Source organism: Asparagus officinalis, chromosome 4 (assembly GCF_001876935.1).
Source record: "Asparagus officinalis chromosome 4, Aspof.V1, whole genome shotgun sequence".
In the NCBI taxonomy this organism is placed as follows: Eukaryota; Viridiplantae; Streptophyta; class Magnoliopsida; order Asparagales; family Asparagaceae; genus Asparagus; species Asparagus officinalis.
The window spans coordinates 8,214,963-8,287,051 of record NC_033797.1 but is presented as its reverse complement, the minus strand read 5'-3'; the positions used below and the strand labels follow the sequence as shown (position 1 = coordinate 8,287,051).

General features: G+C 38.5%; 1 protein-coding gene across 1 annotated transcript; it reads left to right on the top strand.

Annotated features, from left to right (window-relative positions):
* Nucleotides 43,642-46,509, top strand: LOC109836525 (chalcone synthase 1B-like). Its single transcript, XM_020404435.1, is given in 4 exon segments — nt 43,642-43,840; nt 44,720-44,888; nt 44,890-45,293; nt 45,984-46,509. Coding segments are annotated over 4 exon segments (1,158 nt in total). The 5' UTR covers nt 43,642-43,665; the 3' UTR covers nt 46,394-46,509.

The following is a 72,089-nucleotide window of genomic DNA, read 5'->3' as shown; positions in this document are numbered from 1 at the left end:
GTGTGTAGTTATGAGGCCGCAACTATGGGATCAGGGCTGCTCCCTAGTAACACACATGAAAGATATCTGCGCAAGGCCGATAATAGCGTAACCCGCTTAGAATTCTTCAAAACTGTACTATGTGTGCTTTCTGTAGAAATCCGATAAATGGGACTGGTTCAAGGCGAAGTCCACCAAGCTCTCACGGATCTATACAATTGTCACTAAGTGAAGGTTCAAACTGAAAGGTACCTCCACCTATTACATAGTATAAGGGAACCAGCAATCAAGTGAAGGTTCAAACTGAAAGGTACCTCCACCTATTACATAGTATAAGGGAACCAGCAATCTTATTTATCTGTTTTTATTCTACTTTTATTTCTGAATTATTTGAAGTTTTAAGTTATGTGGGGGATTGTTGGAGTTGTAACTTAAAACTTGGGTTTGTAGAGGAAAAGAGAAAAACTTTAGTCCCACATTAAAAAAGGGATGGGAAGATAGGCTCTTTATAAGCCTTCCCTTTCTCTTCTATGCCTAGAAGAAAATAAAGGTTATGCTCCACACCACACACGCGCGCGCCGGCCGGGCCGGGCTCGGGCTCGGGTTCGGGTCGGGTCGGGTGGCGCGCGCACACGACCTGCGGACACGAATGTAGCTCCGGATTAATGGGCCCTTAATCTGCTACATTTTTATTTTTGCTAATTGGAACAGTTTAAAAAAATGTGATTAATGAATTTATTTTGTAACAGAAATATTTTGTAACGGCTAAGATTTATTAACGTGATTAAAAACGTGATAAATATTTTGTGAATTTATTTCGTAACGGAAATATTTTGATTTTGTAATTGATAAAATTTATTATCGTGATTAAAAATGTATTAACTACGGGTTTATGAATAACGGCTGTTTTAACCCTATAAAAGGACCTAAACCTGAAGAGTTTTACACAGTGCAAAATACAACGTATTCTCTCTTCTTCTCTGTTCTTCCTCCTCATTTTTCTGTTGTTACATTTTTTGCTGGTTCCCTGAAAGTCTAGAAGAGTTCGCAAAGCCATCTTGAAGCTCGTGCCGATGAGAAGGAGGTCGCCTGACCGAGGGTCGTTGTATCTCCAGGAACTTTTGCCGTGTAGCCTTGTACGAAAGGGGACAATTAGATTCTTGGGACAGTGCTTGCATGCCTCGACCATCAGGCCGTATTTCTAACTTTTATTTATTTTTATTTGATTCAATTTTATTTCTGAGTTATAATAGTTATATGTTTTTATCTAATTTCTATTAACTGTTTCAAACTAAATTTCGTGCTAATTATTGTCTACACAGCTTATATTCCTAACATTCAAATTGCCGAACCACGTATATCTTTGTGTTTGTGATTGATCTGTCGTATTTCAGCGTTGGATTATGCTCGTGTGTGATTGGTTATTCTTTTCCCTTGCTTACGACTTGTTTGGTGAGCAACCACGCTTCCGTATAGGCGCGCGATAGATTTCGCGTTCAAGTTAGGAGTGTCGGTACATTGATTTTTATACTACAACTTGATATAAAATTTAAGCGCTTGCCTATCCTTTTTGGTTTGTGCAATAAACGCATGTTGCTGATGCGTTGCAGATAAATTTCTGCACGCACACGTGTTGCATGCCCACAAATGTCGTGTGTGTAATTGATGAGTGCATGTCTGTCATGAATGCACATGCGTCATGAACTAGTCGATGTGAGATTTTTGTAGTCTAGCTACGTTGTATCTTGGATATAAATTTTGTAACATACAAGTTTCGGCATCTACTGCATATGCACATGCAACTATTGAGACCCATAATTCCTCTCGTATGCTCCTTCTTTTTCTAATGAATGCGTAGGGGTCCGCCAAACCCCTCAACAACACAAGGTGGCAAAGAAAAAATAAAATAAAATAAGAAAAATCAACAAAGAGCCTACTGTGACTCATATACATAGGAATAGGAATATGAACAAGAAGTTGTGCACGAAAAAGAATTTTTTTTTGTCTTTGTTAATCCATCTGAATTGTGCCTTGCTAAGGGAAATCATTTTCTGTGATTAGGTGCGTCCATCCGGGCCGGCACGGGCCGGACAAAACCGGAGCCCGGACCTGGACCCGGGTACCCAGGCCGAGTTCCGGGCCGGCCCGGTTTATTTTTTTTAATTCTATTTAAAATTTAAATTATACAAAAAAACAAAAAAATTAATAAAAAACAATAATTTTATTAATCACTTAAAATGACATAAATTACAAATAAAAAATTATAAAAATAAATTCTTTATTAATAATTAATAAATTATTTACAAATTACAAGTATAAATTTATTTTGGAATTCATCGCATCACAATAGATAAGTACATCTCAAGATTCCCAACTAGGTTTTTTTAAATTTCTTTTATTTTTTTTTTTTTGATAAAAAATGCTAAAAATTAGTTTAACATTATTATATTTTATATAATTATGTATTAGTATATACTTACAAATTATTATGTAACTATATATTATATATACATATATTATATGTAAATATATTGTATATATTTATAATATATACATATATTATACATATTATATATATTTATATATACATATATAATATAATACATAAAAATAAAAAATAAAAAAATAAAAAAAAATAATCCGGGCCGGGCCGGGCCCGGGCACAAAAGAACCGGCCCAGGCCGGGCACAAAAGAACCGGCCCGGGCCCGGCCCGGAGCCCAGACTTAGCCCGGGTTTCCGGGCCGGTCCCGTGTCGGGCTCCGGGCTAGGCCCGGGCCAGGCTTTTTGGACACCCCTATCTGTGATAACCAACATTCACATATCAACTTAATTAGGTATGTTTCTTCCCCGTCAAAAGAGAAGAAAAATAATCACCTGAGAGTTAAATAAAAATAAGAGGATTCAGCTAACCTTAACCAACACCATAGACATTAAAAACCTGAATTTGACAAGGGAAGCCCATTCTTTTTTTTTTTTTGGTCAATGAATGTAAATTTTTATTCATCACCAAGAATGAGAAGTTTTGTACATATCTAAGATACAATCAATAGACTGATTAAAATCCAGTCTTCTTTATGACAAATTTTCTATGAACTGTAACATATAATGTGGATTTCTATCATTCAAAATTTTTGTATAAACACTGATTTTGATAGCACGGAAGAGGGTATCAGGGTTTCTATTTGCTCTCTGCTGCTGAAAAATTCTATAGTTCATCTCTTGCCACAACATGTATACTGACACAGACAGAATTCTCTTCAATTTCTTTTTGTAGTTTCTTCCTCTAAAGTTCCTGTTATACTAGTTCATAATCAGATCGCATGAGCATGATCTTCAATTGAATTTTATCCATTTCATCACTTTATTCCAGACACTGGCTGAGTATTAGCAATCAAAGAAAATGTGCTTGCAGGTTTCAGCTTGCGCTGAACATAATACACATTGGTTTGAGCTTAGCATCCTCATATTACATAGTCTGTCTTGTGTGAGTAATCTAGAAAGGGATGCAAGCCATAGTATGAAAGAATGCTTGGGATAATGACATCCCCCCAGATAGTTTCATATCCTTCAAACAAGGACTGTTGCTGGAAGATAAACCTGTAGAGAGAAGATATATTGACTTTGCCATTTATACAGCAACAATTTATAGAATTCATCATGTTAGCCACACTTCTAGTCTTGTTCTTCAAAATTCCCTTACTTTTAAAAGTTGTCTCCACATCCATGAGTCACTTGCTTTTGCTTGTACCTGCCATATATCAGTTTGTCTCAAGTAATGGCCATGAATCCATCTAATCCAAAGAATATCTTTTTTAAGATGTATCATCCAAAGCAATTTTACAACTGCTAAATAATTCCAGAATTTGGTAGAAAATAAACCCAGACCACCCTGCATGAGGTCTTGGCAAACTGAATTCCAAGAGACCAAGTGAATTTTATGTCCCCATAAAAAATCAGAACACATACTATCAATCCTCTCCAACACTTTAATAGGTAAGATGTAATTGCTTGTCCCAAAAACTTGTATGCCTAAGATAACTGACTTAATTAACTGCAATCTCCCAGCATATGACAGGAGATTCTTGCTTTGCCAGCTTTGAATTTGGTCAGCTATCTTATTGATAAGAGGGTTACAATCAAGCCAAGAAAGCCTCCTTAAAATCAGAGGCATGCCCAGATACCTTATAGGTAAAATACCTTCAGAGAAGTTAAGAAGAGCACAGATTTGATTCTTTAAATTATCATATGTGTTAGACCCTAGAGGGGGGGGGGGGGGCTAATCTAATCCGATTAAATGCCAATTAAAATTAATTAATACGTTATCCTAGCAAGTATAAAATACAACAAGATGTGTGAGCTAGGATAAACAATATGAACAAGGGATATATCCTAGCAATGAGATATACTATGAGTTATATGCAAGGATATGAAACTAAGGGTGATATAAACATAAATAAGATAAACAAGATAGTGGATAATATGAACTAAGAGTAAATGACAATGGCGATATAAGATATGAGCATGAATATAAATGAACGCCAAAGCATACTCAAACACACTATATGATCACGGAGTTCGGACCTTCCGTCCTACGTCTCCGCTCCCCACTCCCGGGGAGAAATCCACTAACACAATCCGGTTTGGAAGCCGGAACTTCTTCTACACACTCGGTTTTCTAGCTAACCGAAAACTCTACAACTCACACTCTTGCAATCACCCTCTCCACCCACTAAGTGTTGGACCTAGCCGTGTCTCCCTCAAGTGCTCGGTTACAACCTCTCCCTAGGCACGTCAACCGACGCCACTCCTCTTGGGACGATCCCCGACTCTCACCACACACTTCTCACTCGGTGTACAAGTGTATTACAAAGTGATTTCATAATTAAGCACAAATACAGTAAGTGATTGTTCTCTACTATGGATGAGAACACAATGAAATCACAACTCAAAGTTACAATCTCTCACCATCCAACTATACTATGTATGTAAATACTATAAGCTCAATGTGGGTGTGTGTAACAATGAGTAAAATAAAATCTAACTCAATTAGCAAACTAGCAATAATAAGAATATGAAAATCAATAATGAAATTGCTAGAGAAAAGAGTTAGAAAACTTCTCTATAAACACAAAGAAGAGGATGAAGAGGATTGAGAATGAATCCCTCAATCTGCAGTGAAAACTTCCTCCTTTGTAAACAGAAACCCAAACTTAAACAAACAGTAAAAACCTTAAACCCTTGTTTAAAAACTTTTCTTTGCTTATAATAACTGAGATCAAGGAGGGTATTTATAACCTCCAAAACCTCAGCCAACAACCCCAAGCAAAAGACAAAAACAGCCCCAGAAAATCAGCTCAGAAAAATAGCCGTATCAGCTCAGAAATAGCCGTTAGGAGACAACGGCTCTATTGGCGGTCGACCGAAAATTCGCGCGGTCGACCGCGAAGAACAAAAGCCTGAAGAGCTGTTCTGGACAATCGTCGGTTGACCGGTACGGTCGACCGATGGAGCTTTCGGTCGACCGGACCGGTCGACCGACAGACTCTCTGTCGCACAGTGAGCATATGAACTCAGGTTCGGTTGACCGGTTCGGTCGACCGAAAACTGACATATTCAAAAACTGGTTTTTAAAGCTGAACTTTGGAAAACTATAAAAAATAACAAATAAAGTCCAAAAATAATAAAACTTTGGGAAATGTATATAAACATGTAAATGAACATGTTACAAAAAGAATTTTCCAAATTGCATTTCCCATTTGTGAAATCATTTTACAAAATAGTCCAAAACATGAAAACCTGAAAATTGATATTTTGATATTTTGACTTAAACAACATTTTGAAACCTTATGAAATGATTGTATAGACTTGATAAAAGATATAACATGTTGTTATGAAGTCTATAATCTAGAAATACAATATTTTCATAAATTTGCATATTCTATGCAATATATTCAAAACACTAAATATGATTTCATTAAATATAAGCTTGTTAAAGGTGAAATCATATATAGGCATATAAACATGAAACAAAATAGTATTTTCCAATTATTCATTTGTTTCATATATAAACTCGAAAACTGTTAAACCAAAAACATATATGTATATATATAACTGTATATATACAAAACCAAAAACCAAAGCGTGTATGTGTGTATATGATTGAGCTTAAAGTACTAACACACATAATATAAAACCTAAAACTAATTTACCCAAGCTTGATCTAGATCTTCATTGAGCTCAACTTGGTACACGTTGCAGATGAAGCTAAACTTGGATCTTGAACTTGAATTGTACGATGCTTCACTCCACACTTCCGCCAACCTCCATTTGATATGATCGTTAAGGCTCGATTCCATCCATCCTCCAACAATGTTGTTTGTCTACAATACATAGGAACACACAATCACTAGACAAACAACATTAGTAGTAAATTGTTTGTAAATCATCATCAAAACAAGAAGGCCAACAATCTCCCCCTTTTTGATGATGACAAACAATTTACAAAAAGGATATATGCATGAAAGGAAATGAATATATAAGTTATAATTCACATGCATATAAACAAGAAAGAATATACGGATATATGCATGAAAGGAAATGAATATATAAGTTATAATTCACATGCATATAAACAAGAAAGAATATACATATACTCATAATATTTCTCCCCCTTTGACAATATAAAAAAGGGGACAAAAAGAATAAGAGAGCGAAAGCTCCCCCTATCAATAAGCATAGGTGAGTATAACATATAGAAAGATATAGGGATTGCTCCCCCTATCAAAATGCCATATAAAATATATGCAATAAAGATCAAGGCAAATATGTGAGCAAGCATAAAAGATATGCTAACAATCACTCTCACGATAAATAGGTGTCTCAAAATACAAGCCTAAAAACTATGTATAAAAAATAGATTTATGAAATCAAAAGAGAGAAAACATGAGAATCATGCAAAAAGAGTTTTCGAATGAAAACAAATCAACCAAATGAAATCATAAATCAACCATTTAAACCAAAAATGATGTTTGATCAAAAAAAAAAAAATTCTTTTGTAAGACTTGATCAAACCACTCATAGAATACATTATAAAGCACGAATAGATGATCCATTAGCACAAACACATAAATATCATCATATAAGTGAATTATAATGAATTCAAAAGCAACAAATCAAAACACAATTTTTAAGAGAGGCAACAATTATATCAAGCTCTTGAGCTTGTTCCAACCCATATAATCATTCTAGCATCCGGTAAACATGATTTGGGAATAAACACCCAATAAATCCGGAGGGTTATATAAGTACAAACCTCTCATCAAAACAAAACAAATAATTATGAAAACAAAAGATTTTATCAATTATAAATTGTTTTCATATAAAAAGATTTCAAAGTATAATTTTCAAAACCAAGATAAAGAAGGATAAATAAGAATACTAAAATTCTTGGTTTAAAATTTAAATTTGTTTTGGTACCCAAGAACTCTTGGTACCAAAAGATTTAGGGACATGACCCCTATCATTAAAGCTCAAAGCCTTAGGGTTATGAACCCTCTTAGGCACATATGGTGCACGGGATTGGTCATAGCAATAATCACTCAAATGACCCTTCCGATTGCAATATGTACAATGGAAAGGAAGCATTTGCTTATGTTGACCATTAAAAGGTGCACGTGGAACATTTGCAAGTAAAGATGGTCTTTTAAGATTATTTTGCAAATGAGAAGCATTTTGAAACAATGTTGGTCTACTTGAAATATTTTGCGATTTAGAAACTTTTCGCAAATCAAAACAAAACTTAGTTAAGTGACCAACTCTACCACAAAAATCACAATGATACACGTGAGCATGCTTATGATGAATAATGGGTGCATGTGTGTGTACATTAAGCTATATGAGATGCACAAGGAACATTAGAATTCTTATGTTTGTGTGCATCATAACAAAACTTAGCTAAATGACCTTGACGGCCGCAAATAGAACACTTATAAGTTTTGCTATACATGTGTGCATAATGAGTGGATGATTTTGATTTAGTCTTGGCACACATGTCCATAAGCTTCTTATGGTTATTAATGCATATTTTCAAAGTTGAATCTAAAGATGAAATACTATTTTTCATAAGATTCAAATCTTCATTTTTAGGCACATATGCATTTTTAGAAGTAGAACATAAATAATCATTTATAAAGGAAGCAGTATTATTTTGTATGTTCTTTACTTCTAACATGGCATTATCTCTTTCATGAGTTAAACTAGCAACGTTTGAAGTTAAAGAAACATGATCCAATTTTAATTTTTCATTGTTTTCTTTAAGGATCACATTTTCATTAGAAATAGTTTCAAACTTAGATGCTAACAACTCATGATCGGATTTTAAAATTTCATGCTTGCTTTGTAAATTAATTAAATCATTTTGCAATTTGTTAAAGGCATGTAATAATTTTTCCTTAGCACAAGCAAGTTCATCATTAGGTAAATCATTTATGGTTTCGAACTCGCAAACCTCACTAGGGCTATCGCCTAGTGGCCGTGTGCATGATGCCCCTTTTGAACTTGAAGCGGGATCCTCCAAAGCTTGTCGGATCGCCTCCAAGTCTCCTTGATGCGCTTCTATGAATTTCCATAATGTATAAGCGCTATCAAAAGAATCAAGCTTGTTAGACATAAATGAATCAAATGCATTTAATAAAAATTCTAACATAAGCTTGTTCATAATAAACATCTTTTTATCATGTTTGCTCCACTTGGATTTCTCCAACGTGGGCACAATATAAGCACAATCAATGATTTCCCATAAATCGATATTTTTAGATTGAACAAATATTTTGAATCTAAAACACCATTGAGCATAAGGGAAAGCATTGAATTTAGGAGCAATACTAGAATCATAGCCTAAACAAGATGCATCATTCATATCCATAATTTGTAAAAATATGCAAGCAAGATACAAATGCAATCAAAACAAGATTAGCACAAAAAGATAACTTGGATCTTTAACTCAAGGCGATTAGACCTTAAATCAAAGAGCACCAAGCTCTGATACCAATTGTTAGACCCTAGGGGGGGTGATTAGGGTATTATGCTAATCTAATCCGATTTTATGCCAATTAAAAAATAATTAAGGAGTTATCCTAGCAAGTGTGAAATACAATAATGTATATGAGCTAGGATAAGCAATATGAATATAACAAGATATATCCTAACAAAGAGATATAGGCAATGTATGAGCAAGGATATATAAACAACACAAGGGTAAACAATCTAAACAAGATAGTGGATGATATAGAAATGAGCAATGCACAATGGCGATATAAGATATGAACATAAATATGAAAGAACGCCAAAGCACACTCAAACAAGCAATATGATCACGGAGTTCGGACCTTCCGTCCTACGTCTCCGCTCCCCACTCCCGGGGAGAAATCCACTATCAACCGGGTTTTCTACGTTCACCCGAACAACGTTTACACCTCATACTCGGTTTTTTAGCTAACCGAAAACTTTACAATCAACACACTATTGTAATCCCACTCTACACCCACTAAGTGTTGGACCTAGCCGTGTCTCCCTCAAGTGCTCGGTTACAACCTCTCCCTAGGCACGTCAACCGACGCCACTCCTCTTGGGACGATCCCCGACTCTCACCACACACTCCTCACTCGGTGTACAAGTGTATTACAAAGTGAATCTCACAATAAGCACAATATAACAAATGATTATTCTCAACTATGGATGAGAACTCTATTAAGCACAACTCAAAGTTACAATCTCTCACCACCCAACTATACTATGTATGTAAATACTATAAGCTCAATGTGGGTGTGTGTAACAATGAGTAAAATAAAATCTAACTCAATTAGCAAACTAGCAATAATAAGAATATGAAAATCAATAATGAAATTGCTAGAGAAAAGAGTTAGAAAACTTCTCTATAAACACAAAGAAGAGGATGAAGAGGATTGAGAATGAATCCCTCAATCTGCAGTGAAAACTTCCTCCTTTGTAAACAGAAACACAATCTTTAAATAAACAATAAAACCCTAAACCCTTGTTTAAAAACTTTGTTTAAAACACTTCTTGGGTACTTGAAAAGAGATCAGCAATTGGGTATTTATACCCACTCAAGATCTCAACAAAAACCCCAAACCAAAATGACAAAACAGCCCCAGACAGATCAGCTCAGAAATAGCCGTTAGGAGACAACGGCTCTATTGGCGGTCGACCGAAAATTCGCGCGGTCGACCGCGAAGAACAAAAGCCTGAAGAGCTGTTCTGGACAATTGTCGGTCGACCGGTACGGTCGACCGATGGAGCTTTCGGTCGACCGGACCGGTCGACCGAAAGACTCTCTGTCGCACAGTGAGCATATGAACTCAGGTTCGGTCGACCGGTTCGGTCGACCGAAAACTGACATATTCAAAAACTGGATTTTAAAGCTGAACTTTGGAAAACTATTAAAAATAACAAATGAAGTCCAAAAATAATAAAACTTTGGGAAATGTATATAAACATGTAAATGAACATGTTACAAAAAGAATTTTCCAAATTGCATTTCCCATTTGTGAAAAGTCATCATTTTGCAAAATAGTTCAAAACATGAAAATGTAAACATGTGAATTTTGATATTTTGGCTAAACCATGTTTTGAAACTTTGCACAATGATTATATAGACTTAATAAAATATGTATATGATTATTGTTAAGTCCAAAAACAATAAATACCATATTTTCACAAAATTGCATATTCTATGCAATATATACAAAACTCTAAATATGATTTCATTAAATATAAGCTTGTTAAAGAGGAAATCATATGTAGGCATATAAACATGAAACAAAATAGTATTTTCCAATCCTATTCATTTGTTTCATATATAAATTCGAAACCTATTAAACCAAAAACATATATGTATATATATAACTGTATATATACAAAACCAAAAACCAAAGCGTGTATGTGTGTATATGATTGAGCTTAAAGTACTAACACACATAATATAAAACCTAAAACTAATTTACCCAAGCTTGATCTAGATCTTCATTGAGCTCAACTTGGTACACGTTGCAGATGAAGCTAAACTTGGATCTTGAACTTGAATTGTACGATGCTTCACTCCACACTTCCGCCAACCTCCATTTGATATGATCGTTAAGGCTCGATTCCATCCATCCTCCAACAACGTTGTTTGTCTATAATACATAGGAACACACAAACACTAGACAAACAACATTAGTAGTAAATTGTTTGTAAATCATCATCAAAACAAGAAGGCCAACAATCTGCCCCACTCATGAAGACAGAGCATTTTGAGGGATTTGGTTCAAACCCTGAAACTTGACTGAATTCTTTAAGACAATCCCATAGTCTTGATATCGAGTACAAGTCAGCTTTGTAAAATAATAAGAGGTCATCCACAAATATAAGATGAGTCAGATTCAGATTTGAACATTTTGGATGAAATTTGAAGAGTCTGGCATCTTTGAGTGAGTTTAGCTTCCTAGACAAATATTTCATTCCAATAACAAACAAGTATGGTGAAATTGGATCATCTTGTCTAAGTCCTCTAGCACCTTGAAAATACCCATGAAGAGAGCCATTGATAGAAATGGAAAATTTTGATGTTGTAATACATTCCATGATCCATGATCTCATGTTTTCAGGAAATCCCAAGCCTTCCAACATTTCTCTGATAAAATCCCAAGTTATTGTATCAAAGGCTTTTCTCAAATCAATATTCAACATTGCTCTAGGGGATGTGTACTTCCTGCCATAGTGCTTAACCATTTCATGTGCCAGAATGATATTGCTAGATATAAGCATACCTTTAATGAAGGTACTTTGGGCAACACTGATCAAAGAACCCATAACCTTTTGGATCCTAGATGCAATGATTTTTTAGATGATTTTATATATGCAATTGCAGCATGATATAGGTCTGTAATCAGAAGCTAATTGAGGATTAAGAATCTTAGGAATTAGAGTGATAGAAGAGGCATTGAATGTACCCAGTAATTTTCCTGAATTGAAGAACTCCTCAACAGCTTCAAATAAATCATCACTGATAACTTCCCATGTGGCTTTGAAAAAGAAAGCATTATAACTATCAGGACCTGGGCTTTTATCATTTGACATAGAAAAGATAGTTTTCTTTATTTCCTCTCTTGTTACAGGCAGACTGAGCATTAACCTCTGATCTGTTGTGAGTTGAGGACCATTTGCAATAACCTCTGGTTTAGGAGTTAGAGTAGGAACTGAGGAACCAAGAAGATTTTTATAATATCCAGTAATTTCAGCAATCACCTGGGATCTGTCAGTGATTCTGATCTTCTCCTCAGTATGAAGAGACAGAATTTTATTGAGATGTCTTCTCTTTTTCATGACAGAATGAAATATTTTTGACTCCTTATACCCTTGCAGACTCCAGTTAATATTGGCTTTTTGTTTGAAGAAAGAGTATTCAAAATTAAGCAGCCTCTCATACTTCTTGATACATTCTTTTTCTTTTGCAATTAAGACTGAGCTGAAAAGAGTATTGCTAAGCTGCCTCTGTGTATCCTCTAGTTCATCTTTTGCTCTGCAAACCTGCTCACTTATATGCATGAAATGTTTTTTGTTCAATTCCTTTAAGGCATTCTTCAGCTTTTTTAGCTTAGAGTGAAAACTGAACATTTTGTAGCCTTCAACATTTTGCTCCCAAATTGATCTAACAGTTGAGAAGTAATCAGAATGTTTCACCCACATATTAAAGAATTTGAAAGGTCTTTTACCCTCTATTTTATCATCAACAAAGGATAATAAAGTAGGAAAATGATCAGAGCATTTAGGCAAGAGATATTCCACCTGACTGGATGTATAAAGATGTAGCCAGTCTTTATTTATTAAACATTTGTCCAATCTGGTCCAAATTCTGCTCTCAGCCTCTTGCTTATTAGACCAAGTAAAATAGCAACTAGTAGTACGCAGATACATCCATTGACCAGTGCTTATGAAATTTTTAAAATCATTTGTATCAGATTCTAATACTAGCAGCCCACCAATTTTCTCTTCACAGCTTGTAATGGTATTAAAGTCCCCTCCAATAATCCATGGACCAGTTACATTTTGTTTATAATCCAACAATTTCCTCCAAAGGATTTTCCTACTTGACATTTGATTGTGTGCATAAATAATTGTGCATAAACTAGAGAATATTCCATCTCTGGATTCAATAGCCAGAGTTATGAATTGCTCTGATAAAATGATATTTTGAATTAACAAGGACTCATTATCCCAGAGTATCCAAATTCTGCAGTTCCTAGCTTCAAGCACATTAGATGTCCAATGCTAGCCTTTTGCAATTTTTCTTGCTATCATAGGAAGCTTATTTTCAGGAATCTTAGTTTCCAGGAGAGCTATCAGAGAGAGCTTATATTCTTGAATAAAATGCTTAACTATTGTATGCTTAGAGGATTTATTAAATCCTCTAATGTTCCAAATAACAAAATGCATTTAGTAAGAATTCCCCTCTCTATCTATACAAGAGGGATTAAGAGTCTGCTTTTCTAAAATAGAGATCTGTGATGGTTGAACCTCAGCAGATACTGCTCCAGCAAGAAAGACTCTTTTGGCTAAGTTTGCTCTTTTTACACTAGTAAATCCAGATGCATTTATAACTGGAGATGAGAAGCTTGCCTGCTGTAAGTGTGTATGCTTACTTGTATCTGGAGGTGAAAAGATTACCTAGTGAGAGCCAGAGGAAACCTCAGGTCTAGCAAAGACTTGATGATACCCAGACTGTGCATTTTCCTGCTGTAAGTGTGCCTGTTTACTTATAACTGGAGATGAGAAGATTGCCTGCTGAGAGCCAGAGGGAACCTCAAATCTAGCAAAATCTTGATGATACCCAGACCGTGCATGTTTTTGTGCATGTTTTTCTACATCCAGGATTACTGGGCTTGATGCTCTAGTTAAATTGGTTTCATTTCTTCGATTCACCTTTATAGACTCAGATTCATAAGTAACATCTTGAATATCTTTTTCAACCTATTTATTAACAGGAACCCATATCTTCCTCATCTTTTTGCTTCTACATTGCTCAATATCATGACCAATCTTGCAACATGAATAACACCATTTTGGCTTAAATTCATATATCACCGGTTTCTTATAGCACTTACCATCAGGTCCTTGGATTGTTAAAAAATCAGGTAATGACACTTCCAATGGTAATTTAACATCAAGAAGCACTCTAGCATAGCTCAATCTTTGCCTAGTAGCAGTGAGCATATCAGTAGTTCTAATGAGGCTTGCAATCTTACTAATACCAGTTGAGCTCCAAAGATTCAACCTCAAATTGAAAAATTGGACCCATATAGGGTAATATTGTCTTGAAATCTACCCATATCAGTATCAATACTCCAAGGTTTCAGCATCAAAGGTCTGGAACCAAAAAACCATGGGCCTGATTCAAGAATTTCTTTCAATTGTTTCTCTGTTTGAAAATCAAACAGGAATAACCCTTGTTTGATTAAGGAAACCTTAGGAATTGAAATTTTATCCCAAAGCTTGTTTACATAGGCTTTCATTGCTTTAAATTTTACATTTAGTCCAATAACATACCCAATTAAAGCATTTTTCCAAAGTTCTTCTCCCTCCTTCCATTCATCATTAGAGAATAGGACTGTATTATTTTGAGCAGATGGCAAGAATTTTAAAGACAATCTTTTTCCTGATTTTCTATTATCGGTGAAAAGACTTACAAAAGATTTAGCACCTCTTTCCTCAATGATTTCCTCATTTTCTTGCCCTTTAATCTGATCACAATCATTATTTTCGATTAAATCAGATACTGGATGGGGACTATCCTCCTTTAAAGGAATATCCTCTGTATCTTTCTTCTTATCAACATTCAATGAAACAGTAGCCTTATCTGATAATTCTGAAAACTTTGAAGATGATCTAAGAATTCTTGTACTAGAACTCTGAAGAATAGGAAAATCAGAAGAGGTTACCTCAAGATCAACTTCCTCCGCCCATGAATTCCTACGAGAAACACTACCATCGCAAGAATTAAGCTGTCGAGCTTGAACTCCATTGATTTGGGAAGAAACCGAAGGCTATTGCGAATTATCAAAGAAATCAGAGGATCTGGAAATTTCCTCCATTGATTTCTTCTTCTTTTCTCCTTTTGGACCAGTTGATCCCATATTACTATAATCTTCGTCATCTCCCTCCAAAAAAGAATCAATATGATCTTCAGAATCTAGAAGATTGGAGCTTGACGATCTCAATCCGATGTTCAGAATCTTTCTTCCACTAGCTTTCTTCTTCCTCGCCATGAAGATCCAGGCAGGAGCGCAAGATAGTCACCAGATCGTCCAGCTATCATGCGCCTTCAGATATCCAGGCAGGGAAGCCCATTCTTGTTACTTAACTTACAAGGGGATGATTTTGCGAAAAATCTATAAGATGATAAGAGCATGAAAACAGCATTCACCGACTAACGTCAGTGTGTTTGGATGGGTTCTTTTAAGAGAGGGGAGAGGAAAAGGTGGGAAAATTACAACACTAGTTAACCATTAAAAAAGATACGTTTGTTGACGACTTCTAATTAGCAAGGGGAAAAGACTAAGAATAATCACTTTCTTAACCCTCGTAAAACAGACTGATTGGAAGGGGGATAAATTGAGTTTTTACTAAAATTTTCTCAATATTGTACTTAGAGAAAGTAAAGGGTGTTTAGTGTTTATTGTAAATTAGACTTAGTAGAAAAACCTAGCGCCTTATGTTCGCAAAGTTTAGCGACTTCAAGAGGGGAGGGGGTCAAACCTGGCTCCAAAGGAGAGGAAGCTGCAAGTTAAAAAAGTTATATTATTTAATATCTTTGATTTCAGAGAAGCAACGGTCCTTATATTTTCGAGTTCTTGGCTCCTATTCTCTGAATATCGTGACGATCTTTTGATGTCGATAGGAAATCCTTTGTCATCTATTGATTGATGATATTAATAATAATAATAATAAATCATCAAGCCTTATAAAATTATTATGTATTCATCAATTATTGCATTAGCTTGTTCCTGGTCTAGCATGATTTCATCAAGTTAGGCCTTGTTATTATAGTTTTGGCTCCATTTTTAACGCATAGTTGATTGTAGCACTTGTTATTATAGTTTTTTCATAAGCCAATTAGTTCGTGGTCTAATGCAAAATCTCGTGTTTTTTCTGGTCATCGGTTTTATTAAAAAGTGAGTCATGTTCTCTTTAAGACATAGATACATGTTTTTATCTTTCTGACACGTTATATTTTCTGATTTTAAACTCATTGTCAGCTGAAGTTAGTTTCATTTTTTTTATGCTAATTATTGTATTTTCTGTACTATGGTAGATGAATAGCCAACAAAATTTTGAGAGTAATATCGACATTTCTTGTTTACGTTACACGTCATACGATAAACTGATCAATGGAGCAAAGGATATATATACACTCAGAAACATATTGAAAGTTCCATCGAACAATCATAAGAAAGAAAAAGAGTACGTGAAAATAATATTTAACATTGCCGGTGTATGAGTTCTTCAAGCGATTTTTTCCTTTATTCTTACGACTATTTAATGGGACAATCAATATAATTTTTATACTACACCCTTTTTGTTGGATAGCGGATTCCTAATCTATTTTGGTAACATGAGGTTATTAGGATTCCTAATCTATTTTGGTAACATGAGGTTATTAGGATTCCTAATTTGATTTGGCTTTTGGTTTAAAATTCCTAGTATGTTTATGATTTTAGGATTTCTATATATATGGAACAATTGGAAGTGAGAAGCAAATTGGGGATATTTGGAGCACAGAAAAGAGGTATTTTCTGAGCTATTTGTTTAGGGTTTTGTTTGGAGAGATTAAAAGCTTGTTGGTAAGATTAGTTTGTTCCTTCGAGTGAGTTGTAATATCAGTTTGTACTCTTTCTCTATTAGTGAAAACCTCATCCCCTTTCTTGCCCCATGGACGTAGGCAACTTGCCAAACCACGTTAAAATTGGTGTTTTATTTGTGCATTGGTTTTGGTTGGTTTTGGCCCTCTTGGATCGGCGTTTGGTTTGGTTCCTCGACACAGCTTTTGGCACAATAATTTGGTATCAGAGCTCGGGCTAAGCTTGGGCTATTTGGAGGAGTAGATCGATTTGGGAAGCTCGTCTAGGGTTTCAATTGGTGAGAAAGGTGGGATCTTTTCGGTAAAGCTTCTTTCTTTTTTCAGTTTTGGATCTATTCTTCGTTTGTTTCCGCATTGGTTGTTGGTGTGTTGAGGATTATGGCCGAGAAAGAGGGAGTTGAGGGTAGTTCTTCAGGTGTGAAGACTGTCCAAAGTTTGAGTATCCACTCGATGAAGATTGACGTGGAGAAGCAATGGCACTAACAATTTTGGACTTTGGCGATGCGAAGTCTTGGATGCGCTCAATGCGCAGAATTTGGAAGATACGTTGGAGTTGGACGGGAAACCGGACGACATTGATGAGAAGGTTTGGAAAAAAATGAATCGGACAGCGTGTGGTGTGATTAGGTCTTGTCTCACTCAAGATCTAAAATATGATGTGATGAATGAGACTTCTGCGAAGAAGATTTGGGAGGTCCTAGAGAGCAAGTACTTGATGAAGATCATTGAAAACCGCTTACATTTGAAGAGGAGGCTTTATCGCTTCCAATTGAAGAAGGGGACATCTATTACTGATCACATGAACTACTACACGAAGCTTCTTGCAGATTTGGCGAATGTAGATGTCATTGTTGAAGATGAGGATAAGGCGTTACTATTGTTGAGTTCCTTACCCGATAAGAATATGAGACGTTTGTCCTTACTCTTATTAATGGGAAGACATCTCTTTCATATAGTGAGGTCACCGCTGTATTAGTAAATTACCAACTCAGGAAGAAGGACAATGAGACTTCTATTGAGCCGGTAGCGGGGGCATTGGTTGCAAGAGCAAAGGTTCCAAACCGAGGTAGAAGGTCACATTCTAGAGGAGCACATCTTAGAATTCATAGGAATCAGTGTGCTTTTTGTAAAGAAGATGGACATTGGAAAGCTGAATGCCCAAAGTTGAATGATCAAGCCAGGAAGAATAAGGGGAAAGCTGTACAAGCTTCAGAGGTGAATATTGTCAAGACTAGTGGTAACAATTCAAATTCGAATTCTTCAGGCTACTCATTATCTACACTGTTGTCAGTTTGTGTTGCCTACTCTACAGAGTGGATGTTAGATTCGGGCGCTACATACTATATTTGCCCTAGGAGGGATTGGTTCTCCAGCTTTCAAGAGATGGAAAGAGGGGATTTCGTGCTCATGGGGAATGATCACAAATGTTCTATTGGTGGTATCGGTACCGTTCGGATCAGGATGGCTCATGGGGAATGATCACAAATGTTCTATTGGTGGTATCGGTACCGTTCGGATCAGGATGAGTGACGGGATGATTCGGGAGTTGGTTGGAGTGAGGTTCGTTCCTCAGTTGAAAAAGAACATCATTTCACTTGGAGCTTTGGAGGCAGCAGGCTATAGGGTGACCTTGGCGGATGCACGCTTGAAGGTTATATTTGGGTCCATGATTGTGATGAAGGGCGTCAGAAAGAGTAACTTATACTATTTGCTTTGGAGCACGATGATTGATAGAGCTCTAACGACTTCATTGGATTTGGCTAGATTGTGGCGTTGTTTGGTGCTGGGGTATTTGATTGGTGATGTCGTGCATAGGTTGTTGAGGAGTGCTTTGACCTGCAGATGGAAGTCCTTTGAGCACATTGGGATGAGCAACACCGAGGTGGAGTTCGACACTCCTATCCAACGAGCGAGGGGTCTTTTAGGAGGTATTCAGTTAGGCATTTGGGGGCCTTCCAAGGAGGCATCATGGGAGGTAATCGTTTTGTAGTTTCCGCAGTTGGTGATTGTTCTAGGCATTATTGGGTCACGACCAGTTTTCATTGGTGTAAAGTCCTAGAAGTCAACAACAATTGGAAGAAGTGTATTGGCAGAAAGGTAACTCGTTGTTCTAGCTTTGGTAGGGGTCCTTTCTTGCGTTTGTGCCGAGCTCACGGCAATAGGAGACACTTCATTAGTGTGGAGACTTTGGGGCGACAAGATGAGATGATAGTTTCGATGGGTCGTTCCTTTCTGGAGGAGGATCGACGTTGGTTGTCAAGCATTGGTTCTGGAACTTCGACATATTTGAGTCATCTTAGTCATAGGTCACCGACTGCTGCATTAGGAGTTATTGGATCTGGTAGAGCTACTTTAGATTTTGGTCGGCGTCGGATAATTGGTTACCCAGCATTTGGTCACATCGAGAGTGTTGATCAGGTCGTTTGGATATCGCAGCAGGTGGAGGGTGATGCTACTTCACGTTGGGTGGAACTTATTCCACATACTCCAGATCATACTGCGTCATTTGGGATTCCAGCTGAGGTGACACAGGTTGGGGATCATTTGAATTTGGATGCAGATGATGGATTGGTTTTGGATTCGGTTGCAGCTAGTGGACATGATTTGGATACGGCCATTGGTTCACCTCAGATGGAGGTGTTTGATTTGTATCAGTTTGGGGACGCTATCAGTTGTAGATCCGTTGGCGATATTAGGAAAGAGTTGCAGACTTTTCTATTTGTTTGAGAGCCTTTGGAGTCCGTTTGGGTGAACTACGTGAATGCTTGATTCCTTAGGCAAGAGGATACGTAGGCAGTCATTTATGATACAGCCGGTTTGGTGAGTTGATACCGATATTTGGAGTTTGTTCGCATTCTCGTTTGGGTTCTCGACTTATTGTAGATTGAGTCTGTTGTCGTGGATTTGTTCCACTTTGTACTGGACGCAATAAGTAAGACGTTTGGTTGGTATTGGTGTCGGCTTAGTTTTGGAAAAACTTCGTCAAGGTAGAGAATTGCTGTATAGCGGATTCCTAATCTATTTTGGTAACATGAGGTTATTAGGATTCCTAATCTATTTTGGTAACATGAGGTTATTAGGATTCCTAATCTATTTTGGTAATAGGTTATTAGGATTCCTAATTTGATTTGACTTTTGGTTTAGAATTCCTAGTATGTTTATGATTTTAGGATTTCTATATATATGGAACAATTGGAAGTGAGAAGCAAATTGGAGATATTTGGAGCACAGAAAAGAGGTATTTACTGAGCTATTTGTTTAGAGTTTTGTATGGAGAGATTAAGAGCTTGTTGGTGAGATTAGTTTGTTCATTCGAGTGAGTTGTAATCTCAGTTTGTACTCTTTCTCTATTAGTGAAAACCCCATCCCCTTTCTTGCCCCGTGGATGTAGGCAACTTGCCGAACCACGTTAAAATTGGTGTTTTGTTTGTGCATTGATTTTGGTTGGTTTTGGCCCTCTTGGATCGGCGTTTGGTTTGGTTCCTCGACACAACTTTTGGCACAACACTTTTGACATGACCTAATTATTTACCACGAGACATGTAATACAAATGACAATCAGTTGTTGATGTTGCTCTTAGGTAATGATTACAGTTTTTATGCAATTCATTGCTCATTCACTGCAAATACAATCAACAAATCAGAAAGATAATATGACTATATGCAACTAACCATAGTAAGGAATGTAAAATCAATAATATAACCACTCACATACAAGTGGGCGTAAGAAACATACAAGTAGGCGCGATTGAGATTTTTTTTGGTTGCAGTTTTGACTTGATAATGAATCGCCTTTACGTTTGTTCCCCTATAGAAAATAAAGTTATAGAAAAAGCCATTTAATTTTTTCATAAATAGCGTTCGGATGTTATAACATATGAATTTCTTTACGACAGAAGCAGAAAAGGGGATCAAGAACAAGATACGATTACTATAATAACAAAAAAAAGGAACAAGATATGATTCAATAAAAAAGTTGTATCTTAACTGGGTTTTCTTTGTTTTTGTTTATCTCCTGGTGGAATACATTTAAAAAAAAGAGGGAGAAAACAAATGCCTGTTGGATAGCAGGTTCCTAGTATGTTTCCTAATTTGTTTTGATAACAGGTTATTGGGATTCCTAATCTGTTTTGGTAACATGATTCCAAATAACAGGTTATTGGGATTCCTAATCTGTTTTGGTAACATGATTCCAAATCTGTTTTGGTAACATGATTCCAAATCTGTTTTGGTAACAGGTTATTAGTGATTCCAAATCTGTTTTGGTAACATGATTCCAAATCTGTTTTGGTAACAGGTTATTAGGATTCCTAATTTGTTTTGTTTTTTTTAGAATTCCTATTATGTTTACGATTTTAGGATTTCTATATATATGGAACAATTGTAAGAGAGAATTGAGAAGGAAATCAAGGATATTTAGAGCACAGAAAAGATGTATTTTCTGAGCTATTGGTTAGGGTTTTATTTGGAGAGAATTAGAGATTTGTTACTGACGCGTTGTAGATAAATTTCTGCATGCACATGCGTTGCATGCCCACAAATTGTTGTGCACAGCGGAACTCGAAATACACGAAAGAGCACGAACAAGAACGAGAAAGATCACAACCAAACATAAGCACAAATCATAATCACCGTAAGACAAACCAATTTATATGGTTCGACAAGTTACCTACGTCCACGGGGCAAGGAGGGGGGATTCTTACTATTAGAGATGAAGAGAAATACAAATAGGGTTACAAAATCACTCAAAATCCTAAAAAAAGCTCTCTAAATCTCTCACAATTCTCCCATAAAAGGATGCACAATACTCTCTCAAAAGTCTGCTCAAATCATCCTTGCATAACCCTAATTAATTAGTTTTAGGGTTATATATCAATACAAAATGAAACGGGTCAGAAAACAAAGTTGAGGCTCAGACCCAAGTCGCGGTCGATCGCACTTGACTCCGTGGTCGACCGGACAGAATGACAGAAACTCTTAAAATCGATTACAGGGCCCGCGATCGACCGTATTTCGGACAAAAATCTAAAAATGCAACCTGTAGTATACACGTTTGCGATCGACCGCAGCTGATCTCGCGGTCGACTGGAAAGCTTCCAAACAGTTTCTGCATGTGATTTCCTAAACTTTTTAACTGTGTTGTCGTTTCTACAAATCTCCACATCGGTGAAGTTTCTCCCAAAACTGAGCCAACACCAAAACATCTAAATATCCCACTTGTTACGTCCAGTACGAAGTGGAATCAACCCACGATAATGGACTCAATCCACAACAAGTCGGGAACCCAAACGAGGCTCAAACAATCTCCCCTATCGAAATCAACAAATTTAACCGGCTGTATCGAAAAGACTGCCTACGTATCCTCTTGCCCAAGGAATCAAGCTGAACGTAGTTCACCCAATTGGCCTCAAAAGGCCCTCAACATTGAAGAATGTTCAATAACTTAAAACAATGACCAAATTTCACACCTGAAACAACTTTGGTCAACATATCTGCATGATTATCCTTCGTGTGGATCTTCTCCAATATGACGTATCCATCATCCAAAATATCATGAACAAAGTAGAATCCGACATCAATATGCTTCGTGTGTGCATGATAAACATGTTTCTTTACCAAATAGATAGCCGACATGCTATCACAATATACCCGAATGGTCTCCTATGCAATCCCTAAGTCCTCTAATAATCCATGCAACCACAAAGCCTCCTTAACAGCTTCAGTTATTGTCATATACTTCACCTCTGTAGTAGAAAGAGCCACTGTAGATTGAAATGTACATCTCTAACATGCCAGTGCTCCTGCCAATGTATATACATATCTTGAAGTAGACTGACGCTTGTCAAGATCCCCCGCATAATCTGAATCCATGTAGCCAATACAATTCTGCCATGTCTTCTCATTCTTCTGAACAATCAAACCAACATCCATGGTGCCTTTAACATACTGTAGAATCTACTTCACAGCCTCCCAATGACCCTTCTCGGGGTCGTGCATGTACATCGCTACCATGCTTACGACCTGTGACAAATCTAGTCTCGTACACACCATCGCATATATCAAGCTACCCACCGCACTGGCATATGGAACCTTTGATATATAATCTCTGTTCTCAACCAAAACAGGTGACATCAAAGCTGAAAACTTGAAGTGGGGAGCCAATAGCGTATTCACAGCCTTTGCATTTCCATCAAAGCTAGGTTTCTTCAACATCTTCCGCAAGTAAGTCATCTGTGTAAGCTTCAATCTCCCCTTCACCCTATCTCTCTCAATCTCCATACATAATATCTTCTTAGCTTTTTTAAGATCCTTCATCTCAAACTCGGATGACAGCTCCTTTTTCAACTTTCGAATAGCCGAAGAATTCATAGAAGTAATAAGCATATCATCAACATATAATAATAAATATATATATTCACCATCCTGTAGTTTGTGCATGTTAACACATGGGTCATATGGGCTCCTCGTGTATCCATGACCAATCATGAAGCTGTCGAATCTCTTGTACCAATATCGTGGTGATTGCTTCAAACCATAAAGAGACTTTTTCAGCTTACACATCAAATCTTTCTTTCCTGCAACTTTGAATCCCAAGAGTTGTGTCATGTGGATCTTCTTATCTAAATCTCCTTGCAGAAAGACTGTTTTAACATCCATTTGGACCAAATCCAAATCCAGCTTTGTCACCAATGTCATAGAATCCGAATCTGATACAGGTGTATCTTCTCTTCGGAAAAAGCGATCCTCATGGGAGCTTAAGGATAGGTGATTCTCATGATATCTTGAGAATAGTGGTGTGAAGCGACACGGCGGAGCACAGGATGGAGCGTGGAGCGAGGCGAAGAATCAAAGAATCGAAGCTTCAGTTTTCAGCCTCATGAGTGGACTCATGTGTATGTTTGAGTTGACTCAAGAAATCAAGCCATGTTAGCAAAACGTCTCCGACCAGTCGACTCATCAGTTATGAGTCGACTCATATGAGGTCATGAGTCGACTCATAACTGTTCATGAGTCGACTCATCGGAGATTTCCAGATTCGTTAAGGATAATGTTTTCGTGTTTTCCTGTTTGAGTTTGGTCTGGTTATTTACCAGATTGCCACCACGTTGTAAACCCTATAAATAGGGACTGTTTAGGGTTCTAAACAGAAGAGGTGAGAGGCCAAGATGTAGATCTAAAGGGTTTTAGGTCTAAGTGAGATCCTAATCAAAAGGATTAGGGTTTAGATTGTGAGGATCTATGAGATCTTAGAATCATAGGTAATTAAAAGAGATTCTAATCATTGTATTAGGGTTTAAAGATGATTGAGAGGTTGTTCTCGATTCTAGTGAGATTGTGAGAGAGAGATTTATAATAATAGATTCTTCATAATCTAGAGAAGGTATTTTCCTTCGCCATACTGAATTGTTCTTGTGTTTTAGTTATCTTCTTCTCAACCCACCTTTTGGTAATTTCGTGACTAAAGGGTGTTCGCACGGCGACTCGTATCAAGTTGGTATCAGAGCAACCAGATCCGATGAAGGAGCATCATGTGTATGGTCCTGACTCGATCATAGTACAAGAAGCTTGGCGAGATCCTTTTCTTTGGAAGGAGTTCAGAGATTAAGGAAGAAGAAGAAGACTGAAGTTAACAAAGATGGAGGGGCTCGAGAGTTTTCTTAGCTGAAGTTCTAACTTGAATGAGACTTTAAGCTTCTAAAGGGGGGACCCATGATACGGGTGTATCTTCTCTTCGGAAAAAGTAATCCTCATAGGAGCTTGAGGATAGGTGATTCTCATGATATCTTAAGAATAGTGGTGTGAAGCGACACGTCGGAGCACAAGATGGAGCGTGGAGCGAGGTGAAGAATCAAAGAATCGAAGCTTCAGTTTTTAGCCTCATGAGTTCATGTGTATGTTTGAGTTGACTCAAGAAATCAAGCCCTGTTAGCAAAACGTCTCTGACCAGTCGACTCATCAGTTATGAGTCGACTCATATGAGGTCATGAGTCGACTCATAACTGTTCATGAGTCGACTCATCGGAGCTTTCCAGATTCGTTAAGGATTTTGTTTACGTGTTTTCATGTTTGGGTTTGGTCTGGTTATTTACCAGATTGCTACCACGTTGTAAACCCTATAAATAGGGACTGCTTAGGGTTCTAAACAGAAGAGGTGAGTGGACAAGATATAGATCTAAAGGGTTTTAGGTCTAAGTGAGATCCTAATCAAAAGGATTAGAGTTTAGATTGTGAGGATCTATGAGATCTTAGAATCAGAGGTAATTAAGAGAGATTCTAATCATTGTATTAGGGTTTAGAGAGGATTGAGAGGTTGTTCTCGATTCTAGTGAGGTTGTGAGGGAGAGATTTATAATAATTAATTCTTCATAATCTAGAGAAGGTATTTTTCTTCGCCATACTGAATTGTTCTTGTGTTTTAGTTGTCTTCTTCTCAACCCACCTTTTGGTAATTCCGTGACCAAAGGGTGCTCGCACGGCGACTCGAATCAGAATCGACGAATGCTTCACAATGGGTGAAAATACCTCGTTGTAATCAACGCCCTCAAACTGTGCATATCCCTTGGCAACCAATCTGGCTTTGTACCTAATGCCCCCAATAGAAGATCCATCTTTCTTCGTATATATTCACTTACAACCAATAGCTTTCTTTCCCTTAGGTTGTTTTTCAAGTTTTCAAGTATCGTTCTTCTGAAGAGACCGTATCTCCTCCTCCATAGCTTCTCTCCACCTGATCAAATCAGAGCTAGACTCTGCCTCCCTGAATGTAGAAGGAACCATATCATCAACGACCTCCACTGATAAAAGAATATGCAATCATGACATTATTGTATCTAGCTGGCCGACGAATCACCATTCTAGATCTATTTGCTGTAATGGACTCCTGAACATGACCCTGCTCCTAAGTCTCACCAACCATTGTATCCTCTTTATGTCCGGCTGACATCCCATCTCCTCCCAGTATCATCTCTGTAGGAGCCTCAATGGATACAATACTATCTGGAGTGGGTTGAGTCACATCATCCTCCACCTGCTGCGATATCTCACTACTCTGGTCTTCCTCCACCAGTTAAGGAACTTGAGGCTTTATCATGTACGCCTCATCAATTGTGACATCTCTGCTAATGACTATCTTTTTGTCCCGTGGATCCCATAACTTGAAGCCTTTAACACCTTCTCTAAATCCCACAAAGATAGCTTTCCTCGCCCTCTGATTCAATTTTCTATCATTGACCTGATAATAAGCAGGACATCCAAATATCCGAAGTGATTCAAAATCACTAGCCACCGGACCAGACTAGTGCTCCATAAGAGTCTTCCCCTGTATCACAGTGCATGACAACCTATTAACGAGATGGCTTGCATAAACTAACGTCTCAACCCAAAATGATCTAGGCAATCCACTCTGTGTCATCATACATCGCACCTTCTCCAGTAAAGTACGGTTCAATCTCTCAACCACACCGTTTTGTTACAGTGTCTCTCGAACTGTGAAGTGTCGCCTAATGTTATGATCCCGGCAAAACTACAGAAATTGATCACTCTTATACTCTTCATCGTTATCTAAACGAAGATTCTTCACCTTTCTACCTGTCTGCAGCTCCACTTTCTTCTTCCACTCCACAAAAATATCCAAGACTTCTTGTTGACGTTATGTTTATGCTCTTCCACTTTCTTCTTTCTCGTTATTGTTGTGCGCAGCGAAACTCGGGACACACGAAAGAGCACAAACAAGAACAAGAAAGATCACAACCAAATATAAGCACAAATCACAATCATAACAAAACAAACCAATTTACGTGGTTCAGCAAGTTGCCTACGTCCACGAGGTAAGGAGGGGGAGTTCTTACTATTAGAGATGAAGAGAAATACAAATAGGGTTACAAAATCACTCAAAACCCTAAAACAAAGCTCTCTAAATCTCTCACAATTCTCCCACAAAAGGATGCACAATACTCTCTCAAAAGTCTGCTCAAATCGTCCTTGCATAACCCTAATTAATCAGGTTTAGGGTTATATATCAACACAAAACGAAACTTTTATATCAACACAAAACGAAACTTTTAAATAAAGCCCAGGCCCAGATCCGAGTCGCGGTCGACCGTACTTGACTCTGCGGTCAATCGGACAGAATAACAGAAACTTTTAAATCGATTACAGGGTCTGCGGTCGATCGCACTTGACGCCGTGGTCGACCGGACAGAAATCCGAAAATGCACCGTGTAGTGTGCACGTTTGCGGTCGACCGTAATTGATCTCGCGGTCGACCGACAAGCTTCCAAACAGTTTCTACATGTAATTTCCTGAACTTTTTAACTGTGTTGTCGTTTCTACACAAATATCGTGTGTGTAATTGATGAGTGCGTCCGTCATGAATGCACATGCATCATGAACTAGTCGATGTGAGATCTTTGAAGTGGAGCTACGTTGTATCTTGGATATAAATTTTGTAACGTACAAGTTTCTGCATCTAATGCATATGCACATGCAACTACTGAGACCCATAATTCCTATCTGTAGCTCCTGTACTGCTGCTTCTTTTCCTAATGAATGGGTAGGGGTCCGCCAAACCCCTCACCAACACAAGGTGACAAAGAAAAAATAAAATAAATAAATCAAAAGAAAAATCAACAAAGAGCCTACTAAGACTCATACACATGAATAGGAATATGAACAAGAAGCTGTGCACGAAAAAGATTTTTTATTTTTTTTTGTCTTTGTTGATCCATCTGAATTGTGCCTTGCTAAGGGAAATCATTGTCTGTGGATAACCAGCGTTCACATATCAACTTAATTCGATACGTTCACCTGAGAGTTAAATAAAAATAAGAGGATTCAGTTAACCTTGACCAACACCATAGATATTAAAAACCTGAATTTGACAAGGGAAGCCCATTCTTGTTTTAACTTAAAGGAGAATGATTTTGCAAAAAATCTATAAGATGATAAGAGCATGAAAACAACATTCACCGACTAACACAGTGTGTTTGGATGGGTTCTTTTAAGAGAGGGGAGAGGAAGGGGTGGGAAAATTACAACACTAGTTAACCATTTAAAAATATATGTTTGTTGACGACTTCTAATTAGTGTCGGGGATTGTAGTCTCCCCACCTACTACAGTATGCGCAACTTAGAAGCCAACACTACACAATCAACAAGATATAAAACAACCACAATCAAGAAGAAAGAGCACTGCGATTTACATGGCTCGGTCAACTAACTTCAACCTACATCCACGGGGCAACAAAACAAGAAATCCACTATGTATTAGGGAGAACTACAAGAGGAACAACTCAATTCTTGTCTCGTAATCTCTCAACCTCACATACATAATCAACTCTCATATTATCTCCAAATCTCTCTCTTTTTAATCTTTTGAACGGACAAAGACTGCAAAACCCTCTCCTAATGTTGTAATTTTTTACAGGGATAAAGACTACGAAACCCTCACCTCTCGCACAATATTCTTGAGTCAGGCTACGTCCTCTGCTAATCCTAAATTACAAGAATATTGGCTCTCTCTCTCTCCTCTGCTTGGTTTTTCCTCCAACAATAGAAGAATATATATAGGAAAATCAAAACTCTATCTCTATCCTAACTTTCTAATTAGAATAGGATTCAAACTCCTAATCATGATGAGACTCAATCTCCTAATCATAATAGATCTCTAACTGTATCTAATTCTTATGAAGTTATACAAAGAATAAAAGACACAATTCTAATAATCTCTACCTTGGGTTTCATTCCAAACTCCCTTGAAAATATATCATCGTCGTCTTAAAACTCTGTCTCTCCTGCTAGAGTTTTATATTTCTTTGACACTTCAAATCGAAGCACCTGCACTCCAACTGGGACATCCTGTGACCCTCGCTATCATTTGTTTTGCTGTGGCGCCTCCACCTCTCTTGTGTGCACCAAGAGATCTGGCACCTCTAACATCAGAAGAAAATCAACTATGCTTCTCCTCCCATCTTGAGCCTAACAATAGCCTCCCCCTACTTGTTGTCCTTGTGCTCCAACTGTATCGCTCGTTTCAAATTATATCGATGCACCTCTCCTACTCCATATTACGAGCCAGATGCCTCCATCTCCTCCATCACTTGGCTTGGACCAAATATGAGCGCTCATCATCTTCAAGTCTAATGTCATCATCTCCATCAGCATGTGTGTTACTCAGTTGTGCCTGCTTGCAAGCTCCACCTAATCTGGCATTGTCCTCATCGAGTCTACACACCAACCAACTCCTGCTCCCATGAGGACTCTGAATAATTATATGCTGACAACTCTACTACTAGAATCACGTCTGATTAACACCCGACACTCCTCTCTTAAACCATCCACTTTATGAGAGCTAAGAAAGTGAATTGACTTTTTTTCACCTTACTAATTAAAAATTGTAAATAACAATATTGTAACTGTATTATCATTTTTCCCTTCTCATCCCTTTCTCCACCCTCTTTATGAAAACCCTATCCAAAACTCCCTGTAAAAGGCCATAAGAAAGAAAAGACCGAGGAACGATTTCTGTAAAAACAAAATATAATAATATAATATATAGGTCACCGCAGAATACCAAGAAAATACCAAACCTTGTGAAAACAAGACAGGGAAAATGCACGTCGATGACCAAAGATAAGCCGCTGATCGCAATGCTCTACAACTGCTACCAGCAGAGAACATCCATGATGATCGAAGAAAAGCGGCTAACACCAAAAACCTAATTGTTATATTTTGAGAACTATTAAGTCTAATGAATTCTTGAGAGTCAGCTACCTGCATAATTAACTAGCTGAGTCTTACAAATCTAAAACCATGATCCGGGTGTGAGCATCGCCAACCTCTATGGTAGCCTAAGTCCGAGAATAAATGCGTCTTCGAGTTGGGATATACTAGAAGAAGCCAAGTCTGAGGCGAAAGGTGTCTTCTACTCAGACCCGCTAAAGAATGTCTCGAATGTCGAGAAAACCTATCAGCTTTAATAGTCGTACTTCGCCGCCCAAATCACCATCGTATTTAATGATGGGCACGAGTCATGATGGCTCTTCGGGTCGAAGTTATACATGACTCTTTGGATCACGGTAGCACTTCAGTTGTTCTGTCACTATTGCATCAAATGCAAAGGTGACTCATTCAACAGGTTGCCGACATATGTAAAGTGTGGTCTAATCACCCGACAACACCGATTCAAACAAATTATTGACGTGCACTAACCAACCCTCTATAAACAGTGAGCAATCTCTATTGTTCTAGAGTAAGCAAAAACTACTAAACAATACATTGAAACTAGATTCTGTAAACTTGCTTAATCTATTAGACTTGAACATTGGAGTGTACGCTTGAACAACGAACTACGACTCTCTAACGAGTGTTTCCTATGCATGAATCTACTTCTTTCTGATTGATCAACTATCAAGAAAGATTAACAAATCTTAAACTCCTTAAACATCCACTTACCCATACAATTAAATTTCTCACATAAACACTAATGAAAGTAATGATTAAAAAAACCAGTAGTCAATCCGACAAAAGCCTTGTTCAGCCAAACCCCTTTGTGTTCGAGTTGAAGCCCAAGCGGGAAGCAAGAATAAATTTGATCAACTTAAAGCCCATAGTCTTCGGTCCAAACCCAAATATGAGGCCCAACCAGCTATACGCCACAAAATTTGGTCCAAAATATGTCGCCCAATTTGCACTAAATCATGACGGAAATGTCCCCACGTACCAAGCCCTGAAAAGTTTAAAAATAAAACACTATCCAATTAAGCTCAGGCTCGTGCAATCATGTTAAAGATTAAAAAAATTTTGTTTAGCAAGAGAAACAATCCTATGCACGGGCAAAGCTTGTTCTAAATGACGAAAGACAAACTTAGCAACCAAAGATGTCCATTTTAGTGGTTCGATTTAATTTTGGATGATTATTAATTTTATATAATTATAGAGTGATGCAGGGGTTTTTTTTTAATTTATGATCTTAGTTATTTTTGGAATCACAGACATCCTAAAAACATAATCGCATATGATTGGACATGTTGGGTAAAATGGCAGTGATTTGTTTCGTTAATAGTTAGTGCTAATGATTAGTAACGTAGATTTCGGATGTCACAATTCAACTTCCTTGAGCTGCAAATCATATTTAAATCATTAATTCTAATTGCAGTCCATCACAATATTGCTCTTGAAATTTGGATACCCTAATTACAACTATAATTAAAATTTTCACTTATTAAATTTTAAAATTAAATTAGGAAATCGCAAATAGTGACTGCATCTGACAGAACACTAACAATATTCATTTACCGATAATTCATTATAATTATAGTTATGCTGAAGAAATTAGACCTCTAATGCTTCAATCCAACTACTCGAACGGATATCACATCGATGCTACAGTCACAATCAGTAAGAGCATGTTGGCTACTACTTAATTTTTGAATCCTTATAAGTTAATTACTACTTATTCTCAAATCTCCTTATAAGTATTTTAAAAAAATAAAGAATAGATATATGAATAGTTATGTGTTTGATAAACTAATAACTTACAAGGTTTTGTTAAAAAGGACATATTGTTGTAACTCCATATTGTGACTAATTAAGTTATTTTATATTAACCAGATAATTAATATTATTAAATATATTAATTATATAAAAAATAAATTAATTTACATTTAATTATTTCAAATTAGTTATGATTATTAATTAATAATATTGCGACTTTGCGACTAGTTAATTAAATTTCATATTAATAAAATAATTATTATTAATTAATTAATTTACTAATTAATTATTAATAAATAATTATTAACAAAATAAATACTATTAATAAATACTTATTAATTATTTATTAGATATTAATAAATAATCATTAATAAAATAAATACTATTAATAAATAATTATTAATTAATTACTAAATATTAATAAATAAATAAATTAAATTATTAATTAATAATATTAATCACTTTATAATAAGATAATATTTAATTAAGTAAAGGGAATAAGAGAGTATTTTTCTCTTTTGGCCAAAATAACAAATGTTCCTTATAAGTAGAGAAAAAATAGTTGGAAAATCCCAGCTTGTTTTTTCCCTACTTATAAATAACAAATAAGTAAAAGAAGTAACATTTACCAAACACCACATTATCACCTTATAAGTAAAAAGTTACTTATAAGGAGAAATAAATAAGTTGTCAAACATGCTCTAAAAGGGCTGAGTTGAAAATGGAATTAGACTAGGCAGACGCAAATATAGTTTTTTATTTTTATTTTTAAATTTTTTTGATGAATTAGTAATGATTCTATTACATAGCATCAAGGAGAATTGACCAATAAAATTTAGACCATCACATGCATCCAAGAAAAATGTACATTTGTATCTGCAAGCATATTGAGCTAAAATGTGTGTATTAATAGTTACCCGAGTGACGAACATAAGAACAATTAAAAGTCTAAAAGAGAGTCCAACTTTCATTGAAGATTAATGTAACATGAGTACGAGGTCTAAACAATCAGATTCCAAAATAATATTCAACCAACCATAAATAAGGGCTAGGCTAAGGCTGGTAAGTTATTCTATAACTACAGCTTCAAAGGGCCGTAGATGGAGCCCAAAAGTTCAATATGTGATGATACGGTGGCCAAAATGATCATGAACAATAATCCCCACAGTAGCACAATCAATCTTTGGAATGCAATCAACATAAATTTCCACGTTAGGGTGGCGGGGCGGGGGGGGGGGGGGTGCGGGGCGTGGTTCTGCAGATCATGGAGGGCGGACCAGAACTTAAAGAGCGATCCAAAAATTGTCATGTCTAAATAATACAAACGGGTATAAATATCTACAAGTGTAGCTATCGGACACCGTCAAGAGCCCTTCAATATAGGTTTTTTAATGTTTTTTTCATGATGGTAATGAAAGCAAGCAAGTGCTTGGAAAGTTGGGTGCAAGTAGCTTTGACTCATTAATGAAGCGACTGACAGATAAAGTTTTCTTATTTAGATTGTTTATTTAGCTATTAGTGCCTCAATTCGTCAATAATTTCATATTTTTTTCTTAAAGCATCGAAATCGCTCATGAGACCCTCAAATCCTAAAGAGGATTGCAATTTGGTTACCCAATAACCAAAATACTCATCAGCTAATATATTTTTGTACAAGAAAGGGTTTAGAGAGCTAAAGAACATTTTTGTCATTAAGGGACTAAATTGCAAGATCCCTAGGACACGAGGAACTTATGAGCAAATTCAAGGATTTTAACGACTACTATGGAATCATTGAATTTGAGGGACTAATATAATAAAAAAAAGAGTTTTTTTCTTAGAACAACCTTTCAAACATAGTTATTCTGCAGAACCATCTTTAATTGTCAATTTTTATATAAAATATCTTTAAAATAGTTTTTTATTGCCATCAGTCACCTAATACTCACTTTTAAGTCAACTTTTTTTATATTTCTGTAATAAGTAGTTACTAAATACTAAGCATATTAGAAAGATGATCCTTAAGGTTAGATAGGATCAATTACGAAAAAAATTAATTGAAAAAATAAATCCACATGATAAGTGGCAAAAAGAACTCTTTAAAAATAATTCATATATTAATCTATATCTATATCTATATCAAAATCAAAACTATTATAAAAGAGGATTGCAATGTTAAAACTTTTGATTTCCTTTTATACTCTCTCAATTTTAATGATACCCATTAACTATAAGTACCAAAGTTTGTGTGGTTCTAATGACTATTAGGTTCCCTTGAAATTATGTTTTTGATTAAGCATTAATTATCATGTTGTTGTGCACGGTGGCCAAATTGTTGGGCTTCGAGGAACCAAACCAAATAGTCGAGATTGAGAACCTTGAGAGCAAGTATTTGATCAAGAGTGTAGAGAACCGCTTGCATTTGAAGATGAGGCTTTATCGCTTCCAATTGAAAAAATGAACCTTCATTGGTGATCACATGAACCACTACACAAAGCTTCTTGCGGATTTGACGAATGTAGATGTTATGATTGAAGATGAAGACAATGCGTTGTTGTTGTTGAGTTCCTTGCCTGACGAGGAATATGAGACCTTCATTCTTACTCTTATTAATGGGAAGACATCAATTTCATATAGTGAGGTCACCGCTGCACTTGTGAATTATCAGCTTTGAAAGAAGGATAAGAAGACTTCAGTTGAGCCTGTAGCGGGGGCATTGATCGCAAGAGCAAAAAGAGTCCAAACCGAAATAGGAGGTCGCAGTCTAGAGGGGCACATCCAGGAGTTTGTAGGAATTAGTGTGTCTTTTGGAAAGAAGATGAACATTAGAAAGCAGAATGCCTAAAGTTTACAGATCGAGCCGGGAAGAATAAAGGGAAAGCTACTCAAGCTTCAGAGGTGAATGTTACAAAGGCTAGTGGCGATAATTCAGATTCGGATTCTTCGGGCTACTCGTTATCTGCACTACCGTCAGTTTGTGTTACCGACTCTACAGAGTGGATGTTGGATTCAGTTGCTGCATACTATATTTACCCTAGGAGGGATTGGTTCTCCAGCTTTCAGGAGTTGAAAAGAGGGGATGACGTGCTTATGGGTAATGATCATGAATACCCTATTGGTGATATTTGTACCATTCGGATTAGGATGTGTGATGTGATGATTCGGGAGTTGAATGAAGTGAGGTTCGTTCCTCAGTTGAATAAGAACATCATTTCACTTAGAGTTTTGAAGGCAGCATGCTATAGGGTGACATTGGAGGATGCATATCTGAAGATTACATTTGGGTCCATGATTATGATGAAGGACGTCAGGAGGAAGAATTTGTATTATTTGATTGGGAGCACGGTGTTTGGTAGAGAGCTGACGACTTCTTTGGATTTGGCTAGACTGTGGCGTTTGTTGAGGCTGTGATATTTGTTTATGGATTTGGCAAGAAGGGGATGGGTTTTTAATAATGGAGAAGAAGAGTACAAACTGAGATTACAAATCACTCGAAACAACCAAATAATCTCACCAACAAATCTTTAATTCTCTCCAAAATAAAATCCTAATCAATAGCTCAAAAAATACCCAATTTTGTGCTCCAAATATCCCCCAATCAATGCTTAGTCAAAGCCCAATAAAAGCCAAAGAAACCCTAAAAACATGTCTCTATTTATAACAAAACACAATCCTAAACAGATTGAGATTCTAAAAAATGAGTCTGCCACACCCGGGGGTGACAGACACCACACCCCTGAAAACAGAGCAGATTCTACCACACCCAGGTATGACAGACACCACACCCATGTCAACAGGGACAGATTCTACCACCTGGGTGTGGCAGACACCACACCAGGGTGTGGTGAAGCCTGTCTTGCTTACTTTTCATGTTTTTCTCAAATTCCTTCACTGTTTTCACAATTCTCCACCTTGGCGAAGTTTTCCCAAAACTAAGCCGACACTAACCAAATAAAACATCTCACTTATTGCGTCTAGTACGAAGTGGAACAAAATCACGATAATGGACTCAATCCATAACAAATCGAGAACCCAAATAAGAATGCGAACGAACTCCAAATGTCGGTATCAACTCACCAAACCGGCTGCATCATAAATAACTTCATACGTATCCTCTTGCCCAAGGAATCAATCCTTCACGTAGTTCACCCAACGGCTTCCAAAGGCCCTTAATCAAATAGAAGAGTTCTCAATCCTTCTCCAACATCACCAATGAATCTACAACTGATAGCTCTCTCAATGGCCCCAAAGTGAAACAGTCCAAACACCTCAACCTGAGGTGAACCAACGCTCATAACCAAATGCGAACTATGTCCACCAGCTACACTCGAATCAACTAACTCATCATTTGCATCCAAATCCAAATGATCCTCAAACTGTGTCACCTCAGCTGGAATCCCAAACGATACAGTATGATATGGAGTATGTGGAGTAATCTGCACCCAACATGGAGTAGCATCACTCTCCACCCGCTATGATATCCTAATGATCTGATCAACACTCTCCATCTGCTGAGAGCCAAATATAACATACCTGTTCAAAAAAAATCAGAGTCTCCCAACTGATAATCAAACGAGCCTCTGAATCCTAAATATGCAATCGGATCAAATCTCACATCCTCAATGTGACCAAATGCTAGACAACCAAACATCCGACGTAACCCAAAATCTGAAGCAACTCCACCAGATCCAAAATTTCTAAACGTAGCAGTCAACAACCTATGAACAAGATGACCCAAATATGTTGAAGCCCGAACACCAAAACTAATGCTAGACATTAAATACCGATCCTCCTCCAGAAAGGAACGACCAATCAAAAATATCATCTCATCTCGTTGCCCCAATGTTCCCTCTCCAATAAAGTATCTCCAACTGCCATGAGCTCGGCAGAAACGCAAGAAAGGACCCCTACCAGAACTAGAACGACGTGTTACCTTTCTGCCAATGCACTTCTCCATCTGTTATTGACTTCTAGGACTTCATACCAACGTGACTAGGTTGCAACCCACAAATACCTAGAATAATCACCAACTATGAAAACCAAATATCGATTACCTCCCAATGATGCCTCCTTGGAAGGCCCCCAAATGCCTGAATGAACACCATCTAAAAGACCCCTCGATCGATGGATAGAAGTACCAAACTCCACCTCGGTTTTCTTGCTCATCCTAATGTACTCAAAGGACTTCAATGTGCAGGTCAAAGAACTCCTCAATAATCTATGCACGACACCAATAAACAAATATCCCATAAACAACTATCCCAGCATCAACGAACGCCATAGTCTAACCAAATCCAAAGAAGTCATCAGCTCTCTACCAAACACCATGCTCCTAATCAAATAATACAAATTCTTCCTCTTGATGCCCTTTATCACAATCATGGACCCAAATGTAACCTTCAGAGATGCATCCTCCAAGGTCACTTTATAGCAAACTGCCTCTAAAACTCCAAGTGAAATGATTTTCTTCTTCAACTAAGGAACGAACCTCACTTCATTCAACTCCCGAATCACCCTGTCACACATCATAATCCGAATGGTATCAATACCACCAATAGGGTATTTATGATCATTACCCATGAGTACGACATTCCCTCTGTCCAACTCCTAAAAGTTGGAGAACCAATCCCTCCTAGGGCAAATGTGGTATGAAGCACCCGAATCCAACATCCACTCTGTAGAGTCGATAACACAAACTGACGGTACACAACCTGAATCCGAATCTGAATTATCGCCACTAGCCTTGGCAACATTCACCTCTGAAGCTTGAGTAGCTTTTCCTTTATTTTTCTCAACTCGATTTGTCAACTTTGGGCATTCGGCTTTCCAATGTCCATCTTCTTTACAAAAGGCACATTGATTCCTACGAACTTCAGGATGTGCCCCTCTAGACTTCAACCTTCTATTTTGGTTTGGACTCTTTGCTCTTGCGATCAATGCTCCCGCTACCGACTCAACTGAAGTCTCCTTATCCTTCTTTCGAAGCTGATAATTCACAAGTGCAGCCGTGACCTCACTATATAAAAGAGATGCCTTCCCATTAATAAGAGTAAGAACGAAAGTCTTATATTCCTCGTCGGGCAAGGAACTCAATAACAATAACGCCTTATCCTCATCTTCAATCATAACATCTACATTCATCAAATCCACAAGAAGCTTCGTGTAGTTATTCATGTGATCACCAATGGAGGTTTCTTTCTTCAATTGGAAGCGGTAAAGCCTCCTCTTCAAATGCAAGTGATTCTCTACACTCTTGGTCAAATACTTGTTCTCAATGATCTCCCAAATCTTCTTAATCGAAGTCTCATTGATGACATCATTTTTCAAATCTTGAGTCAAACAAGATCTAATCACACCACACGCCATTCTATTCATCTTTTTCCAAACATTTTCCTCAATGTCGTCCGGTTTCCCGTCTAACTCTAATGTATCCTCCAAATTTTACGTGTTGAGCACATCCAAGACTTCGTATCGCCAAAGTCCAAAAGTATTTGTGCCATTAAACTTCTTCACGTCTAGCTTCATAGAGTGAATATTCAAACTTTGGACGGTCTTCACGCCGAAAGTACCCTCCACAACTCCTTCTTTCTCGACCATCTATCTCAAAGCATCAACAAACCAATGCGGAACAAACAAAGAGTAAATCCAAACTGAAAAAGAGAGATTTTTATCTCCAACTAAAACCCTAATAAGAACCTCCAAAAGATCTCACCCCGATCACCAATAGTAAAAATCCTACATTTATCACCAACTGAAGCCCTAAACGAACTTTCAAAGTGATCTACTCCTCCAAATAGCCCAAGCGTAGCCCGAGCTCTGATACCATTTGTTGTGCGCGGCGACCAAATTATTGTGCTTCGAGGAACCAAACCAAAACGTCGAGATAGAAGGCTAAATAATCCAAGATAATGATACAAACACAAACAACCAACAAATCTCTAATTCTCTCCAAAATAAAACCCTAACCAATAGCTCAAAAAATACCTTTTTTCTGTGCTCCAAATATCCCCCAATCAATGCTTAATCAAAGCCAAATAAACCCTAAAAACGTGTCTCTATTTATAACAAAACACAATCTCAAACAGATTGGGATTCTAAAAAACGAGTTTGCCATACCCGGAGGTGGCAGACACCACATCCCTGAAAATAAGGCAGATTCTGTCACACCTGGGTGTGGCAGACACCACACCCATGTCAATAGGGATAGATTCTATCACCTGGGTGTGGCAGACACTACACCAGGGTGTGGTGGAGCATGTCTTTCTTATTTTTCACGTTTTTCTCAAATTCCTTCGCCATTTTCACACGTGTTAGTTATCTTGTAAGGACTTTTGGGTTCCCATGAAATTGTATTTTGGGTTAAGCACTTATTCTTAATTTTGTTTTACATAATTACTATTCAGTTCGAAAATAGAGTTAGACATATGCAATAATATGATGAAGGATAATGTTTTAGAGCAACCAACCAAGATTATATTGTGCAAAGGCCTCTTTATGCATGTAGAAAGACACAATTTTCGTCTTGACTAAGTTAAGTATGAGAAATGTTTGACCAATAAATTCTTCATATTATTTGTTTGGAGGAATTGAGAATTTTCTTGTAGTTATACTATAGAACTGTGCCTAATGTTCAACAAATTATGTACAATGTGCTACTTTAGTAGCCAACTATTTGATTTGGACTCCCATGAAAGGAGAAAATGAGCACTAAAGAGTAACTTCTAGAAAAAAATATATACGGGGATAGATAATCAAATTATTTGAAGGAATGAAATGTCAATACTAAAGTTTAATGACAAGCGATTGAGGGTTAAATGAAAATGATGTGTACTCAATTTAGCAATATAAAAAATTAGATAGCATTAAAATATCCTTAAGGCCCCGTTTGGCAAAGGGTTAAGGAAGAGGGGTTAAAAACAATGATTAATGTACTTAGCACATTCGATTATCTGATGGACTAAATTATTAACCCGTTAAATAAGTTTTATTTTAGTCATTATGATCAGTTTTAGTGTTTGGGAATAACAATGGTTTTGACTATTTTCTTTATAATTAGAATGGTTAACTTTTAATCCTTCTAAATAGGAGTATTAGTAAGCCCTTTATTTTGAGAGGTTAACTCATTTTAATCCCTCTAGAGATATTAGCTTAACTCTTTTATATTTTTTATGTTTAGCAAATTGTAGAGGATTAACTCACTTTAACCATTGTATAGATTTTTTATGTTTGGCGGGTTAAGAAGGGGTTAAATCTCCTTAACCTCTCACTTAACCCTTTGTCAAGCAGTACCTAAATTTATAATTTAAAGCAAACCACTACATCGAAACTGCAGAGTTTGGACCATAAGGATCGATATTCAAATTCTTTGGTAGTCATTTTCTTTATAGAAAACTTGTACTGATACTATATTAGAGTGGATTGCTAAAGCTTTGATGTTCAGAAATAACCCTAAAACTGATTGTTTAAATTATAAATTTAACATTAAAAACTAACTTAATAGCATATATTGATCTATAACTATATATATCTTGCATCAGGTATGTCATACTAGTCAAAAATAAAAGATAAATTTTTAAAAGGACCCGATTTCACGAGGGAGAAGAAAGCAGCCCCCAAAACTAACGCTCTTTAGATACAACATATCTTTCTCGGCATGAAATGGGACACCCATGGGCTGTCGCCATTTCGTACGGCAGAGGAACCGGAGCCGCCGGTCACAAAATCTTATCTAGTAAGATATTTGCCCTTATCATTTATACCCGGTCACGACGCGATATCGTTATATGCATTAATCCACCACCTAATTTGTTGACCGCACTTAAGTTTTCTACTGATCACCCATACCCCAGTAATTATGCTGGCCGTGGACCGTCCCTATCCACCTTAGACACGAGTGACGTTTAAAAACAATTTGGAAATTTTTTTACCCTTTATCTTGACAGTACTATATAGAGACTAAATACAGCATTGGTAAACTTCATTGATAAAAATAGAATTAATAAGCTAACAGAATGTTTAAGAAAATAAGTTGTGAAATAGAAGCTTGTGAGTGTTCCTATAAGTCACGTTGGTGCAGGATGAGGGGCTCGCAAGTTAAGCGCTTGGCAATTCATTTTCTAAAAGTTCGACTGTTAATTAGCATATGATCACTACCATCAAATTCATTTAAATTTAATTGTTATAATATCTCCTTCATGGATAGCACTAGTTATTTACTTAATAAAACATATTTATTATTCGTTAAATGATAAATGGTTAAATTATGTTCTTTTGTTAACTAAGTATATAACAATAAAAGCTTGGGTTTTATGCATAACCTAACGATTATAAAAAGTTATACATTTATTCTCAACTAGTTTTTACACACGTGAAATGCACGTGATTTAATACCATGATTAAGTATTTTTGGCAGTTTGTGCTCATTTTTTTCTTTAAACTCTTACATCCCGATTATTTTTTTATGTTTGTTTAAATGGGATACACCCAATTTAAATTTTCATGTTGATATTTGAATTGACAAAAAACAAATATAATTTAAAAATAATTTGAATTTTCATATTATTTTTGACCGATATGAAACTAAGCTTTATTTGAGAAAGTATAGCATTGCAAAGTGAAAAATATTAAAATAGTGTTATACAAGGAAGATGAATATTTAAAACCAATATGGCAAAATGATTGATTTAAAGTATGTTAAAACAATGCAAAAGAGAATATGAAGTTTATTCCTAATCATTGATAGACTTCATAAAAAAAATATAAATTAAAGATTAATGCTAACTCTAGTATACTTTTATATGATAAAAACATCCACATAAGAATATAAAAGTACTAAAAAAAATTCATGAAACTCCCTTCTAAATATTCCTAATTTCACTCAAAATAATTAAACTATTCTATAAAATATTCATAAAATATTGTTTTTATTTCTTCTATTTTATTTTTTATTGAGTTAAGATCAATCCTTCTTCAGGTTTATCATTTATCATTTCTCGGACAATTCTAGAGTATTGTCTTCATCATCTACATCAATTGTGACATCAGGCTAATTTTATATTTTTTATGCTATTATCTTTTCTAGGCTCGTTAATTTTTTTTACCTTTGCTCTATCCTTATCATTTTTCATAAAGATCTAAAATAAATACCTGCATTATTCATTACTAATTTCTCTTAGATTATAATATTAATATTTAATTTGAAGAACACAGTATGGAATTTATGAATACTTACTAATTTTTCTTATGTCTTCCATGGAGATTTTTTCTTTGATTAGGATAAAGTTATTAAATTATTTTTTAATGTAACTCATTCAGTGCTTCATTAATAGATATGTCTTATGTTAATGCCAATTCAAGTGATTCATTGACGTTTTCTGAATTTTAGATTTATTTCCATCACTTTCCCATTTGCAATGGAAATAACTCAATTCTTTTAAAGTTATCTCTAAATATTCTAATAGTTTCTCCATATGTAATTCCTTGTATTCTTTTACCCTATAAATATTATTAACGTCAAAGATTAAAGTTTCTAAATTAAAATCAATTAATGCTAAGGTATAATATTATAGTGTTTTATCATTTCTATGGATTTAAACATCTATCAATTAATGTTACGAATGTATTTTGGCTACCCCAACTTATTACTAAAATTATATGAAATTACTTTAATTTATATAGTGCCGATAATTTTTAATCTATAATATTTTTAAAAATTTTATCCATTAACCGGATGTTTTTAATCAATTCTTATTGTTTTTGTTTACCAGTATCAACTTAGACTATTCTTAGATGCTGAAAATGGATAGTAAATCCCTAAATTAGAAATTTTAATATATATATATATATGAAAAATACCAAACAATTACACTTTTCTTTGCCAAGTTTTAAAATTTTAGCCCATTTTTGTGGTTTTGAACTTTGAGGGTGGGATTTATAATTTTTAAAATTTTGAAAGAGTTTTTAAAAAAAATTTACTTTTAAGTTTGGTAGTTGTAAATTCTATGTTTCATGTGTTGGTGGTAATTTTTTAAATGTTAGTATATTTCTTATAACTCTAAAATTTTGAGGGTTTCTTTTGCAATTATTAAAACTATAGATTAATTTTGAAAAATATTAAATTTCAGCGGTCTACCAATCAACGAATTTGATGTGTGCTAGTTAAAAATTTAGAGTTTTTTTTTACGATTTTTAAATTTTAAAGGAGTTTTTTAACATTTTTGAGGTTAATTTTGACAAATTTTAATTTTTTAGGTGTCTAAGGGTAATATCTTGAATTCATCTTATTTTATTTACAAATTTTAGAATTTTAGGGTGGCTTTTTATAATTTGAACTTTTAAAGGTGTTTTTATAATATTTGAGATATTGAGGGTGTTAATTAAAAAATTTAAATTTAAATATCAAAAATTTTAGGTGTATCATGGTAATCTCTTGAATTCATCTGTGTTGTTTGTAAGTTTTAAAATTTTAGAATTTTAATGTGCTTATCTGTAATTTAAACTTTTGAGGGTGTTTCTATAATTTTTGAGACATAGAGGTGTTAACTGTAAATTTTAAATTCTTTGCAAACTGATGTTAATTTTTTAATTTCATGTTTTTTATTTTATGTTTTGAAACATTTGGATGAGTTTTATAATTTTGAACTTTTTAGGGTTTTTTCTGCAATTTTAAAACTTTTTATGGTTTTTTTGCAATACTTCATGTATTATAATATGTTATGTACTTGTATTTTCTTTATCTTAACAAACTAATATCATTTTTATGTTTTATATATTTTATTAATATTAGTTTTTTAAATTGTTAAGCTAAACATGGTTCACATAGGATTAGGATAAGATATGATTATGATTAGCTAAACATGGTTCACATAGGATTAGGATAAGATATGATTATGATTAGGATAGATTAAGATATAAATAAAGTATTCAAAATAGTGAATGGTAATATTGACCATTGAAAATTAGAATTTAATTATAGATAAGGTAGTTCAAACTATAAATGGGTATATTTGTCTAAAAAAGATTTTCCGAACTCGTGCTTTTAAAGGGAGTATGATCAGAACTATGCTTAATTTTTATACGAAATCCAACTTGTTAATCTGTTTGGTGCCATGACTTGTTTTTCTTTCACAGGAGTCAATAATTATATATTATCCCTATCCACATTTCAAATCAAAATAAAAAAAAAATCAAAATTCTTGATAAAAGTATTATTTCTACAGGCTATAAAAGGACCAGCATTCCAGCTCCAATTCATCACCGAGTGTAATTTGAAGCTCATACTCTACTCAAGTATTTAAATTAATGGAGTCTATCGTTGACATGATCCCCGTCTCTGAGAAATCCAACGCAACAATTCTGGGCGTCGGCACTGCTAATCCCCCTACATTTGTGGATCAAAACACCCTCCCTGATTACTACTTCAGGATCACAAAAAGCGAGCACTTGGTTGACCTCAAGCCAAAATTTGCTAGAATGTGTAAGTGCTCATGAACTATATATAGATATGCACATATTTGCATATATCATATTGTGTACCAGTATTCTATAAATTAAGAAGGAGCTGGTGAGGATCTAAACTATACATGCGAATTTGGAAACATAATGAATAAGCTGATATATATATATAGAAAGTAGCTAGAATTAGTTGACCTTTTGTTTTATGCCCAAATTGTTCCTAAACTCTTTTACATCCTTACTTAGAATAAATATTTGATCAAATAAAAATTTGTAAATTTAGATCAATCTTAGCATATACCGATGCATACACATGACTAATAAATTTAAGTAGGTTTTGTATAATTAGCACTGAGTATCCAAATAAATTATACATTCAGATTCTATTTGCTGCTTTTTAGTATGGAATAAATCATTACTTTTATCGCAGATGTTGTTTTGTTTAGTGGATAGTTTGCGAACTTGTAGTTCGTCTTTTGAGTGTAAGTTAAGTATGAGATGAATTCATAAAGTTACAATGAGTGTTAGATATAGAATGAATCATAGTCACTCATTAAAAAAATCAATAGCTATGATCAAAAGTATAGCAATTTGTCTACTATCTTTTTGCTACTAGAGAGGATGCAAATCCTTTAGGAACTATACGGGTATAGAAATAAATGGAACTAATTTTCTCTTAGGGGTCATGAGTTGAGAGACAGATCGTGGTCGTGAAAATAGAAACGGGAGACACCAATTAAGGTGTTGTCTTAAAGTTCAAATCCACTATAGCTTTAAAGTTCACGTGGAATTGGATCAGTTCCAAATTTTGAAATACATGTGCATCCAAACATTGAATTATTCTAATTCTAGAATTTAAAATGAAATCCCTCCATCCAATATTTGTGAACATTCAATGCAGGCAAAAGCTCAATGATCGACAGACGATACACGACCATCACAGAGGAGGTCCTAAACGAACACCCCTCCATCGGCGCATACAACGCCCCTTCACTCAACATTCGCCAAGAACTCCTCGACATCATAATCCCGCAACTCGGCGCAGAAGCGGCGAGCAAAGCGATCGCCGACGGGCCGGCCTCTCTCTGACATCACCCACCTCGTGTTCTGCAACAGCAGCGGCGCTTCCATGCCCGGAGCCGACTACGAGCTCATCAAAATCCTCGGCCTCCCTCTCTCCACCAAACGCTTCATGCTCTACCAACAGGGCTGCTTTGGTGGTGGCAGTGTCCTTCGCCTCGCCAAGGACTTGGCCGAGAACAACCCCGGTGCTCGTGTGCTCGTCGTGTGTTCGGAGCCCATCACTAACGGGTTTCGTGGCCCATCGAAGGACCACTTGCAGAACTTAGTTACACAAGCTTTGTTTAGTGATGGTGCGGCTTCAGTCATCGTCGGTGCGAACCCGATGCCTGAAATCGAGCATCCCTTGTTCGAGATCGTCTGGACGTCGCAGAATATAATCGAAGGATCAGACGGTACTATAGGATTTCTGAAGAAATCTCTCTTAAGTTATTGATATATTATTGATGCAAATAACAGGAAATTTAGGATAAATGGTAAGAATGATCAAAATGCCCTTTCTTGAAATATAACCCCTAAAATTGAAAACGGATAGAGGGGTACACTGGTACAAAACGACACATTCCAGACGGAAAATTCCGTCTGGAATAACTGGAATTCCGTCTAGAAAAATTATTCCAGACGGAATTCCGTCTGGAATACGGGTCTACTTTGTTTCCGTCTAGAATACATAATTCTAGACGGAAATTCCGTTTGAAATGTATTCTAGACGGATTTTAGTAGACGGGAAAAAAAACCGTCGGTAATACATTTCAGACGGATTTTTCCGTCTACCATAACTATCCCAGACGAATTTTTCCGTCTGAGATATTCTATATCTCAGACGGAATATTCCGTCTGAAATATTACGTAATTAATTTTTAATAAACCGAGGGATATATACTTTCATCCTTTGTTGTCACATTGTCAAAGGTTTGCCATATTACTTTGGTAAGCTAAGTGAGATAACGTCAGGGGGGATAAGTGTGATAAACATAGTTCAGATGGATTACGTTAAATTTTATGGTAAGAGACTTGATATAAATCTCAATAATTGATGACGAGATTATCATTATTTAACACATATATCCTACTACATTCAACAGGTAAAATTGTAGGTAAACTGAGAGAATCCGGTCTGATGATCAGCTTGCAGCCTGAGATTCCACTACTCATCGCCGGAAGCATGGGAAAGATTGTGAAGGAAGCGATCGGAAACACAGGAGTCGACGCTGTGAATGACGTTTTCTGGATGGTGCATCCTGGCGGAAGAGCTATACTGGATGCGGTGGAGATGGTGCTGGGAGTGAAGAAGGAGAAGTTTGCGGCGACGAGGGAGGTGCTGAGGGAGTACGGGAATATGTCGAGCGCTTCGGTGTTGTTCGTGATGGAGACGATGAGGAGGAAGTCAGAGGAGAAGAAGATGGCCACTGCGGGTGAGGGATTGGAATGGGGTTTGCTTGTTGGATTTGGACCTGGGATTACAGTTGAAACTGTTGTACTTCGTTGCCCATAGATTAATTACTGAATTTGTCGTTGTTGAGTGTGCTTTGATCACGTAACAGTTGCATGCACGAAGCTAAAATAAATGTCGCAGATTGTGCTCCCTTTTGATTTTTATGGAATAAGGTTTTACTTTACATTTGTGTATTATGTTTGGTTGAAAGTTGAAATTAGTAGAAATTATGTTTGCGAAAAACTGCGGGGATCGTCTGAATCGAAATTGTATTCTCTTTTCTTTTCTCTTTGATGAGTTACATAGTGATGCCAATTTTAACCCATACCCATTTACCCACCCGGCCCACCCATTAATTGGCCCGCCAAAACCCACCCATTTAGTTAAATGGGTCTAATCGGGCGGGTCTATTTTAAATAATACTAAACGGGCGCTAAATGGGCGGTCTATACTCACCCGTTTGCCCGCCCGCCCTTATTCCCCAAACCGAAACCCTAAAACCCCAATCTCGTCCCCAATCCGCAACGGCGCAACTGAGCTCTCCTCCGCCTCAATCCCGACCCCAATCCCTCCTCCGACTCCTCCTTCGCCACCTCAACCGCCTCTCGAACCCGACGCCGCCTCCGTCACCAAGGTGAGCTCCGCTTCCTTCATTCTCTCCTCTCCACTCAATCCCTTATTTTAGGATTCTCCTCTGTCTAGATCTCTCGTTTCTTGTTCTTTACTTCTCTTTCTCAATAATTTTGATTATTTTCCATCGTATCTAGAGTTTTCCTTAAATCGGGCTTGATCTTGGTGAGTTAGGTTTCTTGAAGAAGAAGGTGGATCTTTGCTCGATCTCGGCCTCATTCCTTGAGGAGTTCCAGGCTGATGTTGTGCGCAGCGAAAATTTTGGCAGAGTTTCTGGTGCACAATAAGAGAGAAAGATCTCAATAAGAATTCTTGTATCTCAAAGGAAACAAGAATCTGAAGCCTAATATCCCATCAAAGTGGGATATTAGCTCTTCCTCTCGTCAGCTCTAGGACTGCGCGTCGAGGGATCCTAAAAACTATTACAATGGCCACAAACACAAATAAACTAATTTTACGTGGTTCGGCAAACTGCCTACGTCCACGGGGCAAGGAGGGGGAGATCTACTATTAGAGGGAGAATACAAATGGGGTTTACAATCACTCAATCTAAATCCTCTCAAACAATTATCTCTCTCAAAAGTACAAAAGCCTGTTTGCACGAAGCCAAAAAAAGCCGCTGCCTACGCGCTACTGAAATCCAATCAGCCGACTTTCTTCTGCTCGCTGGCACCCCAAAAAAAAAACTTTTTCGTACAGCGCAGTTCTCAAGCCCTTTGCACAGCCGCACAAATATTCTCTTCCCCCTGGTGCTTGCACAAACCCTAGGAAAGGCTGTAGCCAAATATTTATAACAATATGATATCGGGTGGGCCAGAAATCGCGAGCAAAAGAAACACCTCAACACCTCACGTGATGTGGCCCCCACGCATCCTAGCCTCCCAATTGGAAAGGAGACCGCATTCACACTTCGCGTGGCCCCCACACGTGCTTCAGCGTTTCTGCAATTCTCCCACGTCAACACCTGCGCTCATGGACTCCTGTGATCCCCCACGTGATCCATCAATCAACAATTCTCCACCTCGGTAAAGTTTTCCCAAAACTGAGCCGACACCAACCAAAGCAAATGTCTCACTTATTGCATCCAGTACGCCACGACAACGGACTCATGACAACGGACTCCATCCACAAGTCGAGACCCAAACGGGAGTGCGAACACTCGCCCAAACATCAGTGTCTACTCACCAAATCGATCTCACCCCATTAAATAATCCAACCCGGCTACATCGTAAAGACTGCTTACGTATCCTCTTGCCCAAGGAATCAAGCCGAACGTAGTTCACCCAAATGGCCGCGAACGACCTCAACCCAATAGAAGAGTTCGTAACCCTTCTCTAATATCATCAACTCTGCGGCTGATAGCACCTCCAATGGCCTCAAACACCTTCACCTGAGGTGAACCAATGACCATATCCAAGCTACATCTATCAGCTGCACTCGAATCAAAACCCAACTCATCATCTGCACATAAATCCAAATGACTCCCACGCTGTGTCACCTCAGCTGGAATCCTAACCAATACAGAATGATCTAGAGTAATCTTCACCCAATGTGGAGTAGCATCACACTCCACCCGCTGCGATACCTCTAAGGTCTGTCCAAAACTCTCCACCTACTGAGAGTCAATTAGCTTCCCCATCGAAGCCTCAACCAAAGTGACACTACCAGACCTATCTTCCAATGGAGTTTTACCTCCAATCACAGCAGTTGACAACTCTTTAATAGGATGACCCAAATATGTCGAAGCTTTAGTCCAGAACCTCTTCTGCAAACCATTGCTCGACCACAAACACCGATCCTCCTCCAGCAAGGCACGGTTCTCCAAATTTTCCACCCTATCTAGCTGCCCTAAGATTTCCTTTCCAACGAAGTGTCTCGAAATGCCGTGAGCTCGGCTCCAATACAGAAATAGGTCCATCTTGTACCTCCCACCAGAATGGAGTACCTTCACCTTTCTGTCTATTACACACTTCTTCAATCTGTTGGATACTACTAGGACTTTCTCCAAAGGGGATTTGGTTGCAACCCAAACACGCCTAGAACAGTCACCAACAAAGGAAACCAAACGCCTATTACCTCCCAATGATGTCCCCTTGGAAGGCCCCCAAACATCCACGTGAACTCCTCCAGAACGACCCTTAGCACGGTGAATAGAGGTGCCACACTTCACCTCGGTCTTCTTGCTCACATCAACATGTTCACTGGACTTCAAACTGCAGGTCTTTGCACCCTCTTTCAATCTATGCGAGGAATCAATACTGGAATGGCCAAGCCCCAAATGCCGCAGTCTAGTCGAATCAACAGAAGTCGTCAGCTCTCCACCTGCCACTATACCTCCAGTCAAGTAGTACAGGTTATTTCTCCTGACGCCCTTCATCAAAATACGAGAGTCTCTCACAATCTCGAGAACCATGTCCTCAACACGAACCTTCAGACCCTCTCCAACCAAAGCTCCAATCGAGATCAAGTTCTTTCTCAAAGAAGGAACATATCTCACATCATTTAACTCCCTAACAGTCCCGTCAAACATTTTGATGCGAATTCTTCATATCCCAAGGATCTGGCATGCACGGTTATCAGCCATGTACACCACACCACTATCCACCAGCTTCTCAAAACTCGAGAACCATTCCCTTCTAGAGCACACATGATAGGTCGCACCACTATCCAACATCCATTCAGATTCCTCCGAATAGCTATCTGTAGGACTGATAGAAAGCGAATAAATAGAAGAGTCAGAATTATTACCATCTGATACGATGTTTGCTTCTGATGATGGCTGCTTCCCTCTTTCTTCCAATGACCAGTCTCCTTACACCAAGCACACTGATCTTTTCTAATTATAGGATATCCTACTCTAAACTGTGACTTCAAATTCTTTCGGTTTGGACCCTTCCCTCTTGCGGCCAACGCCTCTGCTACCGACTCAGTCGAAGTCTCTTTATCCTTCTTCCGAAGCTGATAATTCACCAATGCAGCAGTGACCTCACTATACGAAAGAGATGTCTTCCCATTAATCAGAGTAAGGACGAAGGTTTCATATTCCTCGTTGGGCAAGGAACTCAACAACAGCAACGCCTTGTCCTCATCCTCAATTATGACATCCATATTCGCCAAATCCGCAAGAAGCTTCGTGTAGTGGTTCATGTGATCTCTAATGGAGGTTTCCTTCTTTAATTGGAAACGTTAAAGCCTCATCTTCAAATGCAAGCGATTTTCCACACTCTTGGTCAAATACTTGCTTTCGAGAATCTCCCAAATCTTCTTCGCAGAAGTCTCATTCATCACACCATATTTTAGATCTTGAGTCAAACAAGACCTAATCACACCACACGTCGTTCGATTCATCTTTTTCCAAACCTTCTCTTCAATCTCATCTGGCTTGCCATCTAACTCCAAGGTATCCTCCAAATTCTGCGCGTTCAGCGCATCCAAAACCTCGTATTTCCATAATCCAAAGTTGTTTGTGCCATTAAATTTCTCCACATCTATCTTCATAGAATGGATATTCAGACTTTGAATGGTCTTCGCGCCAGAAGCACCGCCCTCGACACCCGAAGCACCTTCTTTCCCCGACATCTTACGCACCAACGAACAAAGAATAGATCCAAAACTAAAAGATAGAGTCTTTACCAAAAGATCCCACCTTTATCACCAACGAAGCCCTAAACGAGCCTCCAAATTGATCTACTCCTCCAACCAAACCCTAGATCTGGAATCTGGGCTCTGATACCACTTGTTGTGCGCAGCGGAAATTTCGGCAGAGTTTCTGGTGCACAATAAGAGAGAAAGATCTCAATAAGAATTCTTATATCTCAAAGGAAATAAGAATCTGAAGCCTAATATCCCATCAAAGTGGGATATTAGCTCTTCCTCTCGTCAGCTCTAGGACTACGTGTCGAGGGATCCTAAAAACTATTATAATAGCCACAAACACAAATAAACTAATTTTACGTGGTTCGGCAAACTGCCTACGTCCACGGGGCAAGGAGGGGGAGATCTACTATTAGAGGGAGAATACAAATGGGGTTTACAATCACTCAATCTAAATCCTCTCAAACAATTATCTCCCTTAAAAGTACAAAAGCCTGTTTGCACGAAGCCAAAAAAAGCCGCTGCCTACGCGCTGCTGAAATCCAATCAGCCGACTTTCTTCTGCTCGCTGGCACCCAAAAAAAAAAACTTTTTCATACGCCGCAGTTCTCAAGCCCTTTGCACAGCCGCACAAATATTCTCTTCCCCCTGGTACTTGCACAAACCCTAGGAAAGGCTGCAGCCAAATATTTATAACAATATGATATCGGGTGGGCCAGAAATCGCGAGCAAAAGAAACACCTCAACACCTCACGTGATGTAGCCCCTACGCATCCTAGCCTCCCAATTGGAAACGAGACCGCATTCACACTTCGCGCGGCCCCCACACGTGCTTCAGTGTTTCTGCAATTCTCCCACGTCAACACCTGCGCTCATGGACTCCTGTGATCCCCCCACGTGATCCATCAATCAACAGCTGAGCTTCTCCACCTCCGATCTCAGCTTGACCTCATGTTCGATCTCAGCACCAAACTCTGCTGGATCTCCACTCGATTCTTTGTGATTGGCATTGATTGCAATCAGATATCTTGAGGTATTGTCTTCCTAATCTCATTTTACATTGTTTTGATTTGATCTATAAAATATTTTCTGGATCAATTACATGATAAAAGAAGAAAAATTGCATCTTGGTGCATAATCTTTGTGATTTTGATGATTTTAGGATGAATAGGCTCTAGTTTCTGTTTTAATTTTATGCTGGTTTTGTTGATTTTGTTCATTTATATGAAGTTGTTCATCAAATTTAGCTTGGTGTCCATCTTAACATGAACCAACTAGCTTCGAACTTGTGTCGTGCCTTTTTTGGTGGGAGTCCTGTCAGGTCTGAGTTACTCATATCTCATTCATGTACCAGCTTTATCCAGAATAAATCAATTTTCTCGTCAACCGCATACAGTCTAGGTGGTTATTGAGAAGTTTCAAGGCGAGCTTTGAAGTGTATGCAGACGGTTATCCTTGCCTTGATAAAAATGAAGAATGCCTTTATGCTGGTAAAGCTTCAGACAGCTCAGATGTGCTAATCTAGAGCAATTTGAGCAATCTTATTACAGGCTTTGATGGCTAAGCACAACTCTATTTTGTGCTTAGCTTGAGTTGGTGAGGGTTAAATCTAGTCACTCTGTTTATTTATTACTCTTTTGAGTTTAATAGCTACTGAGTATTGTTGAAGCTTGTTGATGAACTTCTTATTTTATTTACCATTATAATTTGATTACCACATGCATGCCTAGTTTGTACTTGATAGCTTCTACATTGTTTGCTCTGCCTCCTTGTTTGTTAATCTTTATATGCCCAGCCCCATTTCCAGCTAGTAGAATGCCAGCTGTTGGATCATGGAAACAAAATAAATAATCTCACATTTAATTAAAATTTCAAAAGTTTGAGAGAACATGGTAATTCTATTTCCAGATCATTTGATGCAAGCCTGAAATGTTAGAAATCGTTGGAATGGAGAAACAAAGGCCGGATATTGAAAGAAACCAAGTTCAAGATGTTGCGCGCAGCGGAAATTTCGGCAGCACTTCGGCAGCACAACAAGAGTTAGGTCGCAATAAGAATTCTTGTTTCTCAAAGGGAACAAGAATCTGAAGCCTAATATCTCATCAAAGTGGGATATTTGCTCTTCATCTCGTCAGCTCTAGGACTGCGCGTCGAGGGAACCTAAAAGCTATTACAAATCACACAAATAGCAGTACAACCAATTTTTACGTGGTTCGGCAAATTGCCTAAGTCCACGGGGCAAGGAGGGGGGAGATCTACTAATAGAGGGAGAGAATACAACTAGGGTTTACAATCACTCACAATTTAAACCCTCACACAAAACTCTCAAATCCCTCACAAATATCTCTCACAAAAGGTTGCACAAAACCCTAGAAGGAGCACAAATCCCCTAGCCGCTGCCTGCAATTTTCTCTCACAGCCGCAAATCACAAATCAACCTCCTGCCTTTGCTCTGTAGCCGCACAAGTGCACAGCCGCAACCCCCTCTAAAAACCCTTGCTCAGCCAATCAAAAATCTGAGTTGATGATATATTTATATATGAGCTGATTCGGGTGGGCCTTGGGTTTCCGCGTCAACTTCACGCGGCTTCGTTCACGTGAAATAATTCACGTACGTGGTGGCTGGGCCCCACACTCACAATTCTCCACCTCGGTGAAGTTTTCCTAAAAACTGAGCCGACACCAAAGCATCCAAATGTTCTAACTTGTTGTGTCCAGTACGAACTCAATCCACAACAAGTCGAGAACCCGAACGAGAGTCCAAACAATCTCACCCCCATCAACTAATCCAAACCGGTTGCATCTCAAAGACTGCCTACGTATCCTCTTTTCGTCCTCGCATGAAAAACCTGATTCTTCGCCAAATAGATAGCACTCATGCTATCACAATGAATAGTGACGGACCTCTGCGATATACCAAGTTCCTCCAAAAGTCCTCGAAGCCAAATAGCCTCCTTCACAGCCTCCGTAACTGTCATATACTCTGCCTCCGTCGTAGACAAAGCCACCGTCGACTGTAAGGTGCATCTCCAACACACCGGCGCACGGGTCAAAGTGAACACATACCCCGTCGTAGACCGGCGCTTATCCAAATCCCCGGCATAATCCGAATCTACATAGCCAATGCATAGCTGCCCACCTGTAGTGTCCCGCTCATAAACCAAACCAACATTGAGCGTACCTCGAATGTACCTCAAAATCCATTTCACGGCGTCCCAATGACCCACTCCTGGATCGTGCATGTATCTCGATACCATGCTCACCGCCTGTGACAAATCTGGTCTACATACCATCGCGTACATCAAGCTCCCAACCGCGCTCGCATATGGAGTCTTCGACATCAACTCACGATCTTCAACTGACTTTGGTGAAAGACCAGCTGAAAGCTTCAAATGGGCTCCCAATGGTACACTAACTGGCTTCGTATCCATGCTAACATGGAATCACTGTAGAACCTTCTTCAAATAAGCCACCTGTGTCAAATAAATTCTGCCCTTCTTCTTGTCTCTGCTGATCTCCATCCCTAGAATGCGCTTCGCCTCACCCTAGTCTTTCATCTCAAACTCATTTGAAAGCTGAACTTTCAACTCATCTATAGCCGACCTGGAAATAGAGGCAACCAACATGTCATCGACATAGAGCAACAAATAAATGTACGCACCTCCTTTCAACTTGCGAAAATATACGCATAGATCAAACTGGCTCCGAGTGTACGAATGACCAATTATAAAACCATCAAATCGCCTATACCACTGTCGAGGAGACTGCTTCAAACCGTATAGCGATTTCTTCAGTTTGCAAACTAATTTTTCCTTCCCTGCAGCTCGGAATCCCAATGGCTGAGTCATATATATTTCTTCATCAAGATCACCATGAAGAAATATCGTCTTCACATCCAACTGATCTAACTCCAAACCATACTGTGCCACCAAAGCTAGCAAAATCCGAATCGAAGAATGCTTCACCACCGGAGAGAAAACCTCATTATAATCTATTCCTTCCTCCTGTGCATAGCCCTTCGCAACCAACCTAGCTTTGAACCTCAATGGAGTGCCCTCAATGCCCTCCTTCTTCGTGTATACTCACTTGCAACCAATTGCCTTCCGCCCCTTTGGAAGCTCAACAAGCTCCCATATATCGTTCTTATGGAGAGATTCCATCTCCTCCTGCATAGCCACCTGCCACGAATCAGCCTCCGAACTCTGCTCGGCCTAACTGAATGTAGTAGGCACTAACTCATCGATACTTTCCACCGGAAGTGCATACGCAACTGTGTCGGCATACCGTGCTGGCATCTGTATGTTTCTCCTCTGTCTCCGAAGTATCACCGTCGTGCTCGCCTGAGCCCTGTACCATCTGGACAATGTGGAGCTGTATCGATCTCCACCACCTGTGATATCTCCTCCGTCGGGTCGCTCTCCACCTGATGAGAGCTGGGAAGCTTCAAGATAGAAGCATCATCGAATGTGACGTCCCTACTCAGCACAATCTTCTTATCAACTGGATCCCAAAGCTTGTATCCCTTGACACCACGCTTGAATCCTACAAATATGGCATTCCTAGCTCGAGGTTCTAATTTATCAGTTCTAACATGATAATATGCAGGGCACCCGAATACCTTGAGCTGGTCATAGTCATGTGCTGGCTTTCCCGACCACATCTCCATAGGGGTTTTCCCCTCAATCGCAGATGAAGGCAGCCTATTAATGAGGTGGCTCGCATATGTAAGTGCCTCAGCCCAAAAGATCTTCTCCAAACCACTCTGCGACAATAAGCATCAGATCTTCTCCAGTAAAGACCGATTCAACCTCTCTGCCACCCCATTTTGCTGCGGTGTATGACTAACTGTGAAGTGTCTTTCTATGCCCTCGTCTTGACATAGCTGCTGAAAGGGGTGCCAACAACGCCTAGAATAGTCATCTACAAAAGTGACGAACCAATGTCGACCACCAAGTGATGCAGTCTTGGTGGGACCCCAAACGTCTGTGTGCACGTAGTCCAGGATGCCCCTCGTCTGATGAATGACAGTCCCGAACTTCACCTTCGTCTTCTTGCCAAGAACACAGTTCTCACAGAACTCAATCTTCCCACTCTTGGCTCCCTTCAATAGCCCCTGCTTGCACAATGCCTGCAGTGACTTTTCACATGTGTGCCCCAACCTATAGTGCCAAAGTCTGCTCATGTCCGCTTCTGAAATAGCCGAAGCAACCTGGCCAATCTCGGTGCTTCCCTTCAGATAATACAAATTCCGATTGCGGACTCCCCTCATCACCACCAATGATCCCTTAGTAACCTTCGCTACAGCGTTTTCGAAAGTCACCTTGAATCCCTTCGCCTCCAAAGCTCCAACTGAGATAAGATTTTTCTTCAGTTGAGGAACAAATCTCACCTCCTTCAACTCACGGACTACTCCATCGTGCATTCTAATCCGCACGGTACCTATGCCACAAACGCCACAGGATTGATCATTTCCCATGACAACAACGCCCCCGTCGACTTTCTCAAAAGATGCAAACCAGTCTCGCCTAGGGGTCACATGAAAGGTAGCGCCGGAATCAAGCATCCAATCTGATGCATCCACATGGTTCACCTCCGGAGTAATCAGTAGAGAAAAGCACGAATCATCGGAATCATCGCCTTTCGCAATATTCACCTCATTGGCCTTCGGGCCCTTTTTCTTGCCATTCTCTTTCTCCTTGAGCTTCGGGCAGTCTCTCTTCCAATGTTCATGCTCCTTGCAGAATGCACATTGGTTCTTTGCTAATTGGTGGCGGCCTCTAGACTTTGACCTTCCTCTATTTTCACCTTTTGGATATGGGCTTCTACCTCTCGTCGACAAGGCCTCGCCTGAAGTACTAGCGCGGGAAGTCTGCTTCTACCTCTCGTCGACAAGGCCTCGCCTGAAGTACTAGCGCGGGAAGTCTCCTTATCCTTCCTCCTTAAATCGTAGTTCGTCAATGTGTTAGTCACTTCACTATAGCTGATAGAAGATCTCCCGTTCAACAAAGTGAGCACGAAGGTATCATACTCCTCATCCGGTAAGGAGCCCAACAAAATAATCGCCTTGTACTCATCCGATATCTTCTCATCAACATTCGCCAAGTCCGACAACAACTTCGTATAGTTGTTCACATGAGCCGCTAGCGAGGTGCCTCTGGACATCTGAAATCTGAAGAGTCTTCGCAGCAAGTGCAACCTGTTCTCAACACTCTTTGTGAGATACTTATTGTTGAGAATTTTTCACATCTTCATTGCAGACGTCACCCCAATCACATCATATTTCAGCTCCTGTTCCAAACATGACCTGATCACCCCACAAGCGTTCCTATTCATTTTCTCCCATACCGCCTCTTCATATTTAGGTGGCCTCTCGTGGACCATGATGGTCTCTTCTAAATTCTGAGCATTGAGCGCATCCTGTACGTCGCTCATCCACAAACCAAAGTTGATTTTGCCGTCATACTTCACCACACTAGTTTTAGTGTTCTGAAAACCAACTTGTATTGTACCCGCCATCGATTTGCTGCTTTCACCTTCTTCTCCCATTGCGAACTAACTCCAAAATTATAGAGAAAGAACAAATTTGATAGAAATTAGGAACCACCCAACTGAACCCTAGATTGGATTCCAAATAGATTTCCTAACCACACGAGGAAAGTGAAATCTCCAACGGCAACTCCTAATGCTATCTCCACCGAAGCCTAGAACTCCAAGAACCAAGCTTCACACAAGAATCTTCCTCCACCAAAAAACCCTAGATCTGAAATCTGGGCTCTGATACCACTTGTTGCGCGCAGCGGAAATTTCGGCAGCACTTCGGCAGCACAACAAGAGTTAGGTCGCAATAAGAATTCTTGTTTCTCAAAGGGAACAAGAATCTGAAGCATAATATCCCATCAAAGTGGGATATTTGCTCTTCCTCTCGTCAGCTCTAGGACTGCGCCTCGAGGGAACCTAAAAGCTATTACAAATCACACAAATAGCAGTACAACCAATTTTTACGTGGTTCGGCAAATTGCCTACGTCCACGGGGCAAGGAGGGGGGAGATCTACTAATAGAGGGAGAGAATACAACTAGGGTTTACAATCACTCACAATTTAAACCCTCACACAAAACTCTCAAATCCCTCACAAATATCTCTCACAAAAGGTTGCACAAAACCCTAGAAGGAGCACAAATCCCCTAGCCGCTGCCTGCAATTTTCTCTCACAGCCGCAAATCACAAATCAACCTCCTACCTTTGATCTGTAGCCGCACAAGTGCACAGCCGCAACCCCCTCTAAAAACCCTTGCTCAGCTAATCAAAAATCTGAGTTGATGATATATTTATATATGAGCTGATTCGGGTGGGCCTTAGGTTGCCTTGGGTTTCCGCGTCAACTTCACGCGGCTTCGTTCACGTGAAATAATTCACGTACGTGGTGGCTGGGCCCCACACTCACACAAGATGTTGTGGAGAATTCTATATGCAGACATCTTGAAGTAGCAAATCTCTTTTTTTCCCGTTTGTCCCTTTTTTTTTGGCAACTTATGTTATTCTTTCATTTTTCATTAGCTAGTAAATCGCCAGTATTCTGTCTGCTATCCTAGTATCTGAAATTAACCTTTAGTTCTTCTTGTTAAAGCTAAGAAGATTATAATATGAACTAGTTCACTTGGGGAAAGAATTTTCGCCTGAAGGAATTCATGTGTTTGTGTTTGAAAAGAGATGCGATGAAAGTTTCACTCCCTTCTTTTTATCTCCCAGCAGGCTTTCTTCACATGTGTCATAAATATTCTTGCCTGAAGGAATTCATGTGTTTGTGTTTGAAAAAAACTTGCTTTTCTAATGTTATTGGCTAAATATTGATTGTTGTTCTAATATGTATTTATTTCTCACAAGTTTATGTTTCCACAATGATATAAAATAAAGAACTTCTCACTCTTTATGTTGTCATTAATAAATTACAATAATGAAGAGGGAAACAGAATGAGAGGAAGGACTACAAGGAAAAAGTCTATGTAGTTTCCCATGGCAGAGCGCTGTTTATTTCCATGTTTATATATACGATATATATTTGTTTATGTGTTATAGTAGAATCTAATCATTCACAATATCTAGTTCCGAAACCTATCCAGATTTCACAAAATCTTATACTGAAAATTAGGAACATTATGCTAGTTGGAACTTGGGAGTCTAATTTCCTTCATATCTTTTGCTACCTAGTTTTTCTTACACACACAACCCAAAAAAAATCAGTAGCAACCAAGAGGAAAAAACTATATAGCAAAAGGATTATGAGTATCTGAAACTCTTTTTATTATGTTGTAATCAAATTATTCACCTTCCTCTTATGTGTTTCATTATTATGACAATATCATACATTTGTGGCATGTTGTAATCAAATTATTCACCTTCCTCTTATGTGTTTCATTATTATGACAATATCATACATTTGTGGCAAAATTAACTAATTCTATGGATGATTGATGCAGGGCAAATATTGATGTCTCTATGGTGATTTTGCATTCTAACCCTTGCTATTAAGACGCACATATGAGGCTTGTTGCAGTACTCTTAATGTTGCTATTGAGTCCAACTGAGTGTTATGTTTGTTTCCAGATATTTTCTTTCTTCTATCATTGTCATGCCCCGCTTCCCAAAATACAGGGGAATCAGATCGTGAACAAGCCCGCGACGTATTAGATTGAGAAGAATATACACTATCATTTGTTTTCTCTTTTCTTTTCTTCTCAATCCAATACGCTAAGCGTCTGGAAATAAATACAATGCGAAGTCACAGGTCCCCGATCACAATCAGCAAGAATATAATAGACAAACTCAGAATAAAAATATCATATCATAAATGGGATAACATCCGAGACATAATATTCGGGTCAACATGCCCTTATACAAAATGAACAAATGAACACTAGAGAAATATAATACATTGTTCAAACTAAAATGGGAAGTACTATAAGAGTAAACGGAACCATCAACTAATAAATGAAAAGAATAGGAGTCGACTCCTTCTTCTGCTCCGTCTACAGGGTACTCCAGCTGAGAATCCTCTGGCTCCTGCTAAACCTGTTCTTCCTATAAGTCTGACGTACACCAGAGAAACAGGTGTACGTCAGCGTGTATGGCACACGGCAAGACCCCACAAAACAAATAGAGCGAACGAAAACCCAAACAGAAAATGATACGATAACAGAATTGATAAAAGAACATGCATCTGGAAATCTGATAAAATCAACATGCAAATTCACTACTAAAACACGATAATCATAAGAATCCATAAATCAAACGGGTAACGAGATCATGCAGCTAGCGATCATAAATCATCCAAGTCACAAGGTCATACACTAGATGAAATTAATACTTAAAAATCTACAACTCGAGACGTAGTACGTCGAGCGGAATAATCCAAATAAGGAAACCCTCATGTATATACCATCTGTCTCAAATTGTAGATAATTAAATATTAACCCCGATCTATGTATGAGAAAACACAACTGTTCTACATCTCACAAGAATCCATAATCATCTAAATAACGAGGTCATGTAACTAGCCATTCTATAACAAGTTACTGGTCCATGTCTCACACAGAGTCAACGCTCATATCACCGGATAACTAACTGTTCACAAATCCCCTACGTGCATCCAAACCCGCGAAACGGTTCGGTGAGAGGACTACACGCAATCCGATTTCGGCCTGGTCCGAACTCAAGCAAAACTCGGGTGACGAAACGATTTCACTGACCAAGTGCGAAACGGTTCACTTGGCCCAACAAACTAACCCCAGTGCGAAATGGTTCACTGGTTCTAGTCTGGAAGATACATCAACAGTCTTATCCGATCACATGAACATTAACTTACCCATCCCAACTCTTCTCGTTTTCTCTAATTCAACAATCATAATCCCTATTAAACTCGGGTTCACCACCTAAACTCAATCAACACACCCACACATGTCACTAGGTCTGTTCATGACGCATGAGACCACTAAGTCATGAACTAGTAAGGTTCTCAAACACAACAAGGAGATAATAATAACACTAATTTCACGCAATCACATCATGACATATCGAATACAGTAAAATATTCACAAAACATGAAATGTAATCATGAACAACAACTATGTAATTCGGAAAATAATTCTTTTTCCAAAATAATTTCTTTTATATTTATTTTTCATTATAATAATCCAAAAGTATTCTTTAAAAATCATAAATTTATTTATTTAAAATAATATTTTTATAAAATAAACTCTTTTAAATTATTATTCTAAAATAATTCCTTTTACACAAAGTAAATTCTTTTCTCATTACAATAATTCTAAAATAATCTTTAAATATTCTATTTAATATTACTTCTTCCAAAAAAATTCTTTTAAAATATTTCTCATAATAATAGTTCAGAATACTCCCTTTTACAAAATTATTCTTTCTTTTAAAAATATTTCGAAATTAATCGTAAACTAATCATATATAGCATCACTGCACAAAATATAACCACCACAGTATTATCAACAAACCCACGCAGATAATATCATATCAGTATAATCTACACAACTAATTAATCAGATATAAATATTAAAATGACGAAGCAAAGGGAAGCGGAATCTTGCCTCGCCGCGTTGAACGGATCGACGTCGGCGGCGCGGGGCTGCTGGATGGCGGGATCTCGACACGGACAGCGGCGCGTCAAGGCCGGCAGCGGCTGGTGGCTACGAAATCTCGGCGAGGGTAGGAGGCGGGGTTGTCGGTGGACTCGGCGGCGACGAGGGTGCAGGGTGTGTCGCGGTGAAGGGGCTGAGGTGGTCCGTGGTCGCGAGAGAGGAGAAGGAGAGAGAGGGCGGAGGAGGTTTTGGGCTGTAGTTTCTGAATCTTGGTGGGGCCGACGGGGAGAGATGGGTCCCGGATATGGTTTAGGCGGTGGGGCTGCTCGGTGACGAAGCGGAGGAGGCTGGTTGTATGGGATGAGTAGTCGTCTGGGGGTTTGTGTCGGCGGCGTGGCTGCGAAGCAGGTGGGAAGTGAGGAGAGGGTGGAGGAAGGGCTGTCTGTCACGCCCCGCTTCCCAAAATACCGAGGAAACAGGACACGAGCAAGCCCGCGACGTATTAGACTGAGGAGAGATAAGTACTAGACCCCGTCTTCTCAATCTAATACCTTAAGCGTCAAGAAATATAAAGCGAAGACACAGGTCCCCGATCACAGTAGTGAGAATATAATAAACAACTCAGAACAGAAAATATACATATCACAACTGAACATCATCCCAGACAAAATATTCGGGTCAAATGGAAATATAACTGGCCCTTATACAAGACTTTCTGAAGAAATACGGAAGAATATAAAAATGCATTGATCAAATGGAAATGAAAAGTAGTACAAAAGAAAACTGAGGACCACTATCTAAGCTTCGAGTTCTTCTGCTCCGTCTTCAAGGCACTCCTACGGAGAATCCTCTAGCTCCTGTACGATATCCAACTGAACCTGTCCGTCTCCTAAATCTGACGTACACCAGAGAAAACAGGTGTACGTCAGGTGTATGGAACACACGGCAAGATCCCCCAAGGCAGGAACAAATACAATAATAGTAATGATAATATATGCGTGGTCAATGCTATAACAGAAATAGAAATAGAACATGTGATGATAGTAATAACGTTAGAGGCATGCAACTGGAATACTAATAATCAGAAGAATCCAAATATCAACCAAGTAAGAAGATCATGCAGGTAGCGATCAAAACCATCCAAGCAACAAGGTCATACAATAGATGGAATTAATACTTAAAAATCTACAACTCGAGACGTAGTACGTCGAGCGAAATAATCCAAACAAGGAAACCCTCATGTATATACCATATGCCTCAAATTGTAGATGATTAAATATTAATCCCGATCTAGGTATGGAAAGAAACATAACTGGCCTATATCTCACAAGGATCCAAACTCATCCAAGTAACAATTCATGTAACTAGTCATTCTATAACAAGTCACTGGTCCAACCGTCTAACCCCAATGCGTATCGGTTCACTGACCCAACAGACTAACCCAGTGCGTATCGGTTCACTGGCCCAACAGACTCACCCAGTGCGTATCGGTTCACTGGCCTAACAGACTATCCAGTGCGTATCGGTTCACTGGCCTAACAAACTAATCCAGTGCGTATCGGTTCACTGGAGCGACCCTAGAGGATACATAAACAGTCACATCTAATCACATGTACCAAGACTTCCCATCCCGGCTCTTCTTATTTTCTAAGCCAGCAACACACAAGCCTCTAAATCTTATTCATGTCACATAGATCACTATAGTCATGTATTTCTCGTGATTCTTAAATATAACAAGGAATGATAAATACAATTAATACTAATTAACAATATCATAAATCAAAAATAGGAACCATGAACATCTACTATAAACCGTACATGAGGAACTATCATTAACAGATATCATGCACATGAAATGTCGACATTTTCAATTATTAATTCCAAAATAAATCATTTTAATTAATTTATCATAAATTATTCCAAAAAATAACCTTTTAAATATATTATTATTATTATATATTATTCCATATGAACAGTAACTGTTTTATTTTTTCTTTTTAATTATTCTAATTTTCTTTTTCGATAACAACTCTTAAAATTTATCTAGCTTTCAAAATGTCAGCTTGTCATTTTATATTCATCATTTCACAAGTAATCTACCACAATAATACTTAACAACATTCATCATCATCCCACGCATAATATCATAATCTAAACAACATATATAATAAATAACATATATAAAAATTGTAATGGTAATGAGGTGTTGCGGGATCTTGCCTACGATGTAGAGGGGGCTGTTTGCGTGGCCGAGGGAAGGACGAGGGTTGGCGGATCTCGGGCTTGCCGGCGATAGGGAGGCGAGTGGGGACTGACGGCGTTTCAGGAAGGAGGTCGGAGAGGCGGTGAGGCGGTGACTGGGGTTGGGTGCTGGGAGAGGCGGACGCGAAGGCCAAGGTGGCGGTGGCCTCGGCTGGGCGGCGCTGGAACTGAGGTGGGGTGCGGCTGGAGTTGGGTCGTCGTCGGAGAAGAGGAGTGGCGGCCGACAGGGGTTGAACGGCGCGGGGGAGGCGGCCTGAGGCGGTGCGGACAGCGCGGGCGGTTGCGGCGTGGTCTCAGGCGGCGGAGCGCGGTGGTCGGGGTGGAGGAACGCCGGTCGGTCGGGTTTAGGAGCTAGGAGGAAGAAGAAGAAGAAAAGAAATGGGTTTTCTTTTTGGGTGAACTGTTGAAGAGGGGGGTGTACAGTGAGAGATAAAGAAAGAATTATTTTATGGAAGGGGAGAGAAAAAAAAGGATGTGAGAGAAATATGGGAATAAAAAAAAGGAAGGTGTATTATGTGATATGATTTGAATTTATTGGGGAAAATTTGGAAGGAATTCAAATTCAAATGAGAAAAAATAAGAGAGGGAAAATTCGAAAATTTCACATAATATTCTAAATTATATTAATAATTAATAATCAACCAAAAATCTTTTTATTAATATTTATATACTACTGTACTATACTCAAGTTTACATTAATAATAACAAGGTCATTAATAATATTAATCACCAAATGATTATATATAAAAAATGACTAAACCGTAAATTAATATTTAGCAGAATTAATAAATACAAGACTATATATTTTATTATTTATTTATTTTGAAAACTCAGAAAATTCCAGAAATTAGGAAAAGTATTAATAAAATATAATATATTATTTTAAATACTAGAAAAAATTTATTTAAGTACGTATCAAAATTCACGGTTGTTACACTTCACAACAGCAACCCCGAAGACAGCAGAAGACTTCGGATCCGAGGCTCCAAAAAGAGTACTCATTCAATGACGAATATGTTCCAGTCATCTTCGAGACCCTTCTCAAAAACAATAAGATCAAGCTGCCACCCATCACGAATCAGGAGGAAGCTGACAATACTGTGGATCCGAAGTACTACGCGTACCACAGGAGGATCCTTCATCCCACCAAGGCTTGCTTTACTTTAAAGAATAACATCCAGACCTTGGTTGAAGCCGGCATCATAACGGTAGGATAAGCCAAACAAGAACAGCAAGACTCCGACAAGTATAAGATTATAAACTGCTTCTCAATCCTCCGACCGGTATAAGAGGTTAAACTGCTTCCTGATACTCCAATAGGTATACGAGTCTAAACTGTTTCCTACCGTTGACGGGAAGTTCCTAAAGAATTTTATATGTAATATTCTTAAGGATAACCCGATCATGCAACCGAATGCAATGATAAACCCAGTTTTATGAAAAAGCTGGGGGTGGATGATTTATGTAATGGGAAGTTCTCGGAAGAATACTATATGTAATTTTCGTAGTGATAACCCGATCATTACAAACAAAGTGATAAACACTAAACCCCCACTATGATTTCCGAACACTCTTTTGCTGAGACGAGATTCGATCATTTTGTTGGATCAATCTTTCCTCACAAAATTCCCATTGGTGTTTGACAACTCATAGTCTTTCACCACAAAATCCCCCACCGATCAGACTAATTGACGGTAGGACCACTAAAAGTCCTTTTGATTGAATCCACTCAAACTACCGTTACGTCTGTGCACTCAACACTCCCATTGTTAGAGTTTGAACATAATACTTAGTATTTTAATATCCTGATCATTGACAATTGTTAAACCCCATCGTGTTAAATATTTATCACTTAACACCAGGAACCCCCTCTGAGTAACTTGTACAAGTCAACACTTCTATTGTGATTTGTACTCCCACTTCCACTTGGTCAAACCTTCCTACAGTTAGGACAACAACCAAAATCCCCTCTCGATTCCTCCAATGAACGAGATGTTCACTTTCAAATCGAGTGATCAAACCTTCCTACAGTTAGGGTCACCTCAAACTCCCGTTTGGTCAAACATTCCTACAGTTAGGGCCAAAACCACAATTCACTCTCGATAAATGAGGGATTCACCTTTAGTTCGGTAATCAAACCTTCTGACAGTTAGGATTATCTGAATCTTTCGATTCTCGGAGTGGAGATCCCACTTCTAGTTTCACTCTTCAGATTCTCAAGGTAGAGATCCCACTTTGAGTTTCCTCTGCGCTGGAGATAGAATATAAAATTCTTCCTCTTCGGTTTCGGGAGATAGAATATAACATTCTTCCTCTCCCATTTTGGGTTCGTCTTTACCCCAAGAGAAGACACCATCCTTCAGCTCCAAAATCCGCGCTTCACATGCACGAGGAATTTTATCCCGAATCCTAAGTAGGGATAAGTCAACGCCTAATACGCGTTACCGGTTTAGTCTTTCACAATTGAAGAAGACATCAGAATCCAAGTCTGGGGAATTTTATCCCAAATCCTAAGTAGGGATAAGTCAACACCTAACACACGTTGCCGGTTTAGTCTTTTACCGATTGAAGAAGACACCAGAATTTTAGTCTGGAGACTTTGATCCCGAAGTCTAAGAAGGAATAAGTCAGCACCTAACACGCGTTGTCGGTTAGTCTTTGACTGTAAGAGAGATAAAAACCCACATAGTCGACATTATGGCAGGTAGTTATTCATAACACCAAAATCCGTGCTTCACACGCACGGGGAATTTTATCCCAAATCCTAAGTAGGGATAAGTCAACGCCTAACACGCGTTGCCGGTTTAGTCTTTCACCGATTGAAAAAGATACCAGAATCCAAGTCTGGGGAATTTTATTCCGAATCCTAAGTAGGGATAAGTCAACGCCTAACACGCGTTGCCAGTTTAGTCTTTTACCGATTGAAGAAGACACTAGAATTCTAGTCTGGGGACTTTGATCCCGAAGCCTAAGAAGGGATAAGTCAGCGCCTAACACGCGTTGCCGGTTAGTCTTTGACTGTAAGAGAGACAAAAGCCCACATAGTCGATATTATGGCAGGTTGTTATTCATAACACCAAAATCCGTGCTTCACACGCAGGAGAAATTTTATCCCGAAGCCTAAGCAGGGATAAGCCAACGTCTAATATGCGTTGCCGGTTTAGTCTTTTACCGATTGAAGAAGACATCAGAATCTGATTTTGGGGACTTTTTTCCTGAATCCTAAGTAAGGATAAGTCAGCACCTAACACGCGTTGTCGGGTAGCCTATCCCCGTGACAAAGACAAAGTCTACGTATTCAATATCATAGCATCAAGTCTAAGGGAGTTCATTACTTTAGCACAACATCACATGTGGAACAGACTTAAAATAATCCGCATGTAAGCCCGATTCAAACAGTAATCGGTAAAGACACGTTAAATCCGTTGAGGGCTGAGGATTGGCCAAAAACCCTAAGTCTACGTCTAACACACATCGCCGGGTAGTCTATTCCCGTAAGAAAGATAAAGTCTGCGTATTCAATATCGTAGCACTAAAGAAGTTAACTCTTTTAGCACAACGTTACATGCAAAATGAATTTAAACAATCTGCATGCTAGCCCGACTCAAACGGTAGTCGGTAAAGGCTCATCAAATTCGTTGATAGCTGAGTGTTTGCCAAAAATCCTATAAGTGTAAAAGTCATTGATGCACCAGCTTTATTAACTGGTCTCGTGACTCGAGCGTCTAACAACTTCGGGATAAGATCCATATCTGCAGACGAATCAGCTTTAACAGTTGGTCCTGCAACCCCAAATGTTAAGACTGCTATGCTCCCATACCTTAAGAGTTTAAACTGTGTATACTCCATCAAACGTACGAGTATAAACTATGTTAACGTTGGGCGATCTGAAACCCTAGGTCAACGCCGGTCAACGCGTAACCCTAGGTCAACACCAATCAACGTGTTGCGATGAAAAAGTCAACACCGGGCGATCCGAAACCCTAGGTCAACGCCGTTCAACGCGTTGCGATAAAAAGTCAATGTACGGTAGTCTGAAACCCTAATTCAACACGATATGACGGAGATAGTCAGTTCTAAGTCAACTCAACGACAAGAGCCAAAATCAACTCACCCGCTTAGATTTGAGACTTCGACGACGGCTAGACGATAAACGCAGCGCCGGGAAAACCTCAACTGTCCGACAAAATACTGGATAGACTAAAATCAAAGGAGTCAAGAATCGAAGCTAACTACAGGTCCTTTTACACCGACTGAAGGTTGGACCGATCATATCCAAAGTATTTCAGTCTTCTCTATAAAAGAATGAGGCTAAAATACTTTGGAGGGGGTATCTGTAGGCGTCAAAAATTATCTATGAGTCCCCATACGTGGCTCGAGATAAAGAGAAGACGATGAACATCACTATTTGAGTTACAAAAGCTTGATTGACATCGATTAACGCTTGAAGTGAATCGACGAACTATATAAAGCAACGAAGTTTCAGAATAACGAGGATACGAACTGATCGGGAGCCCCGCGTCACTTACAAAAGGGCGAAGCGCCCCTTATGTCCTAGTTTACTCCATAATGATCCAATCATCAGAGCTTGTAGATCTCCTCACCGGCTTTCCAACGCACTTTGAATCACTCAAATCCGAGTTCGGATGAAGAAGTTATGGCAAAAACGGACAAGCGTGCAAAACGAGTTGTCTCAGCTTGGCCGAGACACCCAAGGGTGTCTCGGCTTGGCCGGTTGTCTCAGCTTGGCCGAGACACCCAAGGGTGTCTCGGCTTGGCCGAGACACCCAAGGGTGTATCGGCGCTGAGACGCTCGAGGGTGTCCTGAGACCCTAAAAAGTGGTTTTTTTTGTTGTTATGCGGTTTTAACCGCATGGATTCCCCGGAGCCTATAAATACAGCCCTAGGGCCCTCATTTTTTCGGATCTGGAATTTTTGAGCGTTGGCGAAGCCCTGTCGGATTGAGGACTGAAGAGCCACGAATTTTAAAGAGGAGGAGGAGACTTCAGTGGATTCTTCGTTATAAAGAAGAGGAGTTCGTCAGATCTACAGCCCGGTTCGTCCCTTAAGATTACCCCGTTGCGATGATCTTAAGAAGAGCAATTATCTCGCTGTTGCCGAGATAAGCGCTTCGGCTTATTTATTCCTTCGCGAATCGACGAAGCTCCGAATTTGATCTGATCGTTTGGTGGTCCACGGATATCAACGTCCCCGTCACAGGCCAAGATCCCACGCAAGCAGAAGACCGATAAACGATCCCTGCGCTGTTTGACGAGAGTTGTATTTTTCTTATTTTCATTGTGTAAGAAAGTCTAATAAAAATACTAATTTCACTTTAAATCTATAATCGATAAACGTGTAATAGATTCAGCAATGAAGATATCAACTTTCACCCCAAACACCCTCTTTAAGAACTTGAAGTCCCGTTTAAGTTAGGACTTTAGCTGAGGAAACTCTCGAGCTCCTCCATCTTTTCTGCACTACCTGGCCTTGCTAGGAATCCATTCTCGACGTCTGATCGAAAACAACTCATTCGTCCCGCGTCTCATCATAGTCACCATTCGCTCTAAGTTACAATCCTTTGTCGATGACTTTTCTGGAAGTCTAATGCACAACGAGATAAACTTCTTGCTTGCATTCACTAGTCTCTTCTCTCGCGCCACCGTCCCCAAGCTTGTCTCCTTCGGAAGAGATGCCGAATGAAACCTGAACTTTTCACCATCCTTAGTGAAGGTGTACTTCTGAGTCCGCCTCTCGTAGATTGCATATCTATCCCATAAGTACGGATTGCCCAGTATAATCTCACAAACATCCAATGGAACGATGTCGCACGTGACCTCATTAATATACGACTCGTGGAGCGCAAATCTGACAGTGTATTAATCAACTACACTCAGTTTTTCCTCTTTCTGAATCCACCCCAATGGGTAGGGCTTCGGATGCTTGATCGTCTTCATACCCAGCTTCTGAACCAATGCCTCGGATATCAAATTCTTCTCGCTGCCTGAATCAATAATAGCATCAACCAAACTGGTCTTCACTTGCAACTTAAGAACAAAGAGCTACTCCCTCGGGTCTTCGTCTTCTTTCGTGGTCTGTTTCCCCGCCATAAGGTTAAGACTTCTGTTGGGCTCTGTCAACCCCGGGACTTCTTTTGGACCTTAAGCTATTATGTATGTCTTTTTCTCCTCTTTCTTCTTCAACCCTCTTGGCTTGAGATGGGTATACTTCTCCCAACACCGATCAGCTGTGTGCCCTGTTTTCTCGCAGTGACTACAAATCAGCCCTGTCTTTCCTGGATCACCCTTCTTCTTCTCCTCCTTAGATTGAGAACCACTAGACTCGTCTCCCGTCTGTTTGGAGTCTCCCTTAGCCTCGTTGCCCTTCTTTTGCTTGCCCTCGAGGGCAATAGCCTTCACGTTCGCCTCTGCAATTGATTCCACCGTGAATAGCTTCATCTCCTTTCGGATGTAATCGCTCAATCCCGCCATATACTTCATAAACACGGAATATTCCTCTGTCGTAATATTAAGGACCATCGCCTGCTGCTGGAACTCCGTGGTGTATTCTTGAATAGTTTGATTGACCCTTTGGCGTAAGCCATACCACTTGTACCAACGCTCTTCAAGGAATCCCACCGGGTAGAACTGCTTCCTCAGTAACTCCTTGAACTTGTTCCACGACACCGCCTTCTTCTCCTGCTTGCAGTAGGATTTCCACCACGTCAACGCGTGCCCTGAAAGCTTCAAAGTCGCGAACACAATCTTCTCTTTTGACGAATAGCCATAAAGAGTAAAATACGTCTCCATCCGCTCGATCTAGTCATCAAGCCTCTCGACGTTAACACTCCCATCATAAACAGGAATCTCCACCTTGAAGTCAATCTTCAGGTTCTGATAAGAATTCTTACCCCCTTGATGCAATGCAGTCTTATCGGTCTCCTCCTCCTCGTCGGAATCTGAATCTACTCTCCCCACATCTGACTCAATAATTTTCTTCGAAGAAGATTCACCTTGTTTGCCACTTCCATGGATAAGACTGACGAGTTGCGTGAGAGTCGAACCTATCGTCTCGATTTGCTTCTCCAATGCATCAATCCTCGTAGAATTGTCTCCTTCAGCCATCTTCCTCCTCCTTAAAACCTAGACTCATTCCAATGAAATAAGGATCTCGCCAAGCTTCTTGTATTGGGATCGAGTAAGGACCATACACAGGATGCCCCTTCACCGGATCTGATGCTCTGATACCAACTTAATACGAGTTGCCGTGCGAGCACCTTTGATCGCGGAATTATCAAAGGTGGGTTGAGAAGAGGATGACAGAAACACAAGCACAATTCAGTATATGGCGAAGGAAAATACATTCTCTAGATTATGAGTATGAAAAGATTACAATCCCTCTCTCACAATCTCACTAGAATCGAGAATAAACTCTCAATTCTCACTAAACCCTAATACAAAGATTAGAATCTCTCTCTGAATCTATCTGATTGTGTAGAAACCCTAAAACAATCCTTTATATAGGTGTACAAACGTGGATGGCAATTTGATAAATAACCAGACCCAAAACCAACAGGAATTCGTGTGAACAGAAACCCAAACGAACCAGGAAACCATCGATTAGTCGACTCATGACTGAGATGAGTCGACTCGTCCAAAACTGGACAAAACTCAAAAACCAGCGACGAGTCGACTCATGACAGTCATGAGTCGACTCAATCTGATGAGTCGACTCATGACTGTTATGAATCGACTCACAAGCTGAAAACTGGATACTTTGATTCTTCTGCTCGTCGTCTCATTCCACGCTTCCTCCTGCGTTTCCTTGTACTGTTTGACACATCTATTCTCATGTTATCATGAGAATCATCTATCTTTAAGCTCCCATGAGGATCGCTAAGTTCCGAAGAGAAGATACACCCATATCACTGCAGCACATGAAGTTTCTGTTTTTGGGGTCTGGACACATTTTCCCTTTATTTTCACTTTATATGTAAACTAACTTTAAAATGGGGTTTTGTTCCTTCCAATCACATTCTTGTCAAAATTTCCACTGAAAATCCAAAAATATTCTTAAAAACTCACATTCACGACACATGACTCACTCTTTTTAATGTTCAGGTCCAGTTAGAATACTAATTCACATTAAGGTTGTTTTTGGACTTTTAGAAAAAGTTTGGTTTCTATGTAAAATAGATTGTGAAAATGGTGTAATTACTAACAACGCATTTTGGAAATCAGTTCATCTGGACCACTTAACACAATCTCCTCTAACCCGGGAAGAAATGACCATCTTCTACTTAATTTAAGCAAAAAAGAGTAATAAAATAAAATTTCAAAAAAAGAGCGATATTTAACTCACGTGGATAGGCTCTGCAGTAAACTCAGCTATAGAATGGATAACTAAATCAGGCCCTAATGCCTCGTTTGGCAAAGGGTTAAGGAAGAAGGGTTAAAGAGAAGGATTAATATACTTAGCTCATTCGATAATCTGAATGACTAAATTATTAACATGTTAGATAAGTTTTATTTTAGCAATTGTGATCAGTTTTAATGGTTGGGAATAACAATAATTTTGACTATTTTCTTTAATAATTAGAAGGGTTAACTCTTAATCTTCTAAATAGGAGTATTAGTAAACTCCTCAATTTAAGGGGTTAACTCATTT